This window comes from Pleurodeles waltl, chromosome 7, assembly GCF_031143425.1.
Source record: "Pleurodeles waltl isolate 20211129_DDA chromosome 7, aPleWal1.hap1.20221129, whole genome shotgun sequence".
Taxonomy (NCBI): Eukaryota; Metazoa; Chordata; class Amphibia; order Caudata; family Salamandridae; genus Pleurodeles; species Pleurodeles waltl.
The window spans coordinates 334,878,919-334,951,007 of NC_090446.1; the positions used below are offsets into that span (position 1 = coordinate 334,878,919).

General features: G+C 43.1%; 1 protein-coding gene across 1 annotated transcript; it reads left to right on the forward strand.

The window, feature by feature from the left end:
* Nucleotides 1–10,804: 10,804 nt before the first annotated feature.
* FAM83D (family with sequence similarity 83 member D) lies at nt 10,805–56,279 on the forward strand. Its single transcript, XM_069243782.1, has 4 exons — nt 10,805–11,414; nt 44,486–44,653; nt 52,748–52,872; nt 54,828–56,279. The coding sequence occupies exons 1-4, from the start codon at nt 10,938–10,940 to the stop codon at nt 55,828–55,830; spliced, it is 1,773 nt and encodes a 590-aa protein (XP_069099883.1). The 5' UTR covers nt 10,805–10,937; the 3' UTR covers nt 55,831–56,279.
* The last annotated feature ends 15,810 nt before the right edge of the window (nt 56,280–72,089 follow it).

Sequence of the window (72,089 nt, forward strand, 5' to 3'; positions counted from 1 at the left end):
ACAAGAGGGGAGATGCCAGTGGGATGACTGATAGCTGATATCAGATCAGGCTCCAATTGAGCACACAGCTCTATGATAGTGGCCCTGTGCAGTCTATAGGTGAGTATTATGTCCCTGTCCTGCAGTGTAGCCAAGTCCAAAAGGGGTCTGTACACCGGGTCATGTCTCCTCCTCCGATTCCTCCGCAGTGGTAGGTATCTAAGGGACACAAGAGTGAGTAGGATGTCACGATTTGAATAATAGAACCACCACCTCAGTTTACATAGAGCAGTAATGTTATGGGACAATGGGAATGGCAATGTATGTGCAAATTATAGTAATGACGCAGTTCTTGTTTATCTGAATGTTGTCCACCACCAAAAAATGGCGACCGCCTATCCTGTATGTAAGGACAGGTGGAAGTGAGGTAATTCCGCCGGCGTTGGGCGTCATGGCAGAAGGCGGTCCTCCACCGCTGTGCTATTCCTCATTGGCAAATAGAGGGCTCTATGGAGTACAGTGGCCAATGGGGGATCACCGGCGATGGTGACAGTGTACACAGCCTTGGACGGGACTGCTATTTTCTGTCTATAACCTCACTTGATTCCTGACTTTCCACAGGACAACACCTACACTGCATGACCTGTGTCTGGATCCTGCCCTGGCCCTTGTGACTGGGGAAAAGGTCCCTGCTTTCACTTTGGAGGAGTTAGAGCGCTTGGTGGATGGGGTCCTACCCCTCTAAGGACAGCTGTATGGGCCTCCAGACCAAAAGGTGAGTACACCTTGGGCACGATGCATGTGACAAGGTTGCATGGAAATGTGTGTGCAAGCATCGTGTCATTTGGGGGGGGATATGTCTGGTGGTAGTGTACATGGTAGGCACCAGATGATCTGTGTACCAATGGAGATGGAAATGGGATCTGTGGGCCATATGTGTGACAGGCTGGATTGTATGTGTATTGGTGTCCTCCTGTCTGTGTTTCCTCTGCAGGTCAGTGGCCATCAGGAGAAGGGATTGTGGTGTGCCATTGCCAAGGACGTGCGGACCCTGGGGGTGTACAGCAGGTGGAGCACCCACTGTAGGAAAAGATGGGAGGACATGAGACGCTAGGCCCGGAAGACCGCGGAGGTCCAGCTGGGGATGGCCTACCAATGAGGGCAGGGAACCTTCGGAACCCGAGCCCCCCTGATGGCCTGCATACTGGCGGTGGCCTATCCGGAACTGGATGGGCGCTTGAGGGCAAATCAGCAGCCATAAGGGGGTGAGTACAGTGGGCGTTACAACTATAATTGGTAGGTGTCATGGGATCCTGGTGGTGGGTGTCAGTTAGTGGGTGTCCCTTAACGCCAGGTCAGAGATCGCAATGTGATCCAGCTCAAGGGTAATGGCTGTATTGCTAGATCTGGTAACCTAGCTAGGTTGCATTCCATGTTAGACGGGGTTTATTGACTCCCAGGAGGGGTGCAGTTGGCTGGGGTTGGCTCACATCTTGCTGCGGTACCTAGCCAGTGGAATGCCAGTGCGATACATAGTGCTCAATCCTGATCCCTGTGTCTGACGGTAATGTGTATGCCATCTATGATGTTGGTGCTGAAATTGACCCAGTGCTCCCTTTCCTGGAGGGCAATCACAGTGGATTGGCGGCCCAACAGAGATCGTTCCAGGCTCTGGCCTCCTCTCTGATGGCAGCCATTGTCCCTGTTCCTACCGTCCACCCTCCAACCACTTCCCAGTCCCAATCTCCTCAACCCCAACCCATCCCATGCACACATACAGACAAGCATGCACACAAAACATCACACAAGACTCCACACAAAACTTCACACAAGAGTGGCACAGACAAACACAGGCAGTACACTTCAGGCCACAAGCACTCACACAGACAGTTATACACACAACAACATCCACTGCCTCCACTGTCTCCCCCTCCTCCTTCTCCCTCACTGTCACATCTGCACTCACACCTGCATGCACTGCATCAACAGGCACCACCACCATCACCACACCAAGCAGCACACACACCTCACTTGCAGACACCTCCACAACATGCAGCCACGCGTCCCCTGTGTCTTCTCCCACCCTGTCTGACCCCCCACCTCCTAAGAGACACAAATGCACGCATACAGACACCCAACAGCTCTCTACCTCACATCAGCACACTGCCCATGCACCTGCACCCAAGTCCAGCAGATATATACCTCCAACAACCACTCCCTCAACCTCCACTCCCAGCCCTCCTCCCTCTTCCCACCACACCGTCCCGAAGAAGCTTCTCCTTGCCCAACTTGACCTCTTCCCTCCCCCTTCCCCCCGTCCTGCCTGTAAGAGCAGGGTCACATAGACCCAGCCCAGCACCTCAGCCCAACAGTCCACGGGGACAGTGGAGGCACCTCCTAGTCGTGGAGACAAGAAAGGAAAGGATCCCATTCCACCACCCAAGAGAGGGAAGGATCTCACTCCTCCACCCAAGAGAGGGAAGGATCCCACTCCACCACCCAAGAAAGGGAAGGATCCCACTCCACCACCCAAGAAAGAGAAGGAATCCACTCCACCAACTAAGAGAGGCAAGAGGCCCCCTCCAACAGCAGTGGGCAAGGAGCCCTCACCTCCAACTGAGACACAGCAGCCCTCACCTCCAACTGGGACACAGCAGCCCTCACCTCCAACTGGGACACAGCACCCCTCATCTCCAGCTGGGACACAGCAGCCCTCATTTCCAGCTGTGACACAGCTGCCATCACCTCCAGCAGAGGGCATGTAGGCCACCCTCCAGGGACTGTTGTACAAGGAGCCCCCTCCAGAACCAGTGGACAAGTGCCCCACCTCAGAGACTGTGACCTTGCACTCCCCAGCAATGTAAAATGGGCATGGGGCCCCCTCCAGAACCAGTGGCCAAGTTCCCCACCACAAAGACTGTGACCTTGCACTCCCCAGCAATGTGAAATGGGCATGGGGGCCCCTCCAGAACCAGTGGGCAATGTCTCCACTTCAGCTGAGGTGCCCCCCTCCCCCTTCCCCCTGAGGTGCCTGGCCATTCCCAACATGATGCCCCTGCACAGTGTAGTGCGGGTTTCGTCAGGGAACAAGTTGGGCCTTGGACTGTTCCTTGTGGCCATGTGGGCCTTTTGTACTTTGGACTGGCCATTGGCCCTTTCTGAACAGTGACTCGTATTTCTCTCGTCACATGGACAATATGGTGGCTATTGGCATCAAATTACACTCTCAGTTTTGGCTAATTGTTGCCCTTGCATTATTATGACCCATGTCCTGTGAGACTGGTGTTCCTCTGCAGCTGGATGTGTGTATGGTGTGTGTGTGGTGTGTGTTGTGTGTGTGTGTGTGGCACTCTCCTTTTCCTCCCTCCGTCCCTTGTGTACTAGGCGGCTGTACTCACTGTTGTCGTCTTTGTCGGCGTTGGTGTTCCAGGTGGAACATGGTGTATATGAGCATCGGGAAGACTTGAATTTTCGGTTCCATGGTGGCGTTGGTATTCTCTGTGTCTCTGATGGTTAGTCTTTCGTGTTCTGGTTCCGCCAGGTTTTTTATTGCATTGGTACTGCCCTGGAAATCGTGGCGGTTTGCTATGTCATAATATGGTGAGCGATAACTTGTCTTCCACCTGGCTGTTGATGGCTACCGCCGTGGTCAGGGGTGTTAACACCCTGGCAGTTGGTGTGGTACATTGGCTGTCTATGAGGGTTATCGCCGCCATGGTCATAATTTGGCGGTAATTACCGCCAGCCTGTTGGCGGTATTACCGCCACTTTAACAGGTCTCCGCCACTGTCATAATGACCACATTAGCCCTGTTGTCTTCCAGGTATCCCTACTTGAAAGTGTGGCAAAAAATTCAGCCTAAATATGTCGGACCATTTAAAACTGATAAGATTAGAAATCAAACCAAAGTCTCAACAAAGGTCTCTGAAACCAGAATCTAGATCTAAGTGATATTGTTTACCCCCCGAGATTTATATCTGTTATATAGTATATGTGTCCCGGGACTGATCCACTGTACTGCATTATATTCCCCAAGAGGCTTAAAATACGGAATTAACTTAAGAAAGCGACCAGCACATTCCAATCCATTTGATCTTGGCCGCATTTGCATGAAAACTGAAGTCTCAAAGCATAGCAGGCACCTTGGACATGGTCACTATTTAAATTGAGCCCAATCGTATTTAACTCGCTTGTTATTCAAACCTCTTCTCTGAGAGGAGAGACCACCACTCGCCGAGACTCGCTCAGGACTTCAGCGCTACCCGCAGTCCTTGCCTAAAAAATTAAGTAAAAGACAAAGGACATATTAAGGCATTGAAAAGTACAGTACGGCACAGCACAACACTACCCAAAGAGAGTTACAGGCAACGTTTGAAGAAGGCAATCACTGCTCTTGGTTGCGTTCAACCTATGGAAGGACACAGAACTTTTGATTTTGTTCTGATTTGAAACTAATTTGTTAGACATTTTGATCAGCAGGCCTAATAACTATTATTATTCCACTTACAGTGACCTAAATAAAATTACACCTGTCAATGTTTGTTTAATTTAAATTATAATTTTGGAGAACGAAATTAAGAAAACTGAGATTCAGGAATACACAGGTAACAATGATTCCTGCCAGGAAAATGCTAAAATACTAGACTGAGTGTGTGTGTGAGTTAAATATTTATGTAGCATACACTTTGTTTCATAGGAAATGTGTATGGGCTTACAATTTAAAGGGTTTTGGGAAAAATGCAAAACAGTGTGAGAGAGTTAAAGTTGAATTCAATCACTAACCTATGTCTGGAACAAAAGTAAAGAATTAAATTGGGTTTTATTGTTCAACCACCGTTAATAAAGATGTTATAGTCCCGTCAGAACCAGTGACCACTAGCAATTGCTCAGGCCGCATCCCAGTCCATTGTTTTTTTCCCGCTATTCCTCCGAAGTTTGGACCCAGCCAGATCAAAACAGTATTTTTTTTTAAAAGAGCCTTTTTATTAGAATAAAACAGGTGCTCAGTACAGAGTAATTACCACAATAAAGACACGGACTTCTGTTTTTGTCCCAATGGGGACAGATACAACACATCGGATCATCCCATACACAACACATAACACCTGCAGTATGTATTGCCCTAAGACAGTGTCTATGTCCCATCCCCGTACCCCCCACCTCTACAGTCCAGGACAATTATCTAGACTTTCACCATTCATCTGGTCACTTGTGTTTATGAGTTCACAAGTCTCTGAATGTACTCCACTGAGCCCAGATTTTTGTTGTATTTTTTGGGGGCAGCCCCGGACCTAATAGACCACTCATTCCGCCTGTTGACACCAATATATATTGTGTTCCCAGTCTTGGACCATTGGGGGTCTATTTGCTCCCCAAGTTCTAGCAATGTCCCTTTTGGCTGCTCCTGCTGCCAGTCGCAACCATACCTTCTGATGTCAAGGCCAGGTTTCCTCCCCTGTTATATGATGCAGGACCCATCCCACATCTGGTGGTATTCAAGGCCCATTACTTGCTTCATTATAAGTACTATTTGCAATTAAAAGTGTTGGATTATGGGGTAGCTCCAGATAATATGGAAAAATGATTCAACCAGACCACACCCCCTGTTGCAAAGGTTTGAGTAGGTATGGCTCGTACAGTGGAGGAGAGATCTAGAGTAGCATAATCTGTGTAAAATTCTAAGTTGTATGATCCGGAATTGGGCTTGTATTGGCATGTCATAGGGCCTTTGTGGGGCTTCTTGCCAGTCATTGTCTTTTATGAGGCCCACGTCGCCCTCGCATTCCTCAAGAAGAGAGCGCCAGGGATCTGGGGAATTATTTATTATTTTCCTATAGGTGAAGGATATTGCTTTTTCCGGCATGGGATCTAGTAACAGCTTGTCTTCGAACCGGGTTGAGTCTGGAAGCTGGTCACCCTCTTGTATGTGTCATCTGAGTGCATGTCCTAACTGGAGATACCTATATCTCTCCAGTTATTCAATTGAGAACTCTTGTTTGAGGTCTTCAAAGGATAACAATGCCCACTCCTCCATATGTCTCCCAGACAATCAATGCCAATGAGAGCCCATGAACTGAAGCCCTTCAAGTTGCAAAGTTCACTCAGCTGGTCACTAGTCCAAAGTGGTGTTGCGTCCGTCAGTTTACACTCCCATCCGAGGAATTTCGTGGCTTCCCTCCACACCCATATTGTCGCCAGAGTGTGAGGCAGGAGTTTGGTTTCCTGCTTTCTGGTGTATAGAACGGAAGGGTATCCAAGGTCTCCCCTAGCTGCTCTATCTATTCTGTAAGACAGGTCTTTCACATCTGCAGTCATTTATGGTGACCAGCTGGGCTGCCCAATAGTACACCTCAACATTCAGGACCGCAAGACCTCCATCAAACACTCCTCTTTGCAGCTTACCAAGGGAGATAAGTAAACTGCCTCCATCCAATAATAAATTGCGCAATTCGCTATTGATTTTTGCAAAGAATTTTGGCGGTACTTTGAATGGGGTATTCTGTAGGACATATAATAGACGGGGAAGGGCCATCATTTTGAAAAGGACTGCCAGACCCATCAGAGAGATCGTTAGCCATCGCCAGTGTGTTAAATCGGTGTGGAAGCAGTCCAATTGCGGGAGGAGGTTCTTCTTGAAGAACTTGTCTGGAACTCTTGTGATATAAATACCTAGATATGTAAATCCGTCTGCAACCACCGGACCATACAACGGGACGGTAGATTTGGTTCTCCTACTGTCAGGGGGAAAACCTGGGTTTTGTCCCAATTTATTTGATGCCCAGGGTAGCTCCCATATATATGTAGAATATAAACTATTGCATCTATAAAGCAATGGGGTTTTGTGACATATAAAAGAATGTCATCAGCATAGATGGAGATCCGCGCCTCCCAGCTCCCTCCTTCTTATATTCCCCACCACAGAGGGTCTTGTCGCACCCATGTGGCTAATGGTTCTATCACGGGAGCGAATATTAATAGGGATAGTGACTGCCAGGCAAGGTCCTCCTTTAACCAGAACACAAGCAACCTAGGACCGGTTTCACCCTAGTTAAGGCTTCTCGGCCAGGTTTAGCTTGGTTCTAGTGGCACAGTGAGCCCTGGACTCATGTCTAGGCATACCCGGTGCACTTAGGGCGGCAAATGCAAAAACAAAAAGGTGATGGATAGAATGTTTGAAATAATCGCAGCCACTGCCAATCACTCAGGCTGCATCCCATTACATTGTTTTTTTGCCCACCATCCCACCTCAGTTTAGGCCCATTCATATGCAAATCAGTCTTGACCCTGTTTCTTATGGTTACAGTCCAGCCAAACTGCCAGGCCCTCCCTTAACCAGAACACAACAACCTAGGACTGGTTTCACGCTTGTTAAGGCTCTTTAGCCAGGTATAGCTTGGTTGCAGTGGCACAGTGAGCACGGGTCCCAAATCTGGGTGTACCTGGTGCACTTAGGGCGGCAAATGCAAAAAAAAAGGTGATGGATGGAATGCTCAACATGATCCCAGCCACTGGCATTCGCTCGAGCTGCACTGCAGTCAATCAATTTTTTGCCCACCGTGCAACCTCAATTTGGACCCAGCCATATGCAAATCAGTCTTGACCCTGCTCCTCAGGGAAACAGTCCAGCCGAAGCTGCCAGGCCAGGTCTTCCCTGAACCAAACCATAACCAACCTAGGACTGGCTGATGACACCACAATGCGTGCCTCTACTCTGCTGAATACAGTTCAGCTTTCCCCTTCCTCTAGCGGACAGGTCATCCTTTTCTCCAAGCACTCTAAAGCATTCCTTGTATGGGTCTTGCTCCAGTTTACCAACACCGTCAAGACCATCAGCAATCATAGCATCTGCCTCTGGAGCTCTACTAATTCCCATCCATCGTGCTGACTAGATCCTGTCAATGGTCCATGACAATTGTGGCAAACAGACCAGAGTTGGCATCCAGTATTTATCTATGTTTTACAGGCAAACAATGTGTATTCCATTGGTACCCCTCTGGTTCTAGTTGCAGGTGGTTCCTGACATTGCAAGTACCCCTCCCAGATTGGTCAAGCCATCATCTTTGTCCTGCAGCGTTACAAGTAATGTTGGCGCAAATCATAGAAACCCCATGCAAAGGTACAAAAGAGGGCGAGACTTCCACACTTCATTATCTGTAAGTTGTCTGTTGGGGTAATACTTATGAGGAAAGAAGTAGTAGGATGGTGGCAAGGACTATTTCTACATTTCAAAAGTCCATCCTGTCTCCCTCCTTTTACAGAAATCTGGTCCACTTCAAAGGACATCAAGAATGTGCCTACAATCTACATCCACATTTGCAACATTTGCAGTGCATACCGGCTCTCCATACATGTTCTAGCTGTCAATGGCGGCTGACCTTATATTAAAGGTTGGGCACTGCAGGTTTCATTCCATAAAGCAATTTAAACAGAGGTTACAGTGCGTGAGACACATTTAGAGGGGTTGCCACACAGCAGGTGTCAAAATACCGTAGTTAAGAAAGGAAAAAAATAAAGAGTTTACACGGGTTACAGCCTGATTACCGCATAATGTTTTTGTTTAATTTAGTATTGAAAGGTAGGTTAAGATTCTGCACACCTAAATGTGCTGTCTAAGAAAAGAACAGTAACATGGAGGCTATCACAACAGATAGTAGAATGGGTTGGAGTTGAAGGTGTATTAACCCCTGCCTTGGTGTTTTATTCAGGAAGCAAGTGTATGAAACAATAGGAGGTGACTTACAGGTCTTCAGAACTAGGAAGTTTAGCACTGTGTGAAGTTATTAAGTGTTCCTGAAACAGGACAGCATGGATATCTTCTACTAATAGTAAGGTGTTGAAAGGCGGACTAGGGCCTGATGTATGTGGGAGAGAGGAACATATGAACTACATATACCAGTTTCTCATTTTGAGATTGTGAGATCAAGGGATTGTTTTTTTCCAGTCAGTTAGATTATTACAATGTGGCTGTTGGTGTATTAGGAGTCCTTTGAGCAGCTGCTATAACTGTGGCTAAGAAGTTATGTCACAACAATAGGAAATTTAGTGTGGTGTTCTTCTGTATTATTTCTTATTTCGTATTGTGGTGTACAGCTGATAGAGGGAAGCGCAGATAGAGAAGAGGGTGGGTGTGCACAGGTTTGCTGTGGTGGATTATTCAAGACCTAAAATGTAGGTTCTGGAAGGGGAACAAATGAGGACTTTATGTGAGGCTACCCTTGTGGCTGAAGAGAGGGAGATGAGCTGTGCCATGTCTTCTGCAGCAATAAATACATCTATATTTTTGAGCGGCGCCAAGTCATAATTATAATTGTATGTGTTTATTTATCTCATATGCCTTAGATATAAATGTAAATACAGAAAATACAGCAGACAAAAACAGCTTATGAAACAGCAACAGAAATGCCAATCATAATTCCATATAATAAAAAATGCAGAAGGTAGCTATGCAAACAATTTAAATTTCACATTTACATTTTGAATTTCATAGTTAAAAAGATGCTATATCCTTAATGTTAGAAGACTGTCACGTGCATATTGTACATGCTGCTTGTAAACATGCTATATTAATATGTCAGTTTCCTTTTTAAGCTCCAATCGTTATTAATTGAAAGTAGTAAAGTCACGTTTTAGGGCACATTAATTGTCTTGTTTCTATTATGGAATGGGAGAAGAAATGCACCTGTCATGCAAGCGTCGCTGACCCTTCCTAGTAAAAATGTAGGAGCATATTTATGAGCCCCTTGCGCTGTCATTACATCGCTTTTTGTGAAGAAGTAAACATTGAAATCGTATCTAAGAGGTCATGCAAAGCCACCACGCAAAGCCACATTGCGTGGCTTTGAGTAGCCTTATAGATATGGAATAAGATAAAGCAGCACATATCTTTGCGTTGCCTTACTCTGCGCAAGGGCGACGTTCCATGTGCTTTGCGGGTTGGTGTTCCCACGCAACATCCATGGATTTGGACGCATCCCCGATTTACAAGGACTTGCAAACCTGGGGATGCTCCAAAACCTTGCCCCTCCTTCTACAGTCTGCAGCGCACACAGAAAGGGAAAACGCATCCCTGGATTGTTTTTGTGCCGGAAGGTGCCCCTTGCTCCAATTCTGCATGCAACACAGACACCCTTGCACCAGGGTGCATGGGTGCCTGAGTTGGTGCTAGGCTGTCCATTGTGGCTTGCTGAGCGGTCCTGTTCCAAAAGCTCATAAATTGGGCCGTAGTGTAAACATTGCACACAGAACATGTAAAGCTGGTGGGTTGTGTTGGGTACGGAAAGGGAGTGGCCGGTTCAGAGGATAAGGTAGGGCAAATGCGGGTTGGCAACAGAGGAAGGAGGTTTTAGAAAGACATGGGAGTAAAGAGAGAAAGCGGCTGGTTACGACGGGGGTGGGGGGGTCGGAACTGAGCTAGTATGAGATACTTCACATGAGCTCAGCTTGAGGATCAAGCCTAGTAGAAACAGGCTGGGTACACAGAAAGGGCTACACGGCAGTGCAAAAGTATGAGTAAACTAGTATATGTCAAGTGACTGGCAAATAGGCGGGGCAGCGCCCACGGTGGAATGGGCTGGAGGCAGACAGAGTTACACGAAGGATAAGCACAAAAAGATATGGGACGGTCTCTGAAGAAGGGGTCTGGGAATGGGCGCTTGACACGGGGCGGGGGGTAGCATGTGAGGGCCAGTGAGTAGGTAATAGGCTGAGAATAGGTGAGCGGCGGGAAGGGCACGGTGCGATGGGTTGGAGTTGGTAGACGGGGGCCGGGCCCGGGGAGGAGGGCTGGCTGTTAGGGGACCAATGGCTGCAAGAGCGCGCGTTGTTTGTATTTAAATGGCATATAAAGGCTGCGGCAACAAGCTTATCTGGTTCCCTGCCACTGGCGTTTGCATTTTTCTATCTTGTCCCCTGCCGTCTGTCTGCTTCTGCTCTGCTGGAGGCTTCCGGGTGCGGGCTTCATGGCGAACCTGTCGCAGTGCCTGGACGACCTGCCTACAGGGCACCTCTGGTCCCGGCAGTGGGACGAAGCTGCCCTCTTACAGCGGGACCTGTACAACGAGGCACAGCGACTGGCGGTGGAGCAGCTGCTGGCAGGGGGGCGAAATGCCTTCTGGGCTTTCCTGCAGAAGGAAAAGGTGGTCGCCTTCCTGTCTGAGGAGGAGATTGATGCCATCCTGGCTTCATCCGTTCTGCCAGGCAGCGAGGACGGGGCCGATCTATCCCTGCTGTCCGCTTCCATGGACTGCTCTTCGGTCACTTATTTCCCTGACCGCTCCGACGTGGAACCCCCGCCCCTGGAGCTCGGCTGGCCCGCCTTCTGTACCGGGTCCTACCGTGGAGTGACACGGGCCGAGGTGCACTTCCAGCCTAACTATGGAGAGTGCATCTACAGCTGCAAGGACGCAGTGCGCAAACTCATTCGGGGGGCCAAGGAGGTGAGTTGTGCAACTGTATGTGAGTGTGTGGGTGGGAGGAGTAATCAAATCCAGGGTAGGGGAACCTGCAGCTTGTGGGGGATGTAAACGAAGTATGTGAATGTGAGACTTGCCGAACACCAGCATTAGGGCTGTGACATCAGGTGCAGTGACACCGGGCAAAACATACTCCCCTTTTGTGTGTATTTAACTGCCAAACTAGGAACGGGGTTCCCATTTTCATTTCTTGCACTCTGGTACCCTTGTTATGATACTGCCTCCTACATTGTGAGGGGCGCGCAGCATACGCTGTGATACCGAGGACCAATGATATAAAGGGCTCTGATGGTCCCTGTAATGGTTGACTTTAGCACCCAAAGAGAATATGGGAGGGTCGCATTTTGTTTACTTGCATTAGGAAACATGACCCATTGTTCTAAGCAAGCATAGCCCTTGTGCCGACAGCCGTTCGCCGTTGTAAATGCCCCGTGTAAATATTGCCAATACAATATTACCCTCTGTGGACTTCAGACAGATGGAGGACCCAGGCTGCTGCTCCCGGATTCTACATTTAGCATGCAGATTTTCGCCCTGTCCTCTTTCAGAAGGCACTGTCGTGTGAGAACTAATTGTGTATTGCGTGACATTTTCAATACATCTTTTTGACTAATGGCTCCTTCACTTTCAGTGGCCCACTCAGCCTCACTCCCTATAGGTCGATAAAAGGGACAGCCCGGCATAGGGTTAATAATGGTGACACCAGATATTGGTAGGATTTCGAGGCACCACGGCCATGGACGAAACCACTATATAAATATTTGTTCATGTTAAGATTGCAGCTACAAATCATTTGCGTGATTGGAGTAGGTTATATGACTTTGGAGTAGAGGGTACTGGGTGAATCATGGGCCCATATATGAAGCAGTCGTTCGTTTAACCTGAGCGCCTGCTGTTGGGGTCAGACTACGACACGTGGCAACTATGAACAGAGTTTATTATGTTTGAACCAGTACTTGGTCCCGAGTACCTGCCCTTTTTTTTTTAATCTGAACGCTAGAGTACCTGCACTCCTCACAGAAAGAGGTGAATGGTTAATGCCTAGTACCAGCCGGGCAACTCGTGTCGTCTCCGCTGTATCAATTCCACAATTTGTAAACGAACGCCAGCGTTTAAAAGAAAAGCGCAGACCACCAGGTGAAAGAAAGAGGGTTGGCAGAGAGCGGGAAGGGTCGCATTGGTGTGCACGTCACTGGATGAAAAGAGGCGAGTGGAGGCAGGGAGAGCGCGAGGCCTGTGTGTGGATAGCCTAAACAGCCCGCACCTTCAAAAAGAAGCATCCGACCGTTGAGGTGAGCCAGGGATTGCGAAAAGAGCCACGTGGTCTAGTGCCTCAGACTGCTTATGCCCAACTCTGTTGACACACCGCTCCCCGTGTAAAGCTGAACGTCGCCCTCAGCCTCCCCCAACCCGCATCGAATAGACTGACACAAATAGCACAGGTGAGACAGCCAACAAAGAGCCAAGGGTCCAGCTTGACTCTTAAAGCCCCTGTAGGGGCCGAACCTTGAACATGTTTTGGCATGTGATTCGTGCAGTAAACATCATGGAAATTATGATAACGTCTATTTAAAATCCGAAAAAGCTATTTTTTAACACGTGGAACGTTTCACCGAGGTCATTCGGCTATATCACTGAATTGAGAGACATTTGTTAAGTGACATGTTTTTAACATGAACTACGCGACCTTCAACCTCCCTCTATCCTTTTGCAATGCCGTTGGTGAACTAAAGGCAAGATATTTGTATTGTGCGCCCTTCGTGTAATCTAGGGCCATATGTACGAACGCATTTTCCCATAGACACAGAATGGGCAAAACTGCTTGTTACATCTGGCCCTTAGATTCTTATCCTACATGCAATAACACCACTGTCTATTAAATCAAACACAAGTGACAGGTTTGCATAAATCACACAATTTTCGCTCAAGCGGGGAAATCAAGATTGACTGCAGATTTTCTTGTTTCACATTATGCAATTCGTGCGGCCCCACTGATCTAGCAGGTACTGATCCACTGCATTTGGTAAGATTGAGAACAAAAAAACTGAGCATCCCGATTTAAGGAGTGATATACCTTCTCCTAAGATATATTTTCAATGCTATCTTATACCCTAAAGAAGGTAGGGCCACCTAGACCTTCACAGAGAAAGGAAGATGGATACTAATAGCGGCACAGCACTGCCTCGATAGGCACCAGAGAGACACTTAATTGCATTCTTGTTGTACAGTGCGTTAAAGTCCTTTTTTTCTTGTAAAGATAACCCCTGGTCTAGACATTTCTTTGTTGTGTCACTAAGTGACTATCAGGCTCTCAGCTTGAGCCCCCCTAAACTACCTTCCGGAGAAATCTGTGACTGCACACCATCGCTATCTCTGAGAGGCAAGTGCTTATACCGTTGTACTTGGCCCAGTATGCAGAGCCATAGTAGGAGAGAGCACCCCACACGATTAGAGGCAAATGTCCTCAACCCCCACAATTGTGATCCTAAAGCCCCAGTTTGCCCTTTTTCCACTCAGCGGGGTCTAACAAATACCATTGTTCTGCTAACATTTTATTGTGCACACACTAGGTTGATCAGTTTTTGTTTGTGTAGAACTGTCTTTGTAAGTGTATCAAACACACAAAAGGTGAGAGGAACGCTTGCAGTGTCTAGCCACAGAGTGCGAAGGGTGTGCCTAGACGTGGGTCCGTGCTCACTGTGCCTTGGGACTCAAACTATACCTCACCGATGAGACCCAAGTATGTCGAAACCGGTCTAGGATTGCTTGTGATCCCTTCTGCAGCGGGTCTTGCCTGGAAGATTGAGACAGACTGTTTCCATGTGAAGCTAGGCCTGTACTGATTCTCATAAGATGGCCTTAGTCTAGAGTGACATGGACCACAAAACACAATGGAATGCAATGTGACCTGAGCTACTGCCAGTGACTGAAATTAATTCAAGCATTTACTCTGTGTAGCTGTTGGAGACTGTCATTTTGAATGCCCCAACATATATTAAGCCTTTCCTTACTGTCTTTATGGCAAGTGTCTTGTTTATATAGTATTTGTGACTTTTCCATGTCTTTTTCTTTGAATCATAAATGTCTTCGCACTTTTTTAAAATTATTTTTTCAAGCATTCTGTTCAATGTCCAAGCATCCAACGTTTCACCCGGCCTTGAGTCACTCTGTATCAGTTTTTCTTTCCTATTGCCTTGGTTGTCCACCAGTCCAGTTTTCATGTCTCGCTTCCTTGTCCCCGTGTCACGCTCCACTCAGAAAACCTGGCCGTGGAGACATACGGGCCCTCGGCGCTTCCTGTCTCTAGAGATCTCTATTCTGTACATGATCTTGTCTCAGAGTTTCCCTGTTTCTGAATTTTACTAAGCCTGACTCTGCTTCAACCCCTAAGTTTAACTTTAATTTATGTATCTGAGTGATGATTTAGTGAGCCTTTCATGGAGTAATTTGCTCTAAAAGGAGGAGCAGTTTATGCCTTTAGAGAGTACCCTGTCGCTGTCCAGTTGCAGCACAAGGATCAATACAAGTTAGGGGTGGACAATTGCCTACGTTTGTTTCTCCATGTAGTGTTTATTGTTAAGCAGAGATCATTGTATTATAGTGTAGTGGGGTTTAGGATGATGTGATGTATTGGGTTATAATATGTCATGAAGATATGTGCAGTCACATGGTCTGGTAGACTGAACTGTAGGATGATGTATAGCGGTGTGGTGTTGGTTGTGAGGCACCTGTGGTGCTGCAAAACTGAATTTTATTATAGTGTGGTGCAGTGTAGTGTGAAGTATGCTGTAGGTTGATGTGGGGGAGACAGGTATGAAGTCCGTATACTATGTTGTATTGGTGCATTGTGGAGGTACATAATGTGATGTGAATCTGTTGTAAAGCATGATGTGGTGTAGAAGGAGTGGTTTGGGATCCTTCAATGTTCTATCTTGTGTCGGAATGTGGTGTGGTATAGAATTGTTTGCTATAGGATAGCTTAGCAGACAGTGAAAAGCGCGACTGGTGCTGCTGCACCCGACACACTTCAACATTGCCGCCGGCTCAATTAAAAGCCAGCGTCAATGTTGTGGGCTGTTTCCCACTGGGCCAGCGGGCGGAAACTCTGTTTCTGCCCGCTGACCCAGTGGGAAGCTCGTAATATGGGCCACAGGAAGGAGACCGAAATGGCAGTCTCCTGAAGGCAGGAGTTTGACGGGTGGCATTTTCCACCCACCAAACTCGTAATGAAGACCTTAGTTTGAAAACATAATGGTATTGCACTAAGGTTGAAACAGTGATTGTGTGGTCTGACGTGTGACACTGTTTGCTTCATGAGTGTGCTGTAAAGCATTTTAGTGTCGTGTGGACAGTAATGTTGTGCAGAATGATGATATCTGATAAGGGGTGGGGTTATGTGGTATTGTCTGTGTTGTAATTTCTGATGTGACTCAGTGTGATGTGATCAGTGAAATAAGTGATATGTTAGAATGCTGGGGTAGTCTAATGTGACCCAAAGTCCAATTCTAATCTTTCAAACATATGTCAATGACAGAGAATTTCAGATGCCCATTAAGGGCACTATATACGTTCAACATATGGCATATTCGAAGATTTGCTGTTACATGAAATATGTAGCATGGTGGTTTGATAAGGCTTACACTTGTGTAGTAAGGTATGTTGTAATGTGCTCTGTTGTAGGATACATGGTGGTTTACATTGTACTGCATAGTGTGGCCCAGTGCATTAGGGTATATTGTGTCTTGTAATGCTAGGTGGGTGGTTTGGTCTGGAGTGCAACTCTGTGCTGTGATATACTCTATTCTCCTGTTTTATTGTATGGAAAAATGCAATCTCTTGGGTATGTTATTGTATGCTGTGGTGATGAGTTGTGCTGTACTGCTTCCTTTAAGTGTACACGGAGTGGCCAGAGGCGGTGCCCTGTGTTGTTGCCCTGTGTTTTATTTGCTGAAGAGATGTCATATCAGCAGTATTTGGTGCAGAGTGATGTGGTATGCAGTAGGGTGGTGTGGTGCTGTGTCATTAAGTGTGGGGTTACTAAACACAGTGTTGCATTGAGTTGAATGGTGTAGTGCCGCAAGGTATTATGAGATGTGATACCAGCAAACTGCTGTTGCAAAGGACTGGCTGAAGGTATTGTTGACGCATAGAAACCCTAGATATATTTTATTCACAAAAGACTAGATAGTGGATTTCACACACTAGGGTGATGAACCAAACCGTCTGTTTTGAATAAAGGTCATTCTAAATACGCCTAAACATCACATATAACATATGATAAACATTTCAATCTCAATAACCACACCAGTTTATTAAAAAGTTAATGATTTATTTCCCTATATTAACAATGCTAAAGTCATGAAAATAATTCTCAAACACCAGTGATCCATATAGAGAAACAACAAAGGGTGATTCGAACGCTGGATATATCTAAGTTTAATCAAAGCAAAAAGACGAATGATCTCAATGGTTATAGCACAAAACCATAGCAGAAGAATCTGAGCAAGTTAAATTGAATACATCTGAATAATAAGACAGAAAATATCGATGACAATTCATGAGCATGTGAGTAATACCTCACCAATCACTAATTAGCAACAACATGTTGGGCATCATGTAAAAGTTTTAGGAACACAAATTTAGAAAAACATCTAACTATGGCACTATCAAAAATTAGCAGAAGTAAATAAACAATTGCAGCTGGTACCTGAAAAACAAAAGACAAATAACAATTCACAACTCATACATTACCAAATCACTACAGTAATCAGCAACACCGTCTACTCTGTGAGTGGAACAGTAAGATCAGGCACCAACATCAGAACAGGAACAGGAATATGGGTAGGGGTAATGGTTTAGAAATTTAGACCAAAAGATATACTAAACCATCTAGCATAGTTTCAGTATTGAACAGACATAAACTAATAAAGTGCCAGAATGTCATTAGAATATCTGGAAACATGAAATGTCACAGTGACAGATCATAAAGTAATAGAATCTCTAGGGCTCAGGATACACGAAAGTCCCAAAGAAAAATGACCCCCAAACAATGGTGACTGAACATTAAATTAAACTTGTTAAATGAAAATGATTGGATAAAGTATGAAGTGAGAAAGTTATGACCAATCAGAAAATTAACAGATATCAAAATTATACAATTAGTTTACTCCAAGCTCTTCTATTTGCTGTTATTCCATCGACGAACTCTAAAACTAATCCATTAGTATCCTGTACTTCCTCGTATTCAGCCTCTTCTGTGGATTCTTTGTTTCCACGCCACCGGAGTACAAAGTCACAGGAAAATTATTACAAAATATGTTACCACACCATTTCTTTACCCTCAAGGAAAGACATACATGTTAGAAACATATCTTTAAACAATGAAGCCAGTCAAATCACGGAATTCACTAAAAACATTTTACACAGCTTGCATTGTACAGTGACCTTGCATCTGCTTCTACTTCAGTCCAGCAGAGGCCACTAAATACACATATAGTTCTACCATTTGTTTTAGTTAAGTAACACATTCTCTTGTAAGAACAGAATAATTTCATCAGCTTAAGTTAGCATGGACAAAATATAGGCCTTATATAATATGGTGGCCATTCAGTTAGTCACAATTCTCGTAAACACAATATTATCATTAAATTAATTCACACATTAGTCTGTAAGTATAATTACGTAAAGACTAAACATTTTATAGGGAACATCTCAGCTCTCACAGTACCTGCCCAACTTGCAACTTTGTATTGTATTCGTACATCACAGGCTATTAAGTTCAATAAACTCGAGGTCAATGGACATTGATTATAGGTCAAGGGAGTGACTTCAGGAAGCCAGGGGAATACTCTCTCTGCTCCTCCACGTCATTCTCTCCAAGAAGAGGTTTTTAACTCTTGCCAGAGTGATTGGATAGGTTCATCTAAATCCTGGTTTCCCAAATTTGCAAACCTGACCAAAATGGCAGTTGCCAAAATCCTGAGTTGGCTTTGTCTGCAGGGCCAGATAAATTAATAATAACCAAATTATTAATGTTGAAAGTTAGGTTGAAGGGTAACAATACTTCTGGCTACTGAAGCTAATTATAGTCAGGCTAATGAAATCTTTGAGAATCCCTCCTCTTAAAGAAGATATCTCGGACCCTAAAGGGTAACTATAAATAACACTCCCAGTTTTCCTTTTTTTTACTGATTTTTACAGATAAATACATACAGAAAACAATGTGTTTTCTGCCTGTATTTATTTTTAAATGTGGAATCATGAAAGCAGTGCTTCCTGTGGGTGAATGTCCATGCTGTCTTTCATGATTTCCAGGACAACAGCTGAGCAGGTAGCATGGAAAGTAAAAAAAAAAAAAGACTGTGATTTCCCTAAACAGAGATTATGTTACATAATGAACATTGAACTGTGTGGAAACAAGTGCATATGCATTCTTTCCTCTATTCCAAGGTCTGGGACTCTTAATCTTGTTCGATGTCCGCACCACGTAAATACTAAACTGTGCATAAGGTGTATTTACCAGGCTTCCAGTTTGCAGTTGAGATTGTGAGTGGTGTCTGTGAGTCTTCCAACAAAAAATTTAGGGCCTGATGTACAGTTTGGCGGGCAGGGTACACCATTGCAAACACGTCTGCCAAACCTTTGGTCAGCTCGCCTCATACATGTAAGTCGATGGTATGATTCCTGAGACTATCTGACTGAGTTGGGGCCGTTGAAGGAAGGACTTTACATCATCTGCCCAACTTAAAGTGGATGGTGTAAGGTATATTTTCTTGTCCGTCACCACCAGGAAATACATGGTGAAATAGGGCAGGAAAAAAAGAACAACCAATGGCCCCTCAACCCCCCAGGATATAAGGCCATTCGTTTTTTGTTTAAAAAAAAAATGCTGTTTTGGGAGTTTGTTTTTGAAAGACAAAAACTTTTTTATTGAAAGGTTTGATGGCCAGCCGTCATGACTGATGACTGATGACACTGCCCGTGAAACTATTTCTACATCTATAGGAACCATCATGACGCCGGTTCCTTTCAATTTAGAGAGTTGGCTGCTGGACCACTCATAAAATTTGGCGGGGAGACGTCCCTCAGAAAGGCAGAGGATCCAGTAGAATAAACTCTGTTAACTGAACGCTAATTAAGGTGTTAAGTTTCCATTCCTACCCTGGCTGTTAGTCTTGCCCTTGCTGGGGGCATTTCAGAATGGGTAACGGCCACCAAAGAACATATAAATAAATACAATCTAGGAGTTTGTGACTGCTTATATATTTTCCCTGGGTGACACACCCACAATTTCACTCCAGCCCTAAACTAAGCCATGTTGTGATACCACAACATTCGAAGAAGTTTCTTATTTAGATGTGTACTTACCATGTGTGAAATTAATTGAATCCTAGGATTCACTGAACAAGGATGTGTAATTTACATTCCAAACGTTTATGTACACCAAAGATCAACTTATGTATTCAAACATTTGAAAATTGTGAATATATAATAATGGTATCTCACGGTTCTCTATGGTAAACAACGCTTTTCAACGGTTATCTTTCCTGATAATTCAGGTGAGGGTATGCTGTGTATGAGAGCTCAATAGAACTCATTATTATACACCATTTAGTAGGTACCATTATGTTGCCTTTTTCAAAGCAAAGGCACTTGACAAAAACAATTACATTAACTGCTCATATTTTCGCAGGAAACTATGGTATATTATGTTACAGGATTTATACAGAGCAACAAATATATCACAGGAGGCATCTTGGTGCTAGACAAAATAGAAAACTACCAGGCAGAACAAGGCAATACAACCCTCCCACTGGGACTTAGTAAACCAGGATTATAATGGTAGGGAAATAAAAGCTTAGCTCTTAAAGAGCTAGGCCTTCTGGGTCTTCCTAATATAAAGTAATGGAAGAGCCAACCGTAAACAACCTGGAAGTTCATTTCAGAGTCTAGCTGCTCGGACATGCAGGCTTTGCTACCTGAGTGTGTACGTTTAGTCTTCGTCACAACCAATGTTCTAGCCTCCACAGAAATGGAGTCAGTGTGTTGGGAAGTACGGTCCACTACAGAGGACTGCTTTGAAAACAAGGCAGTGGGACTTAAAGGCACCCCTCTTTTCCACTTGAAGCCAGTGCAATAATTTCAGAGACTTGGATGCAGAGGAAAAGTGTGGGACCACCAGTGCTCCTCGGCCGCCGCATTATGAATCCTCTGCATCTTCCTCAGAAGAATTCTATGCAGTGCCACAAAGAGGAAGTAATCCGGGTCACGAAGTATGAGTGCCTACATCACCACTTGGTGGACAGGTTTTGGAAGGCAAGGTAGGACTTTCTGAGGACCATTAGTAGAAAAAAAAACAGGATGCCACAACATGCTTAATCTAGTCCGATGGTAGACCCTCAGGTTTTAAACTATCCTGGCTGGGGCAGACAAAGTGCAAGGCCAAAGATCCAACTGCAGCGGATTTGAGATACAAGGGCGTTTTTATCAACATAATTTCATCTTGTCAGAGATAAATCTAAGCGAGTTGTTCTGCAGCCATTAAGATACTGAAGCTATACAGTGATGGTAAGGTTCCAGTAGATCAACACCCGCCCTGTCTAACATGATAAGCTGAGTATCATTCTTGTAATTCATTCACCGGAGGCCGAATTCATTAATAACTTTCACCAGCGGGCAAATGTAAATATTGAAAAATGTGGAGCTAAGTGCTGATCCCTTAGGGACTCTTTGGCTCATGATGTTATAGTCTGGATAAACAAGTGTAAAAAAAAACAATGCAGCCTGACACCTATTATTTAGATAGTATCTGCACCAATCCAGTGCCCCGCTTGCATGTCCTGTATCCTAACCAGAAGAATAGTATGAGACACCGTATCGAATGCAGCTGACATCTGATAGAACCAGGGCTGTGCCTTCTGGCTTTTCTGCTCACATTCGAAGATCATCCACCACAGCTAAACGGGCAGTCACTGTGCTATGTACTGGATGAAAGCCTGACTGGGCTGAATCCAGAATTTGTCAGCTTGCCAGCCACTCGGACAGAAGTTAATTAACATGTTTCTCCACTATGTTGATGCTAAACAGCAGCAGAGAGTTTGGCCTACAATTTAGACTAGCCAGATCAGCATTTGCTTATTTTTTGTTTTTTTTTGTAAGGTCACTATCCAGGCTTTTTACAACCTGTAAGAAAGCAGTCCGTTCTGTAATGAGCTATTACAGATTTCAAATAGTGGGGGCCAAGGGACTTTAAAAGCCGCTTTCCAATTGGAAGGTGGTATGGAATCTAGAGCAGACTGTGGTTTTAGTACAGTGGTGAAGGAAATGAACTTATACAAAGACAGCAGCAGCCACTTTTCCAATTGAATGATGTCGGCATCACTATCTTCTCCAGAGGAAGTCAGCCTAAACCCAACCCTACGCATGGCATGGGTAGTTCTTTTTCCAATCCCTGGGAATAAAGGGTCCCAAAAAGGGAACAGAGATTTCAGATTGGCACATAGTAGACTTATCTTAATCCAGTAAAGTGGGAACCAATACACTTTTGGAGAAAAAAAGAGAAGCGAAGCAAAGTCTTGGATACATGAATCATCACATCCATTTAGGTTCCAGTCAAATGCTGTTGGCTTCACGATCTCCTTCAGAACAAGTCAGCCAACTTCACCCCGGCAGGGTATGGGTGAATCATTTCCAATCCTTGGAACCCATGGGTCCCCAGTAGGGGTCAAAGATTTCAGAATAGCAAAAAGAGCACATATCTCAATTCAGTAAAGTGGGTACCATTACATTTTTAGGGGGAAAAAACAAACAAAGCAGTCTTGGTTACATGAGTCATCAACTACCCATCTGTATTCTAATGATGCAGCCTATACTGCTTACTAAAACCCTTTACATGTTTTGATCATCTTCAGGCTTAACTCGTATATTGCTTGGGAAACTAGGCTCTTAAATTCATGGTAGTAGTGTTTGGAGGAGGGGATTACCAAGCTGATCAACAGAATGACAAACTACCTTTGGCAGATGCCTCATGAGCTCATCAACGATCGCAGGGATTCTCTACTACAAAAAATTCTCTCTGGTATGCACTTGTGTAGGAAAACTGCCAACTGTTTCTCCATGGTAAAGATGTAGTTCAACATTTGGTATAGGAGTCCTTGTTTCTCTTTTCAATCATCTTATGCCCATAATGCTTACATGACAGCTCAGCATTGAAATCCTGCCTGCTACGACATGCAGTGTTGTGAAGGCCTGGGGTTAGAATTCCAAAAGGTGCACAGCCTAACATTTCTCCAAGGTCTGCAAATCAAGAACCATTAATTGGGTAACTACAACAGGTTATGCAAACAGAATCTAGTTCAGATGCATATGTTAACTTTCTGAAGGTATAGTGCTCATGAAAAGTTAGCACTTGAGATAACATTTATCTGTCTGTGTGTTGTCGACCATGGTGTTGCCAGCGCACTGTACCACTGCATGTGGAAATGTGTGCTATTTGACTCTGTATTTATTGAATCATTGCCCATTCTCACAGGTATTGAGACCTGTTATGGTGTTAGACACCAATGATCGGGAACTGGATTAAAACCAGTTGTCAATTATAAAATTTACTTCAGTCAGCTGGCAAAAAAATGTGGCTTCTACTGGCCTGCATTCCATTTGAGTCAGTGACCAAATGAGACGTTCTAACTGGACCAAAGCAAAGATCTATCTGGCTATGCTGCGATTTTGATTCCTTCCCAGGTGCGTGTTTCATACTATAATTCTCTTAGTTGGAAGCTTTTCATCTCCCACATTTTCTTCGCCCAAACCTTCTTGACTTTCAGTAATTCAGCTTTCAGCTTTATACGTTGTTTAAAAAAATACATGTTGTGCAAAATAAACAAGTTTTTTTAAGCACTTGCTTCTAAGTTAATGGGAATAAACGTGTATAACTTAACCACCACCCCCGGGGCAGAGCTGCGAGTTCCTTCATGCTGCTTAAACTATCGGTATCCATCAGGGACATATTTCGGTTGTAGATACATTTTTCTCCAGCCTTCAAGCTCATTCCTCTTGGGTATCCAGAGGTTACGAAGTAGGTTCAGACTCGGAGGAAAAATAAATAAAAATGAAAGAATGAGAACTATCTCTGACAGATTGGAGCTACTGATGACTCTACCAGATTGCACCCAGAAGCAACAAGCCAGACTGACACTCTTCTCGCTTCCAATGCCTGTAAACAATTCACTTCTTTATTATCCTTGAAAGAAACAGAGTTTGTTAAGTAGTACACAAAAGCCAGCCTATTCCTGAATCACAGACCTCCCTGGCCTCCAGGTAACTCGTATATCTCAGAGATGTATTATTATTTTTCTGTCGTGCAGCCCTTCCATACATTTGCTAACCTTTTGGGGAGGGAAACATATTTTAGTAGCCACCTCTTAGAACTTCCACCATCATATCCTATGGTCTCCAATAGTAGTAGCAAGATTTGCAGGAAAAAACAACTGCGCGATCTGTACTTATTCCATTTCAGAAAGTATTTCTTATTACTTATACGTGGCTGTGGCCCAGAGCATCCGTTGATAATTTTGTGGATTCAATCATCTACCATTTTGGTCAAACATCACACCACACTCTCAGTCTGTAATTGTATGTCCTAGAAATGGGGCCTTAAGATTTGGACACATTTCTGCATTCCTCTCACTAGTCTTATCTAAATTCCCAGCAGAGGTTCTTCCTTTTTCTGCATTTCTGAGACCCTCACACCATAGAACATTTCTTAACCACTTTTAGGGGTATAACAATCCTAAGTGACTTTCGATCCTGTATTACTCTGACTTTCGTGCTCTAAATTAAGAACATTCTCCTTAGTAGCGCCGAACTTAATTTGTCACATATGACCGTACCTCAGTCTGTTAGATCATGCATATTTATTTTCATCGTCTTCTGGGAAATTAATCCTATCCTGTGAAAGATATATATTTTTTTTGTATTAATATATACCTGCTTCTCTACAATTTCACCTTGGGGTGCAACGAAAACTACCTGGCGGACATCTGATTTTTTGGTAACCCACTTAGAATGGCACTCACATAAAATGGAAATGCAAAAAACACCTAGCTGCGGTCACCATTGCCCTTCTTAATGCATTCGAGCATCACAAATAAAGTCCTTGACCCTGCTACTAATGCTACCGCTGGTGAATTGTACCAGAAGTTTGTGTGGACAACCAAGAAGAACACACCTACGTTATGTGTAACCTATAATAGTATTGTTGTTGAACTCATGCTACAGTCACATTCTCAGTTTGAATCCAAGCTGTGAGGCATTTTTTTTGTTTTTTCTGCTACTGTTTGTTTAAGGGCAATTTATTTCTCAGACTGTTGTGATAGTTTCAGGTGTGGGTTGTCTGTGGACACCCGAAACAGTGATCGGCCACAACATTTTGTGAATTGTGAGTGTTCTATATGCCAGAAGTACACTCAGCAAAATCACAGATGTAATACACTGCCAGGTGTGTGTGTGTGCGTGTGTGGGGGGGGGGGGGGGGGGTGGCTCAGCCCTACGAGGTCAAATGAGTTTCTATGTGACAGGTGCTATACCGCCTGGTGTTCTGGGTTGTGACAGAAAGGACAGTGAAAAATCGGCTCAGTTTATTCGCTTTGGACTGTTAACTGTTAGGTCGTCCCTGCATAAGTGGCAGTTTTGGAGCCATCCAGAAAGTATAAGGAAGGATCAGAAAAACCATTTGAAAACTGTATACTGGATATATGTCAGGGAAAACTACCTGATGTGCTCAACACACGGCAGATTGACCTCACAATTTTTTGACTTCAAATGGTATCCGTATCTGGAACCATTTATGGATACAATTCTTGATCCATTAAGTAAGAGTTTATACATTCAGTTCAGATATGGTTGCCTGCCTCTTAAATCTTATGGTAGTACACGGAGTCTGATTACAAGATCTGATCCCTGTCCTAGTTGTAATCACACTTCTGAATCTATTGTACATTTTATGTTTATATGCCCTGCATATATGACTGCGCCACGGAAGTGGTTACGACCTGTGTGTAGAAATATGGGGATAAGACACTGTATGGCTGCCTTGAGGATCATGATGAGGGATACTTCCCTCTCTTTATCTTGTGCGGTTAGCAAGTATATTGTAGCTGCTTGGCATATTCGTATCAGTACCCTGGGAAAAAAATTATGATGAGGAACAAATTATTTTAGCTGCTAAATTTTAACTATGCACCTAAGACTGAAATAAAACCCTATGTTTAATTTAAATGACAGATATTAGGGGGTCAGGCGCATTCTTGATGGAATGCAATTTTATGTGTTTTAAGGTTGAACATATGTTATTCTATTTTATTCTTATCCCTTTTTTTAACTAAACTTCGTTGTCTTTTTTTATTCAATTGTTGGTTGTTTGCTTTTATGGTTGAAAGTAACCGAATAAAGCTATGTGAAAGTGAAGTGAAGTGGCAGTTTCATTCTTCTTCTAGTAAGGACTCCAGCCCGAGCACATTCTCTAAATCTTTACTTATTTATTAGTTTTGAGGTGTTCCCTTTCCACCGTCGTTTTTTCACTTCCCTTCTTTCTGTCTCTCATTAGAGGTACGAAACTCTTCCATCCGCGGATATCCATTTTTACAGCCCAATGAGGAGATAACAAACATCAACTATGGAATAATACTTCTGTACTGCCTCGCAACGTGTTTCCACCACTCCCTTCCTATCTGCACACGCTCATCCTGAAGATCTGATAGCTTTTTAACCTTCAAAAAATGCCAGAGTGAGGCCACCCTTTTTGGGCCTCACCTACAGACAGCTTTTAGTTGTCTGACGTGGAAGACCTAAGGTTTAAAATACCAACACTTACAGTGGGTTTTAGGTCAGCTCATTGCTACCCCTGTTTGGCTTTCTTGTTACTGTTATGTGCTTGATTCTTATTTGATGCCTTCGTTCCTACTCTTGTTGTGTCCCTCCAGTACAGCACGGCTTCTTTACCATTCTTTGGATTGGACGATTTGCATCCTTCCACTAGTTATATTCAGGGAACTATTTTTTTCTGAGCACTTCATGCCAGTGAATGAATTTTCCTTCTCTCCCTCATGTGCTGCATCCACACTCTCTGCCTTTTGCTATTGGCACCCCCTCACTGCAACTTGTTTGTTGCCCCACACCCCTCCCTGTCCTGCTCCCTTTCCTCTTTTTATACTAACCACTACTGCAACTGTCTGCCCATGCCTACGCCACAATTCTTCCATCTACACTCCCCGACATGCTTTTTCTTCTTTTTTTTCATTAGGGCTTGGCAGCTGGAATTTGTCACTGGGGTACTCCTTTCCAAATAAAAGGTTTTTAAGTGCACTATTTTTTTAATTTATCACTTCAAGACGGGCATCCGTCATCTTGGAACAGTAAAAAAACAAAATCCCAAATGCCCTGCACGTCATAACACATGTACACATATGATTTTTTTTTTAATTTAATTCTTTTTTTGCCGATTTTGCACAGCATTGGCAAAATGCCATTTCCCCCCTTTTTGGAAAACATGCTTTGAGAAAACAGTAGGTCTGCCTCGGCAGCCAAAAGACAACAAATATTAATTTTGCTTGTTTACAATTCCATTAGTTTTTCTTTCTTTTATTTTACTTTCCCTCTTTTATTTGAACGGTCGTGCTAAGAAGACTGAATTTATTGTTGTTGTTACCACTCCACACCACAGTAGATGACCATTCGAACAATGTAACACCTCTGTTTCTTTCACCGTGAATACCTTTGATATTTTGCAAGTCTCAATTCATTAAACCGTACAATGGGACTTCAACAATTTAGATTTGGACATTTGGAGGATCCCAAACATTCAGCAGGATCAACTCATAGCTGCCAAGTGGTTCTATATCATGCTTTAGCCAGTTACAGATTTTTAGCCAAGAACACCTTTAATGTTTGGTTTAAAAAAATATACCCCAACCCCCTCCTAAAAGCAAAATAACTTACAGAATGCGTCATGCTATTGGTCTGAAGTTGTCAATCATGACAGAGAGATGCTTAGCAGCTATGTCTGTTGACGGTGTTTAGGGAAAACAGGGACCTTTATTCTGCAAGTGTTCACCAAAATGCTGTTGTAGTGTTTCTCTGGGTTCATACTGCCCTTTTGAGTCTGCCCCACATACCACTGAGATCACCAGGTGTGGAACTAAGACTTCCTGGGTTTATAAATGCCACTGAACAATAGAGATGCCAGAGTGAGAGACTGCGGTATATTTTTTTTAATTAGGGTACAGGGTGTGCCGTCTTGTTCAAAGAAAAGAAGTCCATTCCATGGTAAGTACGTTTGATTTTATGAGTTTTGTGTAGAGGTCATTGGGTTTAGCTTTGATTGGCAGGCTAATTCGCGGTCACCAGTGGTTCTTCATCAGAAATGCCACATGATTAAAGAGGAAGATGAATGCGGACATTCCTGATAACAATTGGAATAATTCAAAAACTGAATCACTTATTCATTCAATTCCTTGAAAAATGCTTAACATCTGGGTGGATCCAAATGAGGCCATTGTGCATTGCCTGACAAAAGTGCTAGCTTGATCTTTAATTAGGATGATTAGCAATATGTTAAGTCATCTGGAGCTACAACTTTGCAGATAATGTATGAGCGGCCTTCGGGTCATATATGGGAGGATTTAAACAAGGTGGGTTGAGGGTGGTAATGACTTGAAGCCATATATTGTGGGCAAAAGATATTGATCTACACAAAACTACGTCGTTTTTAATGTTGTAGAATATCGCTAGACTCCATTAACGTGTAAGTTAGATTGTGTGATGTTGTGCGAAGGTGTTGAAGCCTAGTATTGTTGGCATGATTGGCAGACATTCTTCCTGGCCCCTTTTAACCTTATATCTCTCTAATCCAGTGATACTCACAGTACGGCCGGGGGCCGGGGGCCGCAGGCATCACTCCTGACCTTTACATGTGGCCCTCTGGTCAACAGCAGGACTGGGCTTCTATTTACTGAACTCAGCACTACGATTAAAAATATAAACTAGCAAGCAGTATTTAAAGGTTCATTTAAGGTCAAGAGAGGAAGTAACCATGCTGTCCGCATCTTTAACTTTAGGAACACCGTCACTTTAAAGACATTTTGCAGCAAAAGTGTACAAATATGGTAAGGTCTTTTCAAAAATAAAAAAAATGTATTTCAGTAACTTGCAGAGCCATTTCACATTAGTACATCAGATTACATCAGTGGGTTGAGAATTATTTTCTTTTTAAGTGATAGTTTTCCAATATAAATTCAGAAACATTCATACAATCTATTTGAAGTGCAGCAGAGTATCAGCGTGGGCACGTGTCCTTCAGCTGTCCCGTCTGCAGTGCATGGCTATTTGCTTGGGGCAATTAATGCTAAGTGCCTCGTAGCCACAACTGCAAGCAATAATGATGGGGTCCAGGAACATTTTGCCTTTAGAAAACAATGGGGACCGGATATTGCTAAGTGATGAGTTAGAACCTAAACACCTAAGATCACACCCGTAGACACCCAACCCTAAAGGTAAAATCTGCATAGCACTGAGCCAAGTCCAGTGTTTACAACAGGCTCTTAGGTGTTGGCAACAGTCAAACTACTCACTTTGTGGACTGGAAAATCTGAAGACTTCATTTGTTAATCAATGGATTTATACTGCGCATGCTATGCTTTTTTCCTAGCGTGTCATGCATGTCTATTAACTTTTATGTGTTATTCTCAGAAGTTTCCCAACTTCACAAACACCATCTGTCTTCTGATGTACTAGTTTCACTTTTGTGCTTCTATTTTTTTTGTCCAAGTCCTCCTTCCGACTTCTCAAGTTTTCTTCCCCATCCCATGAAGATATCATAAAAAAGTGAACACTCGTCTCTCCTACGCACTAATCAATTTTTATAAATGACAGATGAGGAAACACTGAATGATCTGAATATTGGAACTGACAGCTTTTTGCTGGAAAAACACTTATGGAGCAAGGACAGAGAATAAATAATTCCTCCTTAAACAGGTTGGGCACATCCATTGGCATCAAATCAGCTTTGAAAACCCAGGTGGCAGATACTTTATTAAACATTCTTACCTACATTTCTCTGTAGTTAACATCGCGCCGGACAGACTTGCTTCTCTAAAACACCACCACACTAAAACACATTTCCTAATCTTATGCAGTGCAAATCGTATCCTTTGTATTTATACTTCATACTTTTCTGTATTTATTTTTATATATGACCTATAAGCACTGGTGCCTCTTCTTACACATCTTGGTGTTTTTTACAAGTTTATGTATGCAACACACTTCACAAGAGTGCATGGTGACCATACACCCTATCGGCAGTCATCAGAGTGTGGCCTGGAGCCACCAGGGCCATGGGAGCAGAAGGCACAGAAGAAATCTCGCCCCCATTAAGACGGCAGCACAGAAGCTGCACAGAATATATCGCAGCATCAAGGGAGGAGCAGCATCAGAGTGGAAGTAATCAGAGGCCCAGCTCTGGCCCTGTGAGGCCGCGAGGCACACAGAGGTTCAGCGTGGTAGATGAGGAGTGGCTGAGGCCAGGCGAAGGGTCAAGGTGCGGCAGTATGCAGGGCCCAGAATGCCCAGAGCCCTGAATCCATCAAATTTACGACCGACATCACCTGAACACCAAGCCACTGAAAAACACAGAGCGCAAGCGACACCACGCTAGATCACCCATCTTCTAGGGTATAGAGGAAACAGACCACGCCCAGTGAGACGTCAGCAAGGATCTTATGCAGAGCCTGAAATGAAGGTAAGGGAAGGAAACTGAAGGTGAGGGTGTACGTTGCTTGACCTGTAAACTCCCCTGTAGATCTCAACAGGGCCACCCACCCAGCCCGGTTTTGGGCAGGCAACTTCAGGACTCGAGGCGCTAGACACAGCACAGTGGTCATTGACACCAACCCACTGGACGTGAAAAACCTTAGCGTCAAGCTGGGTGCACAGGGTGTGATCACCGTGCTATCGCAGGGACCGGAGGATTGAGCCAGAGTGCAGAGATGGGCAGACTAGGTTCTGGTGCTATCCGCTACTCACATGAGCTCTCCCGCCCTGTCCTGCCCGGTTTAGTATTCTGGAAGTCATCATTGGGAGTACCTTAATCTGCGCTCCTCTACTACGTCTTCTCCTTCCACCATCCTCAGCAAGTCAGGAGGCAGGAGCAAGGAGCGATCTGTAGCTGATCGGCACTCCCCGGTAGGGTGAAATTGTGAGGGGAGGCCATGAGGACCCACAGTTCCCTCCTTTTGAAGGCCCAAAAGAATTAAATGAGAAGCGTGAAGGCAGCCCCACACAAATTGGGGGGACACGCAAAAGGGGGAAGGTAAGGTGCTCCCCCAATTCTACCCCCCTCCTCCTACCGCTGATACAGGAAGCGCTACAGACACAAGGGATAAAGGACACAAAGGAGATCACCCCTGAGGATTACAAGCCGGCACAAGGGAAAGATTCGAAGGGAGGGAGCAAAGGCATCTGCGGGTACTTCACGCCTCTGGGGAAAAACGCCAGCCAGAGAACTCTTCCTGGAGGGGTAGTCCCAAGATCACACACTGGCTGGAGATCTTTTAGTAATAGTGCAATCACTCTGGGCACCGCCAGGGGGAATTTACTGCAAGCAATACAGCACAAGAGTCAATGCCGGAGCTTTCAGCATCAAGCGTACCTTCCTGTCAAAATGTTCAGTGCAATCAGATCAAGCAAGCTATGCACTCTACTCTGTCGTAGGAGTGGGCACTCCCCCTGTCCCCATCTATAGTTATAAAGAGTAGAGGCATGACCCCAGAAGAACTCACAACCAAGGGCCAATCCATGGAAGGGAGCTTGGAAGGAAGCTTGGATAACACGGCTTTTGAGTCACCAAACCCAAGGAAGAAGCCAACTAGCCTTTGCTGGGATGCATCCCTCGCACAGGAGGAATTATAGAAGGTCTTCAAGAAAAAAGAGGAGCAGCGCTAAATTATGTCCTCAATAATGTCTGAATTAAAACAGGAATCAGAACAGTGGAGAAACAGTGGGCAGCGTTCCCGAGGTCCACATGGCCCTGAGGTAATGAACACCCAGCACAGAGGAGTGCCTTTAGTAGCAGCTCAGGTAGAGGAAAGCCTAGAATGGGCCTTAGGTGGAACAGTGAAAATCTCAAATAAGGAGCACCAAACAGAGGAAAGACCTTTTATTCCCATCTTATCCAGGAAAAATAAAAAACGCTTAAGGAAATTGCATAACAAGGGACAGAAAAATAATGACCCACAGCTCCTCAGAAATGGTAGACACTGCGCCCCTTGTGGGCAACTCATGCAAACGAGCTGTCAAAACATGGACATGAGAGAGAGCACGTCTCCGACTCAATTAGCAGGTACCAAGAATTCGTCCACATTTGGGCTGCTGCTGATCTCACTACAAGGTAACAAACTTCAGAAGCAGCAAGAGGAAGCAGGAATGGCTATATCTAGAAATGAGAGTTCTGGTTCCTTTGACTTAGCAACCATAATAGGCGAGTCCGGTGGGCCACTACAAAATTGCTCAAGGCAAGAAGTCCGTCTGCAGTCAATACCCTTGGCAACCACTACTCAGACATCTATGTCTGGGACCATTCAAAATAGGAGGAGACCAAAAAGCTGTCATCATTACGGAAGCACACCCACAGTCAACAAGGTTTGTGAAGTCCAGTGAGTTTGGTCAGCATCCAGAACTATAAGAGACCTCCTTTCAGTCAACTCTTCCCGAGTGGGAAGGGAGCCAGGGAACAAGAGAGCAGCCAGATGGCCCCACTTCCGTGGGAACGTTATCCTGGGCTCAAGATCTATGTGGCCCAATGCTACTCCTCCAGATCATCAGCTCTGCAACTATTCTACAAACCAAGTGCCCATTGCGGAAGATCAAAAGGCAGTCATGAATGTCCCAATTACATCTTCCCTACATACTACAGCTGGCCAAAAGATGGTAATAAATCACTCACTGCCCTTAAAAGACAGGGGTGCTCATACTCTAATTTTCCACTCAACTAACAAATCTCGGGGTCCTTGAGATTTGCCTAACAGAAGCAACGTCATGAACATCTGTAACGCTACACAAGGATTAGAACAAATACTCATCAAAGATTTAGAACATGTAGACTTTTTAGTGCTGGAAAAGAGTGGGCTACACAAGAGCACTGAAGTTTGATTGAGGGGCACAGAGATTGTGCAGCGACTGGTGTAGAAAGAAGAAGTTTTCTTTTACTGGTGAAATGAGCTAAAGGAAGTTAACAGAGTAAAATACCTAACCTTTCTCATCCCACAAAGTGTAAACGAAAAAAGTGATGATGTCTTGTCAATCAACGCCAGGACAGTCAGTAAGAGATCAGAGGTGTACTGCGCCAAGGGTGTATCGCCTGCCTTTATCATGGGGCTGAGAGAGTTTGCAATCTTCATCACTTAGGGATACCCAGGGATAAGATACTGCCAGGAAGTAGGCCTGCAAAATGAGGAAGTATGTAGGAATGAATTTACCCAACTTCGCTTATGACACTGCACTGTTCTACTGGGATGGTGCCGCAACCAGTACTGCCAATAACTTTCGATATTCTAGAACTCCAACCAAATGCAAGCTGGGAAACTTAATATCCTGGAATGTTGCTGGGGCTAAATCCAAATCTGGAGCCTTTCTTGAGACTTCAACAACATTTGTTTGCAGGAAACCTGGAAAGAAGCTGAAAATCCGCTAGCTGGGTTCCAAGAATTCTTAAGTCCGGCTTTAAAAGCAAAGTCTAAAGGGCACCCAAAAGATGGCTTATCTATTTATATAGCTACAAGCAAAATCTTCAACATAAGGAGTATCAACCTGCAACCAGCCCACATGCTAGCAGTTATTATCGAAAATTGGTTAGTGGAACAGACGTCAATGACTGTCATAATAATAAACATCTACATCAATCACAAATCGGGCCATAAGCATCACCTTTTAAACATTACGGAAAATGAACTGCTAAGAGCCTCATATGGGGAAGCCTCCTGACTCATCACAGGATACTTTAATCTAAACATGGCTAACCATAGGTAAAGAAGCTTTAGAGAAGATGCTTTGGATCAGAGTCTGGGTATCCCGCCCCAAGTATCATGCTTCAGGAACATGCATAAATGTGATCATCCTCTTGTACGAGTCTTAGAGGCACTAGGGCTGAGGGCCCTTAATTGTTGATTCCCTAAAGACTGTCCAGTGAATCAGACTCACAAATCAAGGAAATTCGCATCCACCCTAGACTACACATTTGTCTCAGTAGCTATTTTTAAGCATTTCCAGAACTTTAGAGGTGAGATGCGAAAGCGACCACCACCCAAAAATAATGTAAATTGCAAATAATAATCATTACGCGGCACTGTTGAACAATGTTGGAGAAGAGGACCCTGGAAGCCACTTACATCGTATAAGATGGTCCAACATGTGAATGGAAAAATATGAGCTATGGAAAGCCAACTCACAATCTGCTCATGTGGCCCAGGCGAACATAATCACAGATTGGGAGGTAAAGTTGTCATCTCTAAGGAATCAGCTAGGGCCCAATCAACGGCAGAGGGCCGGCTCATTATCAGGTAAAAAACAATGGTTCACACAAGCCCTAAAGCAAGAAAGGTAACAATTTAACAAAACAGCTAAACTCTTAAAGAGGCCACACTTTGACAGTATCCATCTCTGCTCCTTTCAGGAAGTAAGGAAGAATTATAAGAAGGCTTATGGAAAGCAAAACAGGCCCACATGACCTCAAAATAGATCAAAATGATGGAGGCTTGTAAAGAAAAGAACAGCCGGCCCCTGTGGTCAATTATCAATCAACTGGAGGGAGGAGCGCAGGAATCCAAAGTAATACAGTGCCGGAGGAGGAGTGGATTGAACATATCTCTAAACTATACCACAGTCAACAGGCAGCGGAATTGCCATCTACCTCAAGCAGCGAGTCTGTCCCCTTGACTTTTGAAGAATAAAAAAATGGGCAACTTCAAAGCTGCAGAAACAGTGGGGCCCCTGGTCCAAAAGGCCTCCCTGCAGGTGTCTTCTGAAGTAGCCAGGTCTGCAGAATTTTTAATGCCTCTGTCTCAGAAAATAAGACTCCTGACTGTTGGAAAGGGGCAATCTTCCAACCAATCTTCAAGAAGGGCCCTTATGGGAGCCCAGACAGCTTTTGTTTGATTGCACTCCTCTATTGACGCAAAGATATTTGCGTATCTCCTGCTAGAGGACCGGAAAGACTAGGCAACTAATCTAAACCTAATACCCCTAATTTAAACTGGCTTCTGCCCCTCATCATGCACTTCTGACAACCTGACAGCTCTAGCCATGTTAGCTGAAAAATACACAAAAAAGAAAATGGCTTTGTATACCTGCTTTGTGGACCTCTCCAAAGCTTTTGATTCAGTCAATCTGCACAGATTGTGGAGGAAGCTAGTGGATTTCCATATTCTGCCAAAGTTGTTAAAAGGAGTACAGCTTTTATACTCTGAGAACAGTGCAGGGGTTAAAGTATGTGGTAATGGTTAGGAGGCTGGCCTGGCTTGTAGTGGGTACCAGAGGTACTTACACCTCGTGCCAGGTCCAGTTATCCCTTATTAGTGTAGAAGAGGTGTTTCTATCAGCTTAGGCTGATAGAAGGTAGCTATGGCAAAGCAGTTTAGGCTGAACTAGGAGACATGTAAAGCTCCTACTATATCACTGGTGTCATATGCACAATATCATAAGAAAACACAATACACATAAGTACTAAAAATAAAGGTACTTTATTTTTATGACAATATGCCAAAAGTATCTCAGTGAGTACCCTCAGTATGAGGATAAGTTATATACACAAGATATATGTACACAAACCAAACTTACGTAAGTAATAGCAAGAAAAGTAATGCAAACAGTGTAGAATTACAATAGATTGCAATAGGAACACATAGGTATAGGGGCAACACAAACCATATACTCCAAAAGTGGGATGCCAACCACGAATGGACCCCAAATCTATGTGAGCTTGTAGAGGGTCGCTGGGAGTGCAAGAAAACTGTGAGGTTTAGAAAAATAGCCCACCCCAAGACCCTGAAAGGTAGGTGTGAAGTGAACCTACTACCCCCAGAGAGCACAGAAGTCGTGATAGGGGGATTCTGCAGGAAGTACAAACACCAGCAATGCAACAACAGTGGATTTCCGGACCTGAGTACCTGTAAGACAAGGGGACCAAGTCCAATAGTCGCGACAGTGTCGAGAGTGGGCAGGAGCCCAGGAAATACCAGCTGAGGGTGCAAGGAAGCTGCCACCGGATGGAACAAGCTTGGAGTTCTGCAAGAAAGAAGAGAGCTAGGGACTTCTCCTTTGGAAGACGGATGTCCAAGCGTCGCGATGAAGCTTGCAGAGGTGACCGCAAACAAGCCTTGCTAGCTGCAAGGGTCGCAGTAGAGGTTTTTGGGTGCTGCTGTGGCCCAGGAGGGACCAGGATGTCGCCACTTGGAGGAGGAGGAGACAGAGGGGGCACCCAGCAACTCAGGGAGCCCTCACAGAAGCAGGCAGCACCCGCAGAAGTAACTGAACAGGCACTTGGAAGAAAAGTGAACCGGAGTCCACCCGAAGTCACAAAAGGGAGTCCCACAACACCGGAGTCCAACTCAGAAGGTTGTGCACTGCAGGAAGGAGTGTCGGGAACCAGGCTTGGCTGTGCACAAAGGAAATCCTGGAAGAGTGCACAGGAGCCGGAGCAGCTGCAAATCATGCGGTACCCAGCAATGCAGTCTAGCGTGGGGAGGCAAGGACTTACCTCCACCAAACTTGGACTGAAGAGTCACTGGACTGTGGGAGTCACTTGGACAGAGTTGCTGAGTTCCAGGGACCACGCTCGTCGTGCTGAGAGGGGACCCAGAGGACCAGTGATGCAGTATTTTTGGTGCCTGCATTAGCAGGGGGAAGATTCCGTCGACCCACAGGAGATTTCTTCAGAGCTCCTGGTGCAGGGAGGAGGCAGGCTACCCCCAGAGCATGCACCACCTGGAAACAGTCGAGAAAGCCGGCAGGATGAGGCGATACAAGGTTGCTAGTAGTCGTCTTGCTACTTTGTTGCGGTTTTGCAGGCGTCCTGAGCAGTCAGCGGTCGATCCTTTGGTAGAAGGTGAAGAGGGAGTTGCAGAGGAACTCTGGTGAGCTTTTGCATTCGTTATCTAAAGAATTCCCCAAAGCAGAGACTCTAAATAGCCAGAAAAGGAGGTTTGGCTACCAAGTAAGGAGGATTGGCCACCAAGAGAGGTAAGAGCCTATCAGAAGGGGCCTCTGACGTCACCTGCTGGCACTGGCCACTCAGAGCAGTCCAGTGTGCCACAAACACCTCTGTTTCCAAGATGGCAGAGGTCTGGGACACACTGGAGGAGCTCTGGGCACCTCCCCTGGGAGGTGCAGGTCAGGGGAGTGGTCACTCCCCTTTCCTTTGTCCAGTTTCGCGCCAGAGCAGGGCTGGGGGATCCCTAAACCAGTGTAGACTGGCTGTGCCCATCAAAGCATTTCCAGAGGCTGGGGGAGGCTACTCCTCTCCAGCCCTGACACCTATTTCCAAAGGGAGAGGGTGGTACACCCTCTCTTAGAGGAAATCCTTTGTTCTGCCTTCCTGGGCCAGGGCTGCCTGGACCCCAGGAGGGCAGAAACCTGTCTGAGGGGTTGGCAGCAGCTGCAGTGGAGACCCCGGAAAGGCAGTTTGGCAGTACCCGGGTACTATGCTAGAGACCAGTGGGATCATGGAATTGTCCCCCCAATGCCAGAATGGCATTGGGGGGACAATTCCATGATCTTAGACATGTTACATGGCCATGTTCGGAGTTACCATTGTGACGATGTACATAGATAGTGACCCGTGTACAGTGCATGCGTGTAATGGTGTCCCCGCACTCACAAAGTCTGGGGAATTTGCCCTGAACGATGTGGGGGCACCTTGGCTAGTGCCAGGGTGCCCACACACTAAGTAACTTTGCACCCAACTTTCACCAGGTGAAGGTTAGACATATAGGTGTCTTATAAGTTACTTAAGTGCAGTGGTAAATGGCTGTGAAATAACGTGGACGTTATTTCACGCAGGCTGCAGTGGCAGGCCTGTGTAAGAATTGTCAGAGCTCCCTATGGGTGGCAAAAGAAATGCTGCAGCCCATAGGGATCTCCTGGAACCCCAATACCCTGGGTACCTCAGTACCATATAGTAGGGAATTATATGGGTGTACCAGTATGCCAATGTGAATTGGTAAATTTAGTCACTAGCCTGTTAGTGACAAATTTGGAAAGCAGTGAGACCATAACCACTGAGGTTCTGGTTAGCAGAGCCTCAGTGAGACAGTTAGGCATCACACAGGGAACACATACAGGGCACATACTTATGAGCACTGGGGCCCTGTCTGGCAGGGTCCCAGTGACACATAGACTAAAACAACATATATACAGTGAAATATGGGGGTAACATTAAAGGCAAGATGGTACTTTCCTACATAATGGTAGAGTGACTGCTAAAATCCTTATAGACAGCGGTGTCAAGCAAGGCTGTGTGATAGCCCCGATGTTATTTAACTTATATTTGGCTGATCTGTGCACACAATTGAATACCTCCAGCTCCCATCCTCCCAAATGAAGCCAACAATCAATAACATCCCTATTATACCCCTTGCGACATTGTCCTACTGAATCTTTCAGGCACTGGTCTTCAAAAGGTTCTAAATAGCTTTGACCAATATAGTAAGATAAACGAGCTGTCGGTGAATCTGGAAAAAACTAAGGTAGTCATCTTTGGCAAGTGTGTAATTAGGATAAAGGAATGGCTCTGTGGAGGATCGGCCAGTAGGCAGAAGCGGCAATTATAAATACGTCAGCATCTGGTTTCAAGAGTGCCTGTCTCATCGCCTGCAGCTGAACACCTTGAAAGCAAGGATGGCGTCCCAACTTGCATTCGTCCAAGCCTTGGATATAAAATTTCAAAGTCCATCTTGGAGTCCACTTCTTACAGTGATCAACGCAGAGTGTCAGTCCTCCCTGGCATATGGTTTGGAAATCTATCCTGCAAAGTTTGAGAATTTTATGAACACTGCCCAGAGCAAAGATTTCGTCCCCTTGTTCTCCCTGTCTCACAGTTCTTCACCAGCGCAAATCAGATTGGAATTCGGATAACAAGAGCAAGCATTAGTACAAGAAGGGTCTCCCCTCAAATATGCTTCTCTGCTAAGACAGGCACAGCCTAATTTACTAAAGGCATTGATTTGGAAAAAATAAGCATTAAATTGCTGAATTGTTCAAATTTATGGTCTAAGAGAATTGCTTTGGCAGTAAAGCACTTGCAGGTAGATGACATGTGGCACAAAAGGTTACCGCACAAACTCTTTAAACAACTATTAAATAAACAAATCAAGCTGCTCTCCTGGAGCAAGGATAAATACAAATTCAGACTATGAGCTCATTTTTGGATGACCATTAACACTTACGGGTCTCCAGTAGCACAACCTTATATGGTTACATTATTAAAAAAGACTTTAAAAATAAAGGTGCTTCACGCCAGACTCAGCCTACTCCCTTCTTTAGATGCAGCTCCAAATGGCTCAAACCCTTAAACAGTGGGGGATGTAGGCTATGTGCATACTCAAGGCACCTTCTTTGCATATGCCCTGCACTATTACTGTGGCAAAAAACTGTACCTTAAAAATATTTTTAACACCAATGGCATTAGATCATGCAGTCATGCAATTCTGTTTTGCCTGAAAGAGCTGACACCTCAACATATGGCATGTTAAGCCAAATTCATTTTCAAAGTTGAGCATATCTTAAGGAATGTGACAAATAATAAGAAGGAAGACCGAGCCCAGCAGCTCTGCGACTTAATTACACAGGGACAGCCCTATTCACAACAGGCACAGTTCTTTATTAAACATCCGACTTATTTATGTCTGCTAGACTCTTGTGTATGTACCACAAAACAGTAAGTTGCTTCTCGCAGAACCTCAAGAATGGCATGGAGCTTCTGTGTATCTTCTCATCACTTTAGTCCCCATTATGATACATACCACAGAATCTGTATCTGGGTGGCTATCACGGCAACATTGATTTACATTTTTTCTTATTTAACTTTTACTGCAGAAATTAGTCTTTTAGATGTTACGGTGCTTTTTGAATGTGAATTATTTTACCTTCTGCACCTATTGCAATGGTTTTCATTAATTGAGCAAGAAATAAACAGCAACAACTCTACTACGTATTGTTCAATCCCTGTGAAAACCAGGACAGACAGGAAATTAAAGGATCAGCTGGCTGGTCTTTTATGGTTCATGGGAAGTTAAGTGGCAACTATGCAAACCTGATGCTGCAGTCTACTGAGACACTGACTGGTAGGGACTCAAAGTGATCTGACATCACCACTTCTTTTCTGATCAATGTCCTTTTGTGCACGCTCTTTTCCTGACTCTTCATTCTATCTATGCCTCTAGTTCCCCAGACATACTCTTTATTACTGATGACATCTGTACATCTTCGCTGCACAATTCTTATGCCGTCTTTCATCTCTAACTGTTGTAACCTACCTCCTTATGTCTCGCTCCTCTCTTTCCGTTTGGCTTCGTGGGTGCTGTCTTTCTCTTTGGCATTTTGTAAACTGTCTCCCCCCTCGAATTCCCATGTTCCACTGCCCCTGTTGATTTCGTATGCATCATCTTTACAGGAGACTTTTCGTTGTATCAACAATGACCTCTGGTAACTGGACTTTACTTATTTTGTTTCGTGCTTGTTTTCTCCTTTGGCTTTTGTGTGCTTTATTCCAATTTGAACTCTGGAACATTGTTATCCCTCTTCATTTTTCCATGCACAATATCTTCCCCACTTCTGTCTTGCAGCGCCGTTCACCTTTGGCTTCTTTTACTTTGTCTTCCCTCTATATTTCTTATGCATTTTTCAATCCTTCCCTCTAGGGCACTTTCTTTCCTCTTTAGGTGTTGTTCCTTTCCTTTATTTCCATCAGATTACTTACGTGCTGGAGTCTTCTTGTGAACTTCCCATTTTAATTTTTAAGTCCTATTGTCCTTGATTCTTTATGTGCCATCTTTACTTGTGATTTCTTGTGCTGAGTTCTTGTACTTCCCGTCTATCGTCTCGTGACTGTCTTCCCCCAGGCTTTTATGTGTTCTATGTTCCCTTTTGACCTCTTGAACACTGCGGTCCTTCTTGTTTTTGCTGTGACCGATATGCACCTATGACTTGAGCACCGTCTTTGCTGACTTCTTGTTCATAGTCTTCCCTCTTAATGTCCGTTTGACTTCTTGTACAGGGGTGGCTCCTCTGCTATGGCAGAGGAGCATTGCCTCCCGACAACACCCCCCGCCAGCAGAAGCTGTTTATTATGTTTTTACTGTAAAAGGGGCGCAACCACGTATGTGACAGGGACAGAGGGTGAGTGCGCATGTATGTTTGGCCCACCAAACATACAAAGCACACAAGGTGTTCTCCAACCTGGCCGCGGAGTGCACGGTTGGTTGGAGATAGCAGGTAGAGACTCCCACTCTGCCTCGGGGCACCTAGCCCAGTCCTAACGCTGCTTTCATGCTGCCAGCATCAGGTTTTAGTATTGAACACAGGGCAGAATGGAGCATGTGCCTGGAATGCAAGACCGGAGCAGTGCAGCCCCTTGCCACGCACCGCCCCTTTTCCCTCCTGCGAACCGCGGCTGTTCTTGAGTAATGCCTTCCACATTAATTTTTTACAGACCTTTATCCTTTTTTCCATCTTACTTCTTGAGCACCATCTTCTCAGCTGTCTTTTCAGACCTCTTGTACATGATATTTTGTGCATTGTCTCTAACTACCTTTTCCTGGACTACCACTCTGCAACTTTTGTCCTGCACTTCTACCTGAGCCCTCACATCTTTTCCTAATCCAGTCTGACATTTCCCGATGGTCTCCTTAACTTAGGCACATTTTTCTTTCCTTTGTTGGGGTAATATTTGCTAGGGCAACGTGTTTCAGATGACTTATTTTTCATATCTACCTATCTACGGTATGAGTCAGCAAAGCAGAAACAGTCTTCATCCTCAGGTCATCAGTCGATCAGCAAAGCATCAGTCTCTCAGTTAAAGAGTATGAGCCCAATGACAGAATGAATCTCAAATCTGTCCTAAGGTCTCTTCTTCTCTCAATATCTGAATAAGTCTCTCTAGCTCTCAAAATCGGGTCTCTGAATTATTCTCCTCTGACGCTTTGTTATATCAAAGTCACCTAAACTGTCCCCTAAGTCCCTATTGGTCAGTTAGTCATATGTTTATACTTTACCCAATAATATTTCTATACCAAATCTATGAATTCTAATATTTCTCTATTCACAAGCAGTTGATTGGTTCACTTTACGATGTCCTCATCATCCGGTACGTCAGGTAACAATATTGTTGCATCTTCAGCTTCAGTCAGTGTCTTCATTGTTCTGATCCTAGGAAAATACATCTCACACACATTACACATAAGTTGTTATACTAGCGGGAACATCATCTCCTTGCAGTCGGCTCTCACGAAAAGCTTCTGTTAAGCACTTTTAACAAGATAATGGACATTTCACAGTTTAGTTTACTCTGTCAGCATTTTTATTAACCGCTAAGAAATAAAGCTTCTGCATGAGGCCTGGCAAGACTGGGCCAAGACACCCGCTAAGTTAAGGCCTACAATTAATAAAGCTAGAGCACACTTCATAACCCTTAATATGACATATTACTACATTAGTCTAGTACATATTCAATATTTCATAAGTATTAACCATCAATTAGTGCATTTTGTGAAAACTGGTGGCCATTCTTCAAGGTCACATTTTCAACTGCATGCATTATTTTTCTACGTTATTCATTATCTACATAAACTCATTATTCAAAATACATAAACATTCATTAATAATTTCTAATTAAAACACCTGCGCTAGCAAATGTGAATAGCTCTAGCATATTTTTTTTAGACCTTTATTTAAACATTTTTACCTATGAGAGGTACAAGTACACTGAACTGGTGCAAAGTCGAAGGCAGCAGGAATCCTTGTTCAAAAGTAACCGTGGTTACGATGAACAGTCAGGGACTGGGAAAGGGGTGTGGAGGTTGCTTGCTGGGGGCAAAAGTAGGGTGAAACAGAGAAACCGTGCACAGAACAGTTGACTTAGGGGAGGGAGGGGGCTCTAAAATATGTTAGAATTAATTCACTTTTTATAGCATGTATTATGTCGCTTTTTTGTATTCAAACATAAAATGTGGAAAATAAGTCCCAATACTTTACGGTACAAAGAACAATGACATCTCTACAATGTATGGTGAAGAGATATTGCTATAATATTATACGAGATGTAGCTGCACGTTAGTCAAACTAAAAGAAAACAATATACATCATGTTAAGTCAACACTCATCTCCTGTGCAGAACAGTCTCCAATTCACAAGTCTTAGACCTGGCCCTTGGTAGAAACCCATAACAAGTCACAAACCACACTACTCTACTTTAGAGCTGAACCACAAAGATTTAATAAAGCTGGCATTATGCACACATAGCTCACTATAATCAAAGCCATTAGGGGTATTTTAGATGATCTCAACCAACGTTCCTGTGGTCTTACAAAAAAAAAACACTGTTAGACCCCGGATTTGGTTACCTTGTACATTTGAAACCTTTGTTTTACCTTGGCACTTATTAAATTGATGATACAAGATCGAAATGTACTTTATGAATACAATGCATTTCCGTTCGTTTCAACTCATAAGTGTTTAACAATAACATTCTACATGATCATGGAGAAAATAATCTCTCCATGAACACACCGAGAGACGGTGATGATGGTGTTAGCAATGACAAACACAATCAGATGCAAAAGATGCAGATGCAAATGATGTAACATGTATGCCCTGTAGTGAATTGTGTCCTGCATTGATAAAAGAGCACTATTATGTGTGGATGTTAACATTTTATATCTCCTAAACAATGAGAATCAGTTGCCCTGATAAAGCTGCTGTAAAATTATGAAAATTACTCGCGTGTTATGATAATTATTAGTAGAAATCAAATGAGATAGAATAAAATAACAGAAATTTACAAACCAAGTCGCAGGATTTTAGGTGGTCATTATGAACACGGCGGAAAACAACCGCTGTGTTCATGCTGGACGTCAAAACACTGACCACCAGCGACCCTGGAACCCCGCCGGCCAAATAAAAAACATTGTTTCCGCCCGCCGGCTCACAGCAAGGCCTGGCTGGGACATTGACGGCAGCTTCTCATGGAGCCGCCGTCAATGCCTCTGTGCGGCAGGTGCAGTTGCACCCATCGCGCAGATCTGCGCGACAGGGCTCTGCACAGGGATCCCCTGCACTGCCCATGCAATGTGCATGGGCAGTGCAGGGGCTCCCCCTCCGCCAGCCTTTTCCTGGTGATATATCCTGCCAGAAAAAGGCTGGCGGGAAATGAAACAGTTTCCGCAGGGTATCGCCGCTACCCTGGCGGATGCTGTTTCAACTCACCGCCAGGCTGCCTGACGGCGGAAGCCTGTCGGTGGGTGAGGGCTGCCGCTGGCGCCACTCACTCAAAATATAGCGTTTGGCCCGCCATGCCGGCTGGCGGTTTCAGCCGGCTTGGTGGGCCAAACCGCCAAATTCGTAATGAGGGCCTTAATCTCCTTAGGACCCAATGACAGTAGTTACCCCTCACTTCAATGGACAAGAACTTTGAACTACTTCTCCCTATACAGCCACTCTTTCCAAAGTCAACTGAATGGTAGATTTTAACTCCCTCTCTTCATTTCGTGCACAATAATTTTTTACTGCAGTTTTCAATGCCTTGTAGACATTTTGGTGGTAGCTAGGCACTTCATTAACATATGCATTTGTGTTTTTTAATCCAGTTGATTAGAGGACAGCTCAGGCTGGTGTTGCACTTCATAATTCATTAGGGAAGAAGCAAATTGATAAGAATGGCTGCAATCGGCTTGGAAGAATGCAGCTTGGTGTAACATGATGTTTAATTTCCCTTCGCATAGGTTATCGCAGTGGTTATGGATTCTTTCACGGATATTGACATCTTTAGAGACATCCAGGATGCCTGCAAGAAACGGAGGGTTCCTGCGTACATCCTATTGGACCACTCTGCCCTTCCCCAATTCTTAAAGATGTGTGAACACCTGGGTGTCTCTCCAGAGGAAGAGAGGGTAAGTGCTGACATAATAAAAAGCGGCTAATTACCTCACAATGCCATAACATTTCTTTTGTTCGATTACTAAAACCATTTTCTCTGATGTTGACAGTGGAAGAAGAAGCAGGTACAATTCAGATTTTCCTAGCTTTAGTGAAGGAAAGTCTAGATTTTATTAAAGACACGGAGGCGTATAATACTTCCTTTTCTTGCTTTAATCTTAACAGCAGCCAAGATAAACAATATTACAACAAGAACTACGTATCCCATGAATCAATGAAACAAGATGTCACACATGAAGTCACAAAGAAGTTACCAATAGCAAGCCAGCAACCCCAATAACTGTCTTAACTGCAAGCAACAAGCCTTCTTTTCTTGCAAGAGCATGTCAAGGGAAACAAAACAATGGAATAATAACCAGTACAGTGGAAAATGCCATCAATAGAATAAAAAAGTATTTCGCAAAGTCCAGAGCTGAAGGGGAAACCAATTCGGCTGGTCCACATAACGACATGAAGGCAAAAACCGATCTCCATAAAGAGTAACAGATGCAGAGACTTCCTGAGGAAGAAACTAGGTGGTAGAACGAACATCCTCATGACGAAGCGAGTGGTGCAGGTGAAGCCGGCACTGGAATAGAAATGGGAGTGTTAAGAAAAGCGGTGGGATAATACTCGCCTCCATGTCTTTAATAAAATCTAGACTTTGTTTCACTAAAGCTAGGAAAATCTGAATTTTATTACAAGACCAGAGGCTCCTATTATGCTTGTTTAAAGCATGGTAATAACAGATTCGTCAACAGTAGAAATTGGTTTATAATAAAAAGTTCTAAAAGTGGAAACATTAGACCAGTCTGCTGATCTAAGAATGTCCTCCAAACGAGCACCGGCCCAGAGGGCCATAGCACCTCTGGCGGAATGAGCCCCAAACGAACAGGTGTCAATGCCCGCGAGGGTCATAATCCGCTTATCCCAACGAGCAAGGGTAGGGAAGGGACGGGTTTATGAGGTTTGAAAAAGGAAATCAGCAACTGGGGAGAGGAGGACGTTCTTAAATCCACAGTTTTTGCTATGTAAACTTTTAAACAGTTACCAACAAGTTTAGGATGTGAAGCAAAGTACTGGTAGTGAACCATGGAAATATTTGTTTTCGTTCTTCTATGAATTCTGAAAGACACATTAGTAGGAGAGAACTGGACAGAGGATACATCTAAAGCTCTAACATCTGAAACACATTTCAAAGAAACCAAGCATAGCAACATTGTTAACTTTGCCGAAAGGCATTTCAGAGAAAGAAATTTGTTATCGTGCCAAGAATTAAATGAATTCAAAACCAAATTCACATCCCATAAATGATTATATCTAGAAGCAGGAGCATTGGAAAATCTTACTCTCTTCAAGAGACGACACACCAAAGGATGTTCACCGACAGGTTTTCCATCTATTTGAATATGCTCAGCAGAAATAGCAGCTCTATAGGTATTCACTGTTCTATATGTCTTACCCTGGGAGGCTAGAGAGGCTAAAAAATTAATGACTAAAGTCACATTGGCTGAAAAGGGATTTGAATTCCTGTCCAAGCACCAGCTACTCCAGACCAACCAGGCGGACTTGTAAGCCTTAGCCATTCCCGGTGCCCAAGAGTGGCGGATATACAGGGCAGCTTCTTCCGAAATTCCGGGGGTTCTCCAGGCTGACCCGAAATCTTCCATGCCACCAGACTTAAAGTATGATCGAGAATCATATTGTGAGGACGACCCTCCAGATCGAGAAGGAGCTCGGGAAAGGTTGGAATTAGAAGCAGAAAATTGATTGGCAACTCCAGAACCGAAGGGAACCAAGGCTGCGTTTGCCAAAAGGGAGTTACTAGCACCAGGGAAGCTCGTTGGCGATGAACCTGGGCCAAGACCCTGGCTATCATCATGAAAGGAGGAAAAGCATAATTGAGATGGAGAGACCAATCTTGGAGAAAAGCATCTGTAGCAAGAGCTTGAGGATCCGGTCTCCAACTGTAAAACTTGGGAAGGTGAGAATTCAAACGAGAAGGGAACAGATCCACCGTCATGACACCGAATTTAGAAGAAAGTTTGTTGAATATGAAAGGGTGGAGACGCCAATCGCTGGAATCTTTTAGATGTCGAGAACACCAATCTGCTATGGTGTTCAGTTTGCCTGGAAGATATTGCACTCTGACTGACAATTTTCGAAGAAGGCAAAACTACCAAAAGCTTTTGGCTAGATCCGCAAGAGGTTTTGATTTCGCTCCTCCAAGATGATTGATGTATTTTACCGCAGAAATATTGTCCATCTTTAAAAGAATAGTGCAACTTACCTTGTCCTTTGCGAAAGACTTCAATGCAAAGGAGCCTGCAAGCATCTCTAAACAATTGATGTGCAGTGCAGACCCCTTCCCTGATCATACGGCCCCAGTCGAGACGTTGCCACATCTTGCGCCCCAACCTGTCCGACTTTCATCGGATTCTAATACTAGATCTGGGGCCTAAGAGAAAATTGCTCTTCCGTTCCATGCTTCCAAATGACCGAGCCACCACTGTAACTATGCTCGAGAGTCCTTGTCCAACTGAATTATATCCTAATAACGAAGACCTTTGTGATGATGTTGAATCTTCAACCTCTGAAGGGCTCTGTAGTGTAATGGACCTGGAAATATGGCCTCAATAGAAGAGGCCAGGAGGCCTACAATTCTTGCCAGTGATCGAAGAGAGAGAACGGAAAGATTAAGGACTTGCCGAAGTTCATGTTTTATACAACTCACTTTTTGTTGGGGAAGAGGCAGGGATGTTGTTTTGGAATCTATAAGAAACCACAGGAATTCTACTTGAGTTGAGGGAACAAGAGAAGGCTTCTCCATATTTACTAGAAAACCTAGGGAATGCAAAAGATGAAGGCAAATGTGCAAATGACCTAACAGGGCGTCCTTGTTCTGAGCCATAATGAGAAAATCGTCTAGATAAATGATCAGTCTTATTCCCTGAGCTCTTAGATGAGCTACCACCGGTTTCATCACCTTTGTGAAACACCAAGGAGCGGAAGCGTGGCCGAAAGGAAGAGCTGTGAACTGGAAGATTGAGCCTTCCCCCTGAAATTGCAGGAATCTTCTGTAAAAAGGATGGACAGGAATTGCAAAATAAGCGTCCTGGAGTTCTAGACGAACAAACCAATAGCCTTCCATCAAAATGTCTCTGAGATGGAGAATAGTCTCCATTTTGAAATGATTGTAAACTACATATCACTGGATGAAACTTTTTGTTTTGCTTTTGGACCAGAAAAATGGTACTGAGAAACCCTGAGGGGTGAAAGCGTGTTTCCTCTATTACGTTCTTTGAAATCAAAGAAAGAATCTCCAGAATGATTAAGCAGGTTTGTTCCTGGGAAAACCTCAGAGGGGGAGGAGGACGAGTCTGGCGGGTAACTTGATAAAGGTCTATTCAATACCCTTCAATGGTTTGAAGAACCCATGGATCCGCAGTAATTTAGTTCCAGTTTGAAAGAAAATGTGCCAATCGACCTCCCACAGGAAGAGGGACAAAATTTTAATTTCTTTCCTGAGACCTGTCCCCCTCTTTGACGGTAGCCTCTGCTCCTGAACCCTCTTCCTGTTTGAGGGTAGAACTGAGGTCTGTATTCAGGGGAGTAGAAAGAGGAGCCTCTGAGGGAACTGTCACCACGGAAGGCGAAGCGTCCGGTAAAGCTGTTCCTCCCTTTACCGGCCCTGCAAAAAAACCCGGATTTGAAAATCTTCTTTAATGAGAACTGAGTACTTTTTCAGAGTCGCGAAGGTAGGAACTTATTTACTCAGTTCTTTTATAAAAGAGTCTCCAAAAAGAAGACCATTGGCTTGCTGACCTTCCTCTCTGTAAGCAGGGCTGCCCAACTTAGGATCCATTTTTAGCAAAAGACTTTTACGCCTCTCCTGGGAGATAGCGGTGTTCGCATTGCCCAAAATGCATACTTCCCGTTGGGCCCAGTTAGATAGGGTAAGTGGGTCAATTTGTGAGCCTTCCAACCTAGCCTCCTCTGCCAAATCAAGAATTCTGGTCAGAGGACCCACCAGATCTAAAAGCCTGTCCTGGCAAACGGACCAAGCCCTATCGACCCCTTTTTGAAGGTCTTTACCATATTTGGAAAAAAACAACACCATATTAGGGTCAATAACGGAAGTGGAAGGGACAGGGACATTCGGAACAAAGTTTATTCCTTGTGGATTTGTCCAAAGAATGTCTTAAATGAAGTGAAACATAATCCGCCACATGTTCAGACGGGAACCATTCAGTGGAATTCGGATGGTGTATTAAAGTGGGATCAAACATTGGTTCCCCCAATCCATCAAGAACAGTAAAATCATTTGTATTAGCAGAAAGATCCGAATCAGAAAGATACATTTTTCGCCTTTTCTCTAGAGGCCCTTGCCAGAGGTCATCAAAACCCTGGGTATCATCGTCATACGGGGGGAAGGACCAGAAAGTTGGGGAGAATCTTCAGCGTCAGAAACAATTTGTACTTTGGAAAGAGTACCCTTCTTCCGTTTATTCGCCTAAGAAACGTTAGAATTTTGGGAAGCCAATTTTTTAAAACATATTTCTAATTTTTGTGACATCTGCAGCATGGACGCTGACACAGCCTGTTGAACAGAATCTTGAATAAAAGTATTGAAGTTGGCGTGAAAATCCTGAATATCAACATCATTAGAAACTTCAGAATTATTCTTAGACATCCTTAAATGTCCAAAATAATTACAAGGGACAGGAAAGCTCACAAATCGAAAAAAAGTAGCTGAAAGGTAAAAATAAAATGCTACGCTAAATTTAACCCAGTAAAGAAAGGGTTAAAAATATGTCTTGGGTAATGGGCGTGGGCAGGGGAGTGTAAAAGGATGACTGACCACTCCCCTAACACCAAAAAAGGCTAACCAAGGAGGGACACACCCACAGACTCCGCCCGAAAGAGGAAATTGAAGTCTGGGCAGAACATGTGGAGAACGCGGTGCCGAACCGCCACTTCAATAAAGAATGCCCCTTGGAAAAACACGAAGAAAACACTGAGAAGGCGCACTGCTGAAGCTCGATGTGAAGCCAGCGTATATAATCGCTTGACTGAGGCGCGTACCTCAGAACTTTGAAAGGAAAGGGAGAGCCGAACGTTCTTCCAGAACGTTCGGCTCTCAGAATGATGAGCAAACAAGACGCTCGTATCACTTCAGACAACAGACACAGATCACCAATGAAACCATACAGAATAATAATAATAATAACAATAATAATTATAAAATTACAAAGAGTATAATAATAATAAACGTATGAAGAAATGTATAATTTATCTTGACTGCGAGCAGCAAGAAAAGAGGGCTTGTTGCTCACAGTTACGATAGTTATTGGGGTTGCGGGGTTGCTATCGGTCATTTCTTTGTGGCTTTGTGTGTGACATCTTGTTTAATCGATTCATGGGTTATGTAGTTCTTGTTGTAATATTGTTTGTCTTGGCTGCTGTTAAGATTAAAGCAAGAAAAGGAAGCATAATAGGAGCCTCCGGTCTTGTAATAAAATTGCTTGTGCTTGCCTTCTGAAATTTTTCTATAGTCTAGTCTTTCTCTCTAGTTGCTCCATAACCGCTAAAGGGAGTGATCGCTTCAGAGTAGCAACACAATGGTTAATTTAAAGTCATTTTGAAACTAATATTTACAATGAACGGATATATACAATTCACATAACAAGACCACAATAGAAGACTGAAACTCATTACAATGGGTCGCTGAATAACATCTGATCACATTGCCATTTTCTCTGTCCCACACTGTTTTGTTCATATCATTGTTGGATATAACTACTGACAGCTGTGAGCTCTGTGCTGCCGACACTTGTTTTAGTCCCATCTTGATTCACAATACATTTGTGTACAGAAATTACAGCTTTATTGTGGTCCTGTTATATATGCCTGAAACATACCTTAATAATCGCTTATGTGCATATGATTCCGGCCCATTTTAGTTCACTGGCCTTTTTATTATTATTACTTTTTCAAAAAACTCCACAAGTATCTTTGTGCTGCTGTTTTTCAACTGTTTAGTGACCCAGTTTAAACCTTCAGGATAAAAAGTATAGATACCTGAATCATAGGCACACTTCCTAAATAATGGTGTGAATAGCGTGTGCAGTCTTACTCATTCAATGTGACTCTTGGTGGTATCTCAGATCTAGACTCTGATACCAAACAAGTCTCATTTTACCTCCCTCCTATCTCAGTTCGACTCGTTAAAGTTGTGAGGTTGGTCCACAGTTTGGCCGGAATCCCAAGTAGTCTTTAATAAATATATGAGGATTTTCTTCTACTTATAGTACTAACAATTTCAGCTAATATTTGGGGGGTGGGAGGAGTTGGGGGGTAGGGTGGGAACAAACAATTTCTTTCCTGCTCTATATTTCAGATTTATTTTGCAAAAGCTCAAGAAATGTCACTTCCAATGAGATATGACTTCAAACCCTTATAGCCTTCATCTTAGTATTCAGATTGCAATAAGGTGTTCGGTGTTTTGTGTCAACAAGCCAGAATGGAGAGGACGCAATTTATTTTTATTAGTAGTCAGGTTCATTTGGAAACAGTTTGTCTTTCCCTTTCACTGACATGCAAATGCACCTTTCTCGTGAGCTACAGTGATGGTGAGTGTGCGTAATTGCGCTTTCTTTTCAGTGTCAAAATTGGACACAAAAGCTGTATGTATGTTTGAGAGTGTATCTGACAGAACAGAGTATTTCCTGATCTTATGACTGTATGGATGGTTGCTAGGTTGTTACAAACTTTTTCAAACAAAAAAATCATTGAGGTAGTGCATGATAATTGATAAGATTGCTCATCCCATGTCACCCATTGACATTGATTTTTTTCGAAGATTCAAAGATACCTCCTGCTCAATGCTGACACACCGGGAATGGTAATACTATCCCAAGAGTACCAGCTGTACCAGTAAGATGGTGGTACTTCCGAAACAATGAAGTAGGCATGATAGTATTGCCGTTTGTTATGCTACTAACACCAGACGAGTGGTACTTCATGAATATGACCTTCATCATCGAGCCTGAGATTAGAAAACACAGTTTTGGTAGTGGAACTACCAGTGCCACTATCTACTGCCAAAGGGGATGCTAAAGTACTAACCTTCAGAGTCAGAATTCAGTAGCACCTCATCACACAATCATTCAAGAGGTGCTGCTGCTTGGTGGTAAAGCTAGCAGTACCACCTCTATGACACAAGACCCACAAAGAATGTAGATGTGTTGGTGTCAAACCTCGAAGATCATTGTGTTTTAAATATAAATTTTCGGTGGCAACAGGTGAGATGCATTTTTGCGGAGAGATGTGGCCTGGTTTCCTGATCCTAAAACCCTACAGGAAGTCTACTGAAGTAATCTCAAACCCGAGAACATACATACAGGCATGTTTTGCACACAACTCATTTCTCTGGCAATGGGAATATAAAAACATTATATATCTGGTGTTTAACTGTTAGCTGTAGCTTGCACGTTTATGTAATCTCCCGCACTTATTTCTCAGAAGATGTCCATTAGTGGAAGCAATCTTTACTCCATTTCAGACACACTTAAAGGGGACAGAGAGAATGACGTAGTTCGGGGTTTGTTCACTTCAATAAGCCTTAAAAGCACAATAATATCGTAGAAGACTTGCTGGCACCTCGGGCTTCTCATTTCTTGCGACATCACAGAGCCCATTCTTTATATTACCAAACATGCTAAAATAAGCATGCTTATTTGTAAAACCCTGTACCCAGCCTCGCCATTTTTACTATCCTTCTGACTAAGTAGCAGGGGGTGTCTGTCCGACTGGGTTCACATTTACTTGTGTATATTTAATTTTACTGCAAATTAAAGGTGTTGCTTGTCTTACTGTATACATTTATACTGCCTTTATTGTAGCACTCACACAATCCACTGTAATTATTGCTCACAAAAAATATTTAAATATAAAAGTTAACAAGTGCCTGCCATTTGTGAGATAATGAATGAACACTCAATATTGTGTTGCTTGATTTGTAACGCAGGTAAGCTAATTGTTTTTTTCAACTTCTTTGCTTTGAACAGCTTTTGAGAGTTCGGACCATAACTGGAAACACATACTACACCAGGTCAGGAGCGAAAATAATTGGAAAAGTCCATGAAAAGTTTATCCTGGTTGATGGGATGAAAGCAGCTACAGGGAATTACAGGCAAGTCAAAGCACCAGACTGAAACATCTGCTTGTGTTGTATCCCTACCAGCAGGAAAAGAGAAGGGAGTTGAGGAGTGGTACTTTCCTCAGCTCTGCAAGCTGTTATTTGCTGCTTTCAATGTTATTGTGCCTTGCTCTTGTAGATGCATGAAGTGTACACAGTACCGCAGAATATAGTAGGGTTAAGTAGGTTAAGACCAGTGTTGACATTCTCTTTAACCTGAGCTAGAAACCAAAGTGTTTGTTCCCTCTATCCTGGAACAGCATTGAGACATTCTGTTTTCAAAGCACGCCACCATATTGCCTATAAACCATTTTATTCACTGGCACCCTATACACAAATTCTCCTATTTTCCTTGTGTTCCAAATCTCACCTGTGCTCACTGTTAGTCAACAGTCTCTGCCAATCTATTTGGCCAACCCTGTCCTTCTGGTCTGATTACCAGCCTAGAACGTTGGCAGGCCAGAAATAAACCAACCTAGTCAAACTTCTGCATTCTGCAGAAGCCCACCTCATGTGCTAGAATGAAATACCATCTATGTTGTTTCTCTCTGCCTCTCTCTAAGTCATCGCCAAAACTAGAGCTGAGGCTTACAATCCTTAATGTATTTTACATCAGCATAAAAGGACACTTGGTAATGTCTCTGACCAAAAGTCACTGCACAGATCAAGCAAGCTGATGGAGTGGAAAAATCTTTTTGTGTAAATGGGAGAACGCAAGCACCCTACAGTAGCTTGGCTTTATTTCGAAGATCCCATAGTCATCTGCCAGTAAAAACGGTTAGTGATTTCCTGTACTGGCAGACTTGAGCAACAGTTAGCCCAAGTCAAAGTTTACCTGTAAAATGGAGTTCTAAGCACCCATAAACATCTGACTAAAATTAAGTAAAACATAAAGAGTATGCAGTGTTTGTAGAGCTCAAATTTCACAACGAGGGGGTCTCTTGGTGCTAGTGACTAATTGTGGATGTTTACTGTTGCTCAACTCAACTGTACTCATTTGATCAACCTTAAAAAATGAAGCACAGATTAGACCTGTCAGCATATTATCATGTGATCACGAGATCCAACACAGTTACTGGTAATGTTTGCATTATTTGGATGAGACGCTTTAATGGATTAATGCAGTAATTTTCACAATATAAAAATCTTTACATTAAATATATATTTGGCTCCTAGTTTAAGAAAATAGGGTCGAGTGGAAACCTTTTGAGGGTAGTAACTTTATTAAGTTACTTGATTGTGACAATCTCGTCTAGTGCCAATTTGTTAATTTCTTAAGGTCCTGGGATCACAAGCGTGGCCAGCACCTGCCATTTCCAGTTACTTTTTACAGATCAATTAAACAATCTCCAAAGTAAGCCGGAATGCATTTTTCTTTCAATGCGCAGTTTTTAGAAAAGAACTGCCATTGAGAGCTCAGGAGGAAGAGGTCTGGAGCCATATCTTCACAGGCAAAAACTTTATTAAATGTGCCTGCTGGTTGTAAAGCAAATTCACTTAACCCTTAGCTTACTATTTTAATTTAGTACCGCTTGAAAAAAAAGTGGGCAAGGTTATCCTCTTTAGTTTTCTGAGCTATGTTGTCTGAAAATAAAACACTCACTCTGAGAACTATTGCTTAAAGGAATACACCTCGCACAACAGGCTCCCAGGTCTGCGCTCCTCCAAAAATGCCCATCATGATACTGTCCCTGACGATTTAATTCCACATGTGGGGATCATGGGTTCCTCAGTTCAGCCAAACTTCAGCTCCCACATGGTACTGCATATCACCTTACGATTTTTGTGCCTCCGTTAGATCAACTGGCACTTTAAAACCAGTAGCTTGCTCTTGATGAAGCAATAATTTCAATAGGGCACATCATGTTCTCATTTTAATGGCGTATTTGGATAGTTTGTTAATGTAATGTATCTTAAATCCATTATAAAGACTATTTTTGTGTTTGCAGTTTCACCTGGACTGATGGCAAATTAAACAGCAGCAACGTCTTGGTGTTGTCAGGCCAAGTGGTGGAGCACTTTGATCTACAGTTTCGGATCTTGTATGCTCAGTCAAAGGCTATTAACCCTAAACTAATTGTCAGCTCCAAAAGCCTTGGAACGTTCGAACACTTGGTGGGCAGAAAACTACCACCTAGGCCGTTTGTTATGAGTAACTTCCTCAAATTGGAAATGGCCAAGTTATCGAGCACCCCCAAAAGAACTGAGGAGCAGCTTGCAAAAAATGTGGAGAAACAATCTTGTGTGTCTGACACATCTATCACATCCGTTGCTGGAGAAGAAGAATGGCTCCGTGACCGTGATCTTGCCTTAGACTTAAGGGAGACTGCCACCATATCCACACAAACAGAGCCATGGGAAGAAGGGTCCCGTGTAGAGGTTTCGAATGCTGGAACACAAACAATGGTGGCTACCATGACAACAGCTACACAGACCCATGTAGTAGCCAAAGAGGTTAGCACACAAACGTTAGTGCAGGCCAAAACAATCACAACCCAGACAGAGATGGATGAGGGCTTGAAATATTCCTTGGAGCAGAGGAACCGGAATATTGAGCAGCCCCAGACATATGGGAGGTCATCAACAGCCTCCTCTTCCTCCTCTTCGTCTTCATCAACTTCTACCATAGGATCAACCAGCTCTACCAGTTCACATTCTTCCCTACAGTCAACAGACTACGTAGGATTTGGTAAATACGCTGGGGTCCATCAACGAGAGTACACTTTACGAGACTGTTTTAAGAAACTAGCCAAAGAGAGGCAGTATCACTACACCACCATCCGTTCCAAACTGGACCACATGGTGTCTATACTCTCAAAGCGGAACCGCATGGCTGATACTTACTTGGGCCACAGCCAGACAGCTGCTAACTACAACCTAAGGAGAAGGAATGAGCTCCATGGTAGCTTTCTCAGCCTCAGGGATGTTCCGTTCTATGCATCTGGCCAGTGAACACTGGCCAGTTACACTGTACTAAAGAACGTTAACACTCCAGAACATGTCCTTGGCTGCTGCTGCTTTCATGATGCTTACTACAAGACTTCCATATGTTTGAGGGACCGCCTCTAAAATAACCATTTGTACTCCTTCAAATTAGGTTTTTGGACTTCCTTTTACAGCGTGCCTTAAATTGAAAACTTTATGCACTGATGTTGCAAGGACGTGTTTCAAGGTGTAACCAAGACAGACTTGGCTATATACAGCTGCCTTTTTTAGATAATTGTCTAAAGTAGGTGGGAACTTTCTAGATCGTCAAAAGTGTATTTTAGTTTAAATAACTGGACATGACTACACTTTACTTATTACATGATAAAAAGTTTAATTATTTGTTTAAAGCCTTTGAAATATTCTTGGTGTGCCTTAAAGTAAATAAACAATTGCCTGGGAAAGGTGGCGGGGCAGATCTGTTTTTGTGAATCATCTATTCCTCTGACCAGCTCTTAATTAATGAGAGTACTGCAACTCCCACAGCTGAGCTGTTGCGTCCTCCCCTGAATGCTGAAATATGGCTGCCCTACCAATATGGAGAAAATGAGAATGGCAGACTTGGTGTAATCTTTTTCTTTCTCTCTTTATAGCAGAAATCAGTTCTCAATTGGCGGTCTACATAAAAGATGGTAACTGGCGGAAGATGATGGGAGGAATGCTTGCAAATAGTCTAATCACTGGCAGTCGCTCAGGGCAGCATTCCAATCCATCATTTTTCACCCACTGTCACCAGACAAATGTCTGCCTTATGCATATCAGTACAGACCTTGTTCCTCACAGGAGCAACATTGACCCCTAAAAACAATAACAAGATGCTCAAAGCAAGACTTTCCTTTGGTGACTTTGCAAGCCAACTTAATGAGTCACTGAGAACATACGTTTTTATGTATTACAGGCACTTATATTGCTCTTAAGTACTCCACATGAGTGCTGTACACAGCAATAGGAATAAATGCCCCTCGTTTCATGTTACAGAAGCATATTCTATAAAGCTGAGGAATGTATATTACATTAAAGGTGAGAAAAACGGTTGTCAGAGGTGTGGAGGAAAAAAGGAAGTTTGTTCATGGATGAAAAGAAGATGGAAAGCCTTGTGATCCTTGTGGAAGCATGGTAAGACGATACCGGTTGTAGATGAAGGGTACTTCGTAGCCTTGGGTCATTGGAAGACTGTAAGTGCATTTTTGTGATTTTGGATTTCAAGTCTGGCCTTTTTGAAGCTACAGGTTGCATATTGCCTCTTGAAATTTGAGTTTATTTGCTATTCAGGTTTGGTTGTACTGTCTTAAAAATTACACAGCAGACATTTTGAACAAAGCTGTCTGAACTTTTTTCCTCCCATGGTCCTGAAAGGGAGGTTTGTTTCAACCTGAAAGCCCAAAGGTTTTGAACAGGTCGAAAGGCATGGTGTGAATTGGAACTAGATGACTGTGTAAAAGATATAAGCATGGTGCTGACCGGTGGATTCCCCATTGATGTCAAATGGGTACAATAGTATTTTGAAAGCGTGTTCAATACTCTGCAGTCTGGCAAAACAGACATAGCTGAACTTTTTCTTTGATCCGCTGGGTGGGGGTGGGGCAGAGAGTTGCTTGTGGCTGTTATAATATTATTTAAAATGTTTCAAGGTCAGTGTATTTTCTTTAAAAGCTTATACCCATGACACCATTCACATGCAAATTCTGACGTACCATAGCATGCATTTAAACATACTTATTGTCGCTGGTGAAGGTCGAAGGCAAAAGGTACAATAGTTGAGACTTAACATTGGGTCACTACTTTCCTCTACCTCGTCTAAATAGGACTAAGGACAGGGGCGTTGCTTGGTCAATCAGATTGGGGAGGGGGGTGAACTTCAGATTTTCCGACAACCAGTCTGGCATATAAAGTTTAAATACTTTATACGAAAAGCAGGATGCATGAGAGAGCTCCCCCGCCCCCCAAGCTAGGCCCTCTAAGACTGGCAAAATATATCCTAACCGCAGAATGTCATATAATCAGTAGTGACTGACATTTACAATTCTTCCATATGTCCACTGCACTCATTTCCGATGGATGCCCTAGGCTTCCCGGCATGGTAATACTCGTCTGGAATGTATACACATAGCGGATGAGTTAGGACTGGAATAAAGGGGTAGGCAGTGAGACGTGCACGTATAGTAAAAAGTTTTCAGAATGCGCCCCCAGCCATGCAAGCACATGGCCGAACCACGTTTCAGTACTGAGTATACAGGACACAATTAATATAGTTCTCATTTGGGGTATAAGTCATCGAAACCTATTATCACGAGCTGGATCTACAAAAAGTGACTGTATCTTATGCAGGCTAAAAATGCAACACACATTGAGAGGAGTGTTTATATAATAGCGACTGGCTTGAGATTCCCATGCTCAAAATCTACATTACACTTAGTAGCATTCTATCGTTACCACAACACCTCTGCCTGTGTCTGATGTTATTAATTTAAGACCAGCAATGATATTTCATCTGCTCTTTATGTGACTAAGGTCTAGTGAACTCCTAATCTTTCTGTAAACTCTTATCATTCTCTCTCGTTTCTTTTTCTGTCTAACTCGGGGGTTAGTTGGCAGCATGTATGCTGCATAAATGATACAATTAAAATGGACTGTCTGTGCAATTCTCCGACCTGAAATCAAGTTTGCTTGCTCTGCAGTGTAAGCATGCCAATATGAAATTTAAAAAATGAACTCCCTACGGCAGAGAACGTTAACTCGAACAAAAGGAGTATACCCTAAAGAGTAATACAACCAAACGCATGCAACCAACTTTGCTGGATGTCACAGCACCTTTTCGGTACACCCAACAGGGATCTAACCTACCAACGTTCTACCACCCACAACACTAAACACTCATGCTGATTACCCCCCACATGAAACAAAACCCTGATTCATATCGTGCTACCTATGTCACACTTGCTACAAACTAAATCCAGAATTGAAGTAACATACCCATTTGAAGCCCTCTCTTTTTTAAACACAAGTAAGTGCTTCTATACACAGATCTGAGCTTTTGCGTAACACCTGTTACTATAGTCAAGCTATTTAGAAGCAACATTATCAGTAGCTCTCATTACCCAGTTGAATGGTGCTTTCATTAGCCCCAGAAAAACGAAAGGAAAAGTTAGCTGCAAAAACATTGAATGAAACACGTAACCTTAAGTTTACCAAAGTAGAAACATTGACTACTGAAGTACCTTGACTGATATATCTGCCTGACAATTGTATACACTGAAAAGGTGGTTTAGTGGGTTAAGGTACCTGTTGACGATTTCTGTGTGTATCTGGCAACTTTTGGCTTAATACTGGCAAGAAAGCTTAGATTTGTGAAGAACTAACGACTGAGACCTGTGAGTAATCTCCTGGTTACACGTTTGAGTAATTATAGAATATTTTAGAGGGGTATGTGCCTGCAACAAATCACTGTATGTAACATTTAGATTATGTGTTCCAATGTTAATAACGTAGCACAGTGGGTTTCAGCATTTTAAGTCATCTTTGCGCAGACTGCAAATCAAACATTTCTTTAGGAGATTATGTGCTTGCTGCAACAAGCCAGGCATACTATTGAGTAATTGCAGAGCCGACTCGAGTTTTCATTGTTCTGGGGCCAATAAATGAGCACCAACAGGTTGGGTAGTAATTCACATCTAATATCATACATATATCAAAGTAATTACATTCTATTTTAACAATAACTGTGGCTCTTCATACTGCACTACTGTCGCTGCCAAACGCTTTAAATATACAGTAACACTACTATCCAATGTAATGGTACACAGTTTACAGGAAATCAAAAGCTTAGTTGGGCTTGCGAGGACTAAAACTTCTGAACTTCTTATCAACTAACAGAGCTCCCCTGCTGGTTATATTGTGTGCCATTAGTATCCGAACGCAGATGCCACATTACACAATGTGTTGAACAGGCACATCATTTTTCAAAGGTAGGCAGATTGCCTCATATCTTACACAAATACATTGCTTCTTTCCTCTCTTGTATTTACAGTATCACATATTTTCCTTGGAAATATTTTGCATATTTAGAGGGGCATAAAACATTCATAATGGTGTATCTCTTGAAAACCTACTGAGTTTAGATGCACGTGGGGACGAATAGCTGTATACATCTCTTGACTAAAGGCATCCCGCCTGTCAAGTGACGTGATTAAAGAGTAGGGTGCAAATACCTTAATCCTTTCTTTCATTAATCCCTGCAGATTTGCAATAAAAAACCTCTTTGAAATCCCCAAGGATAAACTGTGATCCAGCAAAGGAGCTGAAATATGGGCGAAGGGATTCAGCTTTGTAAATAGGCCTTTCTCGTCTAAATCCAGGGGCAGGAGGGCAACCATATGTAGAACCAGAACACTTTTTCATTTGCCCCTCCCACATGAAGCCCACCTCCCTGAACCCCCAACCATCACAGCATGCAAGAACAACCTCTGGAAATGTGTCAAAGCGGCATTGACAACCCACTGAAATGTGTCACAGTGCAAAATAACAACATACTAGAAATGTGGCATGCAGCAAAGGTTAAAGTTCTGAAGTGTGATGTGTACCAAATGTCAACCCACTTGAAATGTGTTACAGTGCCAAGACAACCCACTAGAAATATGTCACTGTGTCAAACGACAACCCACTGAGAATGTACCACAGTGTCATTCCACTTTAAAATGTGGCACACTCAATACACACACATCATTTGCCATTACAGTTTGTCTTCCTACATAATACCTACCCAGTTTGAACTTACACAGTTTCATGTCTATTTTACGGCGGCTGTGTAACACTACCTCTTGTAATCCAGTGCTTAATACAAGCCAGTACGGCCCATCAGCACTCAGCACTGCTGCAATCACCAAGTCATTTAGTCTACTGTTTAAGAGGCCCACATCACAGTCATTTTTAAAACACCAGCACTAGCTTTTTAGAACGGATCTCCAGTACCCTCCAAGGAACAGTCACCTTTGACTATACACCTAACGTGCACTTTAAACACTGAAATTAACACAGTACATTGAATATCAAACTGCTGTTTTAATGAGCTATGTTCTGGCGAAGTCATCGTCTTACTTATATGTAACAGCCAAAACTAACTGGCTTCTGTGAGGCTTGTAGTTTGCCAGTCCTCTATTTGCCTCTTTCCTACTTGTGCACTAGGCACTACACAATAAGCACAACCCTATTTTAAGATACATCTTTCTTTAATTCCAGGGCCACCTGCACTCCTTGTAGTCACTACTGATAACTGTACTGTAGACCAGTGGTTCCCAACCTGTGGTCCAGGGATCCAAGGGGGTCTCTCCCTACTTTCTAAACAAGAAAAGTCTTGTATTGGGGATCATGTTAATTCGTGGTTGGAGCAATTTTAGTTTAATTGCTACATGATATCACCTCATTGATTTAATTGTATTGGATTTACACCAATGTGTGCCTTGACTACTGTTTGAGTTATTTTTTCCTTATGTTAATTTAAGTTTTATAGTTTAGACTTTAGTTGTGCTTTATTAACACAAAATAGTTTATCTACAGTTTTGTAAGGTCTGGACTTCACATGACTGTCTTTACGCTTGAAATGTATGCAGTACATCCTTTGTTTTTCCCTTTGTATGTGTTGGTGGTGTTTCTTAATGGATGTCCTTGTCTTACATGTGAGAAGAGCAGGACATTTGCAACAGCTTAATAAAATGACAAAGAAGTATGTCCCACATTGCATTTCTGTGCACTGACTGTTATTACAGCTTCTTAAGTAGGCATTATGGGAGGATGCATTAGTGTAATGCCACTCTCTTTAGGGAGTGGTGTCATAAACAAGTAGCAGATGAGTTGCTACCTGGTAATTTACCTTTGAAAGCTAGAAATCTATATTCAGCTTCTGACATATGATCCTTTTGCAGTTGGGCAAATCATTAATTTTCTGATATTTCAGGAAAGAGAAGTCAAAGGAAGACAGTAAAGATGAAGAAAAAAGAGAGAAGGATGTCCAAGATAATCTAAAATATGCCATACAGTAATTTAACCATTTATAGAAATAACAAATATTGTATAAGTATGTGAAACCAATATTATAATTTTAAGAGGCTCCAGTACACGTGTAGATGCACTAGGCATACTGGACTTACCTTTACATAACAAAAAAAAAAACTAAAAGCAAGAGCCCAACAACTAAACTTTTTAAATTATATAAGGACTATCAGTTGTAATATGGTATAGTTTATTTGTAAAGCAAGCAGATCCCACAAGACAAAACAGGATCATTTAGAGGTGAATAATGAGAAGGTAGCTGATGAGCCTCCTCAGCTATTAGAATATCTAGACATTTTCCTCTGACTGGAAAAGAGATGAATCATTAACAAAGCTGTCCAAAATGGTATTAAAATATAGCAAAGAATGAACAATTAAGTCTGAACCATATTGTTGTCCAGAAATTCGGAACATCTTTACATTCAAAATACAATTGGAAAAAATTACTACAAATGTTGATAAGCCTAGCAAAGATTCTGAATTAGCACAATTACACAAAAGTAGTAAAAGGGGCTCTTTTTACAGTGAGAGTTTTAGTTATGTTAACTGTGTCTAGAAGTACTCAAATAATTTGTCCACATTTTAGTCCATAGTTCCCCCATTTACGGAACAAATAACTCATTTAATTTCAAACTTAGATTTTGTGAAATCATTGTAAGATAAAATCATAGAATTGAAGACCGTTAATGCCTTAAGGAAATTATTGAGAACAGAACAAATATTACAATAATGGAGCACATCAGTATCAATTCTTGAAATGCCAGTACATGTCAATTTAATACACTGAGGAAAAACAGTAACAGGAAGACAAAACTCTTCTTGCAGTTGTTTAGAAGGAATTAAATTATTGCCTTCAAACAACTGGTGTATCCACACAATTTCTTTATCCTTCCAATGACTTCAGTAAATAACTTTTCCCTAATTCTTCATAGTATCGTTAAACCATATAGTCAATCAAAAAAAATGTATTTTCTGATTTAATTGTATCAAAATAGGATAAACAATTGTAATTTTTCTTAGTTATCAGAAAGGAACAAGTGACTATTTTGTCATTAGCAAAATCTCCTTAAAGAAGAAAGGTGTCAACAAGACTTCTAATCATTCTCTAAATATTTCATTAAAAACCGAGCCCGCTTTACACAAAAAAAAGGTAAGATAAAAGAAAGGCAAACCATACTTTTTTCTGTAGACATTTCCTATTTTGTCAAGATGAAATCTATTAATTTTAAAACAGTGACTTGGTATGTTATCAGGACACATGGATAAAGTACAAAAAAATAATAATTTCAATCCTATCCAATCTGTCCCATCACGATAGAACATTTTTAAGCAACAGTGGTCATTGTGTTCCTGAAAGAACCCAAATGTAATTCAATTGTGTCTTTTAGTTTTACTTTAGTTGCATACCATAAACCCAAATATGTGATTTTCTTGAACGGGATCATGCAAAATTAAAACCCTTACTCAACTGCTGTGTTAACTTTTTTTAAAGGGATACTTTTCTGAATCTTCCAAATTCAATACATATCTCGAAACATTTGCAAAAGCACTCCACCTCTCTAAGGAAATGAGCTAAAAAAGGATAATTCACATAAAGGGTGGTGATTTCTGCATAAACATATTTAATCTCTGTGTTCTAAATGGGCTCTAATGTATTGTTTCGATTAACAAAATCCAGATATATGGGAATAAGCAAGAACCCCAACACTACGTTTACTGGCTAAAAAGAATGAGGGTCCGCCGAAGACCCAAGAGGAACCCCAGCGGCAGCCAGGAAAAGAAACAAACACAGAATTAGGAAAAGGGTAGGGGTGGACGAAGCATAATAACAAAATTGACAAACTATAATTTACAGGAGGGAGAGTAGGAGCTAAGGTGTAGAAAAGAATGCCAAGAAGATCGAAAAGGTGCTCTGGAGAGAGGAAGAACACTGACACTGAGAGGAAACTAGAGGACTACTCAGAGCTGCAGGAGGCGGCATGGAAAAGGATGGAGGAAAGCAATGCGACTGGCTGACGTTTCGGAAAGGTGGAGAGATGGAGGAAGACACAAGCTGGACGAAGATTGGTGGTCGCCACCGACCAACACTGAGACAACTGCCACAATTCATGAGGGTTGTGGCTATGGCAGTATGTGAACAGGGCTTGGGCATCATTGCACAAGGTGGGGTGTGGGTGTGGGAGAGAAGACGGAGAGTCATGCTGAGGGGGGAGGAACCCACAACCAAGGGTTTACCAGTGCGTGGCAGAGAAACATACTACCAGGCCCAGGAGAGGCTGAGGGCAGTAAGTGGTGGATAAGGACACGGACACAGGTCTCACTGTTATGTTTCGGACATGGAAGGGGAGGAAATCAAACCCCAAGGCAAAAAAGAAATATAGGGCCTACGAATTCTACTCTAGTACACAAACAAAAGTTAAAAGGTTTCCCCTTTACAAGTGTGGCCGTGGCATGCACTTGGTGAAGGTGAGGGGAGCTCACCTAAAGGGGTAAAAAGAATCACATTCAGGGGCTGAATTAACGGGAACATGATCCTCATAATGGTATGTTAGTGCTCCGTTCCAGTATTTTATACTTTCACTTAAATTTTTATGTCTCTTGTGGGACGCTGGCGTCAACCATCACCCAGGACCTGGAGAGAAGGAAAAGGAGAAAATCTGTCACTCTAGTTGTGTTATTCACAATCTACATCTAGGACGGAGAGACTATGGGCCTGATTCCGACTTCGGTGGAGGGGATTACTCTGTCCAAAATGTGACAGATATCCCGCCCGCCGAATTACAAGTCCATTGTATCCTATGGAACTTTTAATACGTCAGGCAGGATATCTGTCACATTTGGGACGGAGTAATCCCCTCCGCTGAACTTGTAATCAGGCCCTGTATGTTACTGAGAAAATTCAAAACAACTGAAAGGAAACTGTGGTTACACGATCTGGCCCTATTCCTATGTATTTCCGACTTGAGCAACAATAATAAAAATGAGCATATGTAAACTGGTAAAGCCTCCCAAGCCTTATTTCCAACCATCTCACCACAATATAGTAAAAGGAAACAAAAATGCCAACCTAGACAATCAAAAGACATCTCAGTATATAACTTAACAGCAGCAAAGGGAGAATGGCATTATTTATCCATATTATTATAATTAATATATAAATCATATAATTATCAATATCTAAAAGAGTTTGAACTTCAGAAGATACTCGTACTTTAACAAACCCAGGTTGCTCATTCTTTAGTAACCAAGAAACCAAAGATTTCAATCTCATCACAGACATTAGCATATACCTTACAAACAGTCATAATCAATTATACCGGCCTATAGACATTAGGCAGCTTAGCTTCTTGTTTCAGAAGAAGTCAGATCCTAGCTTTGAAAAAAGCACCCAACTATCAATTATCTTTAAGAAAGTCAGTATAAAGTGACAGTAGGTATGATGTCACTAGATCAAAAAGAGGAATATAATTAACAGATAACTTTAGGACTTGGAGCATTATCACATTCTGAGATAGCTTTAACATCCTCCAAAGCAGTATTTTAAAAAAACTACATTTTGGTAATTGTTTCTTGCAAAGAAAAACTTAGGGCCTGATTCTAACTTTGGAGGACGGTGTTAAACCGTCCCAAAAGTGGCGGATATACCACCTACCGTATTACGAGTCCATTATATCCTATGGAACTCGTAATACGGTAGGTGGTATATCCGCCACTTTTGGGACGGTTTAACACCGTCCTCCAAAGTTAGAATCAGGCCCTTAATGTCTTCAAGAGGTATTCCCTTATCCTTGTGCATAGATATCTGTAAAATTCACTCAATATCCAAATGACCAGCCTTGGTATCATAGTATCATCAATTAAAGAATAAAATAACATTTCACCTAAGGCACCTTTAGATAGTTAGGCATGAAACCTGGCTTTCAACCATAGAACTGATTAGAAGGTCTATTTGTAGAGAATTTATTAAAGATCATTCTGGCCTTTATTCATACTCAAGCAGTGCCTTTGAATCTAAGGTGAAATATTATGTTAGGACATGTTGACATCCAGGATCACATTTGATTAGGATTCTGAATTTGTCTTCTTGTTAGAAACATAACAGGTGATAGAAATCCTAAATGCTGTAGTACATGTATCCACAGTATTTTGAAAGCAATTGTTCTCAGAAATACCCAAAGAAAAAAACTATTCTGAAAATAATTAAGACTCTTCCAGAAATAGAGAATAGTTCAGCAAAGAAGATTAAGTCCTCATCTCACAATCCATTTCGCAAAAGGATTACATCAATATCTAGTACCCCAAAGCCTGATCAGAAATAACATTTGTGCCAATCCCTGAACCTAATAAATTATTTGAAAAATTAGAAAAGATTTGGAAAATATATTTAAGCCTCTAGTGGTAGGACTAGATGTTTGAAAAGAAAGAAAAGTGTCTTCTAGTCAGATTTTACAACCCACTAATAATCTGCTGAAAGCTCTGGTTTTTAAAGGAGTTTTGCATGTTATTAGGAATACACCGGCATTTTGAACTCCTCTCAATAAAACAGTCAAACACTAGGTCAAAGTCTCCATCAACAATGCTATTAGGATTAGAAACAGAATTCAATTTCACTTTATTTTTCCTTAAAAAATGTCAAAATTATAAGGGCCATTACCACAGATCAAAACTAGAGCAATGTTATCTATTAGGACATCTGAAAAGAGACTGCTGCCCTTCGAATCACAATCATGGGTTAATATCTGTAGTTGGGGGGATTCATGAAAAGAAACATTTTTTTCCAGGGGCAGGACACTGAACTGACCGAAGACTATTTCAGCTTATTAGCTTAATTAACAGAAACATGAATTTCTTGAAGAACAGCTGTCTGACAACTTATTTTAGAGAAGTGAGGTAAAAATCTCTTGCTAAATAGGGCTAGTAAGGCCCTTGACATTCCAGGTATTTATTTTAGTCATAATTTATAAATTAAAAGGATTTTTCAAATTTGTAAATGTTAGAGTAAGACCTGGCAATATAAGCACAATTCAGAAGAGAAATAGAAAAGTAGTACATCATGCAAATAGGTTTAGAAAGTATCGCCTGTTAAGGAAAAGAAAAGAGTAAAGACAACTCGAAGTGTAAATAGTCAGCCACAGAAAGGTGAAGAGTGAAACACGTATCTAAGGGATGTGTGGATATGGTATACGCCATTGTAGGAAGTGGTCCTCTTTGGAAGGTCACCTCCCTGCTAGATGCTATTTGCTATAACTCTGAAAGTGTACTGGAGCTTGCTAACCAGGCCCCAGTGCCAGTGCTCTCTTCTCTCCCTAAATCAGTAACTGAATTGGTGTCCCCAGTTGGCAAGTACTTTAACCCCTTCATAAGTCCCTAGTGTATGGTACCTGTGGTACCCAGGGCATGGGTGTTAAAGGGGGTCACCATGGCCTGAAGCAGTCCTTGTGCCACCCTGCATGACCCAAGCAAACTACTGACAGCAGGCCTGCCATTGCAGACTGCAAGAGCCATGCAAACTGCTTGAACTTGACTGTGCCCGCACCATGTGTGGCACAGTCCCAGCACTACTATTAATATATGTGTCACGCCTCAGGTAGGCCTCCAGAGCCTAGGGGGCAGGGTGCATTATTTTAAGGGTACGGACATAAAAGTGCAAGCATATATGTCCCCATAGTAACCTTTCCCATAAATGACTACTGCAAGTGGCCAACAGTTCATGGATAACATAGGTTGGCACCCAGGCAAACTTAAGGTCACTAGCTCGATTATGGTACCTGCCAATATGGGTTATGTTTGGTATCAATCAAGATGTTTGCTCAACCCTGACATGAATCTCATGTGGCGATTTGGCATGGACCCAGAAAGCAACCTTATAGGTTGCCCACTGAGTTACCTCTGCTTTCCTGTGCGCTGGCTGCCATCTCACAGCTGTTGCTGCCAATATGGGATCTTACCCCCTGGGAGAGGTGCAAACACTTCCAGGAGTCAGGAGAATGGCCTGGTTGGGAAGGAGATCACACCTCACTCCCTCCTAGGAAGGCTACTGAAGTGGCACATCAAGGAGATGAGCTTCAAAGTGCACACCGCTTCTGATATGCAAGCAGGCTGTCCCCCAGTGGAGGACAAAACCAACCCCCTCCCCCAAGCACATCTGCACCTGGACAGAAGGGAAAATTGTTAGTCAGGAGGCATACATCACCTGAAGGCTAGCCACACTTCTAGGGTGGGCAGCCTGGTCTGTACTGCTGAGGAAGATTTCTGCCATGTTAGGAAGATGCAGACTAGAGGGTTCTGGGTAGAAAAGGTACCACAACCCACCAGACTAGACTGTGGGGCTAGTAGCCCAGTTGTACTTGCACCCCTACCCCTAACGCCCCTAAATCTAGGACTTAAGGGGCTCCCCTGGCACCAGAACCTCAGATATGTAACAACTTGTGTCAATAGAAGACTCACATCGACAGCAACAGGAACCTGCACTAACAAAAGGCATGACACCTTGAACCTGTAGCAACCAGCTGGAACTGCTCGACTGCGGCTCGTCGTGGACCAGCAGCTGCTTTCCCCAACAAGAGGCAACCCTTTCTGAGCGAAAGGCAATGACAGATTCTCTTGGACTAGTGGCATTTGTCCCCTACACAAAGCAAGTAGAAAGTGCTCACAGGATTGCCCAAAGACAGGTAGTCCAGTGAATTGTGGAAGCATAGTCCATCTCCCTGACAAGTTACAGCCAGCTACAGATTTCCACTGGACCTCCAGAAAGGGAGATAGCTTCTCCTCCAGCTTGCCACTGCGAAGGCTTGTTGATGGCCATCCCAGTCATCACCACCTTCACTGCATCTCGAGGGCACACCACAACACCTTCTACCAAGGGCACCTGTGGCTCCATTGTAGAGATTTTGCATCTGTTTCCTCAGCTGCACCGTCACAGTGATATAAAACAGCAACCGCAGCACCCGTTCAACACCAAGGGTAGCCAAGCACACTTCTGCACCTAAGTCAGCACGACTAGGTGGAGTTGTTCTGTCTGGTGAATCCTGGTACCAAAGCCCCCCAAGTGGGCTCCAACGAACTCGACCTGCTGGTGACCGAGTGTCACAAGTACCATTTTTTCAGCACCCGTGGCGCCTGTGTTCAGCTCCAAGGACAGCCAGGGCACCTCTGCACCTGGGGCCCACGAGCCAGATAAAACTGGTATGTCTGTTGTAGCTTGGTATTGGGACCAGCACAACCTTAACCATGAGTGGGTTCCTCTAGACTCACCCTGCAAGTGACCGACTGTCACTAGTGATGTTTCCCATTGACCGCAATGGTGAGATTTGAGAGCTGATTTTTATTTCGACTTTAAAATCCATAGCTCTGGTTATACGTAACTGATTTACTTTGCTTTGGTGTCTAAAATTATATACAAATCTGCTCTATTTTTAGATAGTGGTGTCAGATTTATTTTGAGTCATGACAAATACTTATCGTCCATGATGGTACTCTGAAATGCTTAACACATGTTCCTCTAGTAAAGCCTGACTTCTTTGCCACACTACCAGACCTGAGCTAAGGATTTATTATTACTGTGAATTTGAGGGACCCTGGGGTATTGTGAGAGTATTACATAGTGATGCTTAACCAGTAACACTGCATAATATTCCACTCTCCTACAACCATGATAAATAGTGAATTTAGCCACCATTAGTCCAGACACATATGTAATAATAATGCTAAAAATATATGCTGCATCACAAAGGAATGTACCTTAAAATGAAAATATAAAAATAAAAGTTTTGATACAAATAACTGGGGTACAAATTAATAAGCTTACTTTATTCAACTCTTTTTTTGGCTATAACCAGAAGATTTCAATTTGAAGAATACCACTGTACTTGACAGTTTTGACTTTGTGAGTGACTTTAAAGAACACGTTACTTAACTTCAGTAACACTTTTTTTCTGTTGGAAACAGTAGCTACCTGTGGATTTATGAGCTCATGAATTCTCCTAAATCGTCAGCTTTAGACTGAAGCTTTTTTTTTCTTGCTGCTCTCCACATCGACAAGGACATCATAATAGCAAGGCTCCGCACGCAACTCTGTCTGACATCGGAGCCATAAGAAGTCCTCGCCAGCGTGCTGATGTCAGTTTCACCCAATTGTTTACCGGGCCTTCGAGGTGAGCGGGTGAATATCGACATCACAAGCACATGTGCAACTCAATATAAATATAAAAAACTTCATATAAATAAATTATATGTATGGATATATACATAATCTAATAAGCATTCTTTATAAAAATAATATGTACAAATATTTTCTATATTACAAAAATAATACAACCTAAACTGCTGTTGGTAGGACCACAGGTAGCTAAGGTATCCATCAGAAAAAGCATTACAGAAGGTAAGTAACTTGATCTTCTGATGGATACAACTACCTGTGGATTCCCCACCTTATGACTAGAATCCAAAAGCAGTCCTGCAATTGGAGGTGGGTGCCTGACTGGTCAAACCAAGAAGTCCTAGAGAACAGAATGGGCAAAATTACCCTCCCTCCTCACTTGTGAGTCTAAACAATAATGTTTCGCAAAAGTGTGGAGGTAAGTCCAAGTAGCTGCCTTGCAAATGTCAACAACAGGCACACCTTTGGCTAAAGCAGTAGTGGCTGACTTAGCTCTGGTTGAATGAGCCCTAATGCCCTCAGGAGAATCCTTCCTTGCCAGCGAGTAACAAATCTTTATGAAAAGAATGACCCTCATTGAAGGAGTCCTCTTCTGGACATCTTTGCCCTTCATTTTGCAAACGTAGCCCACATAGAGCTGCCCATAGAAGTTCTGAAGTCCTTTGTCCTCTCAGTATGGAAGCTGAGAGCCCTCTTTGGGTCCTCCTCTTTGAGTTATCCTCCTCCTTAGATGGGTGGGGAAAAGGATAAAAAGATGGAAGTGTTATAGTCTGCCCCAGATGGAAGGGTGTAACTACCTTAGGCAGGAAAGCCGCCTGGTTCGCAAAACCACCTTACCCGCATGGTAGTGCAAGGGGGTTTTACACAAAGAGTTTGGACCTCACTCACACGTCTAGCCGACGTGAAGGCTATTAAAAAAATTGTTTTAAAAGTAAGGAGCCTCAATGGGCAACTATGCATTGGTTCAACTGGTGAACCCATCAAAAAAGTCAATACCATATTTAAATCCCACTGAGACATAACAATGGAGTTGGAGGAAATTTGTTAAACTCTCAAGGAATCTAAGAACTATAGGGGACTTAAACAAAGAGGGGTTATCAGGAAGACAAATGAAAGCCAACAGTGCAGTGAGATAGCTCTTTACTGTTGCTACAGCGCACCCTTCTTGCTCTAAGGATAGAGAAAACCCCCAAAAATCAGACAAATAGGCCTTTAAAGGGTCAATGTGTCTCCCCTCACACCAGCTAACAAATTGTGCCCATCTGCCCGCATAGACAATCTTGATGGAGTGTCGCCTGGCCGATAAGATAACATCCACCACTTCAGGGTGGAGAGAAAAAGAACTCAGATTGTCTCGTTCAGTTACCAGACATGAAGGTGCAGGCTCTGGAGGTGGGGGTGTAGAACTTGCCCCTCCAACTGCAGAGGAGGTCTGCCCTATGAGGGAGATGGAGTGGAGGGCACAGCAAAAGGTGAAGGAGGTCTGTGTACTACACCCTTCTTGGCCAATCCAGGGCTATTAATATGATTTCGGCCCAGTCTTGGCGAATCTTCCTCAAAACTAGAGGAATCAAAGATGTGGGGTTAAATGCATAAAGAAGCTGGTTGCTCCAGCTCAACTGAAATGTGTTCCTGAGAAACCCCTGCATCGGATACTGGAGGCTGTGCGCGTTCTGTTGAGTAGCAAACAGGTCTATCCGAGGCTACCCCACAACTGGTAGTTGTGAAGACCTACCTACGGATAAAGACGCCACTCGTGATCAGCCAAAAAGTACTGACTGAGACTGTCCGCAAGTATGTTCAGAACTTGGGCCAAATGGTTTGCCACTCCACAAATCTGATGGTCCTAAGTCCTTCTGCAGAGAAGGTAGGCCCCTACTTCTCCCTGTTTGTTGATATACCACATCGCAGTAGTGTTGTCTGTCAAGAGTTGTATCGACTGACCACGAATGGACGGGAGGAAGGCCTTGAGAGCCAGACGTATAGCCTGCAACTCCAACAGATTGATGTTGAAACATCTGTT

Coding starts and splice junctions, on each gene's coding strand:
- FAM83D (XM_069243782.1), top strand. CDS start 10,938: ATGGCGAACCTGTCGCAGTGCCTGGACGACCTGCCTACAGGGCACCTC. Junction 11,415..44,485: donor TCATTCGGGGGGCCAAGGAG/GTGAGTTGTGCA, acceptor CCCTTCGCATAG/GTTATCGCAGTGGTTATGGA. Junction 44,654..52,747: donor TCTCTCCAGAGGAAGAGAGG/GTAAGTGCTGAC, acceptor TGCTTTGAACAG/CTTTTGAGAGTTCGGACCAT.